The sequence below is a fragment of the Panulirus ornatus genome, chromosome 17 (assembly GCF_036320965.1).
Source record: "Panulirus ornatus isolate Po-2019 chromosome 17, ASM3632096v1, whole genome shotgun sequence".
In the NCBI taxonomy this organism is placed as follows: domain Eukaryota; kingdom Metazoa; phylum Arthropoda; class Malacostraca; order Decapoda; family Palinuridae; genus Panulirus; species Panulirus ornatus.
This window is the reverse complement of record NC_092240.1, coordinates 1,759,213-1,831,301: the sequence shown is the minus strand read 5'-3', so window position 1 is coordinate 1,831,301 and position 72,089 is coordinate 1,759,213. Positions and strand designations below refer to the sequence as shown.

The window sequence follows — 72,089 nt, the reverse complement described above, 5'->3', positions numbered from 1 at the left end:
GATACTATGACCCACGCACACACGCAGTTTTTGCATGACCAGTATATAGAATTGTTGCTTTGTCTCTGTTCTCATCAGTTCGTTTCCACGTAGTATGATAGATGTCCAGCTTGACTTACTGATAAACATATATACATAGTTAACCAATTGAAACTGCCTGTTTGTTTTGTAAGGGGAGAGAGTTTTCCATTCCTGGACCTCTTCTCTTGAACATTCTATATTATCTTGAAGCTTTGAAACTTCTGAACGCTGTCTGCAAAGGCTACATTCTTATTCAGTTCATTATATCAATGTCCTACCCTTATACTTCAAAATTACTTCTATATATCATTATCATCAGGACCAACCGTCTACTCTATGAAAAAAACACCTACTATTTTAGGCATCACATACGAAACACACACAACATTTGCTTTCCACAACAGTAACGACAAAATACTATAAAAACACTAGCTGGCAATTAGATTTGGACCAAAAAGACTTTCTTACCAACCTCTACCAAATACCCGCGACACTCACCTACGCTTCACCAACCTGTTTTATTTCTCAAAAACGATTAGAACGACGCTGTAACCCACACAAAACAGTACACTCAAAACGGCTACTGGCCGCCTAGCAACGCGAAAATCTCAACGCTTAATCATGAAACAAAGATCTTCCCAACACAGTCCTACCTTAACATATTCGGTGCTCAGCTCAACGCATCAACACCAGAGCCCTCCCACCCAAATACTCCCTCCCACTCAAACTCCACATAACTAACCACCAACATCCAAGTAGAAATAGGTGTTGCCTGGCTTCGCCAACACGAAGTTCCACCACGAGTAAAAAGTCACCTTTAGTGAGGCTATATCATTGGCTCTATGATCCTCTAGAAATAGGTCGTAACACCAGGGCTCTTCCTTAGAAAGACATTCTGGGGTGATATATATATGATTCTGAGTATTTCCATATTCATCACCTCTGACCTGACAAGTTTTGTTCACAGGACGTGTGGCAGCTCGGCATCCTTATATACGTTCTCCTGACGGGTCAGCTGCCGTGGCAGAAGGCGGACCTGACGGACCCCAACTACTCTGAGTACATCAACTGGCGGAAACGACGAACTCTGCGGACCCCGAAGCGCTTCACCAACTTTACGTCGCGGCTTCTGAGGATGTTCAAGCGTCTGCTCGAACCTAAACCAGAGAAGCGAGCGTCAGTGCGCGAGGTCTTCAAGTACATGGACGACAAGTGGCTCCTTAAGCTTCCGAGACGTGACGCAGGTGACGTTGACGGACAGAGCGTCTGCTACTCGACCTTCTCCATGCACTCTTGCCCGAGGGAGAAGGACCGAATGCTGCGGACGCTGAAGGCCCACGGTATAGAGACAACAGTGGACCGTATTGCCAAACGACAGCGCATACATGAATGGCTAGAGCGCTCACTGTCCTCCCGGAACCTTGGTGACGAGGAAGAGCGAGCCAGAGCAGAGCTACAAGATGCAGAGTGTAATGGTGTGAGGGAACTGCGAGTAGGCCGTATGAGACAGTCAGCTCATCCCTCACACACACAGATGCGGAAGCAGTACCAGGAACTTGCTGCTATGACTATCAAGGTTGTGCAAGCAAAAGCTGGCAGGCACACGTCAAATAGCCACCCTACTGGAGCTCAAGACAGTGGGCTGAGGAACAGCCATGAGTACTACCAGTCCTCCACACACAGCCAGGACCAAACCGTGACTCCTACACAAAGCGTTAAGGCGCAGGAGATCGTGTCACAACACTCTGGCCATAGCGGCAGCCCTCCTCTCGTCCATCGGAACTCTGCCCACAGATCAGGAGGTAGAGGTGGGTCAGACAGCCCACGCCTCAGTAGACATGCGAAGAGTCCTGTTCGGACCCCAGCCGTGACAAGTCCTGCGAGTCCAAAAAACAGAAGACGCATCAGAAGGCAAATGCACAGCCCGAGTCCGACGCGCGGCGGCAACCAGGACCACGGGTACTGGTCGAGCGGAGCAACAGAGTGCGGCTACGCACTGCAGAGGAGCAAAACTGATTCGTATTTCGTCACGGGATCATCTCACACCCCGACCTCCCGACAGATGAGTGAAGAGAGCGACTCTTCGAATACCAGTTTGACTAGCATACAGCCGGTCATCATACGTTAGCGATGCTTGCAGAGGAGGGTACAGCTCGTGCCCATCATTGGCACAACAGCCCACCACTGCTACACTACACCCACTTCTTCAACTTTCAACAAGATGGGCCGCTTTTTTCTCTGTCGCAGATGGTACCAAACACATTCCTTTTCCTCGGTTGCAGCCTGTAACACACTCCGTCAGCACCGCTTCTCTCACATCAGACACTGAATTAATTACGCATAAAGTTACAGACGGTATCTCCTCATTTAAGAAAGTAATAAAGTAGTTTCCACATGAAGACGAGCTAGTCACTGCTGCCCCACACGTTCACCAAGACGAGTGCTCTGCCACACATCACTGCTACATTCACTAAGAAATGATCACCTCCCCTTTGAACTTGAGACACATTCCTGTTTCACTGCCTTCACTACTGGATGGTAGTGGAAGCTGCAGTTCTAGGTTCTCTCCTGCACAACGTTGAAATTTTCACCTCCAGAATAAGAGTGTTGCTCGAGAGGCGCGTGACAGTCTCCTGAATCTCTCTTTTTGGGCAAAACCATTTCCTGTTTTGTGCAAAGGAACTTGCACACTACATTGGAATTAATATCTGAACTGCTGAAATATGATTGTTGATTTACAGACCAAATAGACTTCATATGTGATCCATTTACAACCCTCTTAGAGCCATTCCTTTATATTGTCTTTACAGTATATTTGACTATGGCGTATTTACCTTTAATGTTATGTATACTACGCTATCCATTGTAATCTACACTGTGCCATATATACTACACTGTGCCATATTGACAACACTATGCATGTAGGGATGCTCTGTGCAACACAACATTGCTTCTGCTTCAAGTCGCTCCAGTACAAATAAGAAGCTTCCGTCAACTGAACCTTACGTAGTGCTGTACCGTCAACTGAACCATACGTAGTGCTGTGCCGTCAACTGAACCATACGTAGTGCTGTACCGTCAACTGAACCATACGTAGTGCTGTGCCGTCAACTGAACCATACGTAGTGCTGTGCTGTCAACAGATTCAACATGCTCATCAAACTTTAAAGTAATTCTTTTATATACAAAGAAAATAACCTTTAATGTTTTATAGATTATATGTCAAAAGCTTTGTGAGTATAGATATTGGTAATGAGGAATATATATATATATATATATATATATATATATATATATATATATATATATATATATATATACATATATATTCGTCAATTACATAAATAGCAATAACCATTATACGCTTCATAATCAAATAATCTAGTCAAGCTGTGAAATGTTAAATGTTGGTAAATCGAAGGATAGGTGAGGAAACTGAATTATTTTGAATTATCAAAATAATCCAGTTACCAAAATTTCTATTTTAGATAATGTTTTCTAAAGACTGTAGTGTGTCATTTGCCGATGAGTTTGTGTCAGGACCTAGTACACACCATGAGATGTAGATGTTACACAGACATCCTTTTATTGTTACTGTTTAAGACGTAAGGAATAGTATTAATCTTTTTGTACTCCGTTGCATACTGTAATTTTTGTAGAACTTTGGAATTTAGATATTCCTAACTTGAGTCATGATGAAAGACATTACTCAAACTGCTATACCTTATCATAATTGATGTTAGAAAAGGAATCCAATGTTAATAGAGGGATTTCCAAGGCATTACCAGCATCTTTACACACTTCATCAGGCCCCATGACTGACCAGAAATATTCTTAACTTGCCTCAAAGACGCGACAACTGTTGGTCAAAACATCAGGACAGTTTCATCTGTCAGGAAAAACATGTAAACAAAAGGGAACTCCTCATTTGGACAAGAAGCTGTTGTTTGGTTAGCTGGACCCAGATGATGAACTGTGTAATTAAGTTGCTTCTTAATGACCTGTATTAGCAGAAAACTTTCTGCGAGGATGGTGCTTCCTGTATTAGTTCACACCTTATATAGAGTTTATATATGTATATATACGTATAGAGTGTGCGTAAATGCATATATACATGGCATGTAACAATATATATATATATATATATATATATATATATATATATATATATATATATATATATATATATATATATATATATGTGTGTGTGTGTGCGTGACCGTGATGTGTTCGCGACGAGGTGGCATGTAGAGTGAGGGTGTCGTGGCTACAAGTACGATGAGGTCGTGGAAGCCTTGAGTAAGATGGAGCGTGACAAAGCAGCAGGAGTGAAAAGGATTGCAGGTGAGGCTCTCAAGATATGGGTTGACAGCAGTGCTGTTCATTGATTAGTCAGGTTATTCCATAGTTGTATGTGCCAAGATGGTGCGTCACAAGACTAGCAGAAGCTATGCAGTGCCCTTATGTACTGGCAAGGGGAACAAAAATGAATGCTTGAACTTAGAGGTTTACGTCTGTGGAGTATGTTTGGTAAGGTATGTGGGAGAGTCGTAGTTCAGAGGAAGGTTGCATGGACAGAAATCTGACTGAGGAGGAGGGAGCTACATGGCTTTACGAGTGGTATATAACGTGTGGAGTAGAGGTCTGCTATAAACAATACGTATGAGAATTTACTTTGAGAACGAGATATTTGTAAGTCGAATTTATGAATTTAAAAACAATTTAGACATTTCTGACAGATGCCTTTTGGAAGGTGCTATGATCGTATGGTGTGGGAAGCGAGTGTGATGTCACCATGGCTGTGTCAAATGATCATAGACGAGGTGGTGATGGAGGTATGGGCCAAAGTCCTAGAGCGAGCTACAGGTGTGCAGTATGCTTGAGGAGGGGAGGATAGGAGCCAGGTGCTCTGTTGTCAGACTCCAGAATGTCCAGAAAGCTGATGTCAGAGTTTGAGTTAGTCGAGGAAAGTCAGCGAAATATTTCGAGCAAATGGAAATGATGAGCGAAGACTGACTGACCAAAGGATGTATGTCAGAAAGGGGGTGGGGACAAGAAAGAATTGAAAAGATGGAGTGAAGGAGGCTTTGGGGTATCGATGTGATATATGGGGGGAGACATAGTCAGTGGGTTGAACGCGGACAGATCATGGACTGGTCTTTGGAGCTTGGCCATGGATGGTGGACTACGTTTTTGGCGCATTATATACGACAGCTGCAGAACAGACCTGTGTAAGTGAGGCCATTGTTTGTTCCTCATGCCACCTCACTCAACTGAAAAAGGCGATTATATATATATATGTGTGTGTGTGTGTGTGTGTGTGTGTAACATTTCGCTGTGTCGTAGGAAAAAGATGTGAATTCTATTTCACGTTTGGATGGTTGAGAGTCAAGGCTGAGTGTTGATGTGTTTATTATCCCAGGTGTAAGTCTGTGTCTGCTCACACCTTGACATTATAAATACCACAACAATGTCTTCCTTTCCCTTGTCAAACTGATGATATGCTGACTGACCACAGGGCACGCGACATGGTCCTTCTCAGTTCTCCACTAATCATAACACATGTTACGTATTCCTTCTCAGACTCCATGACCTACCACGGCGCATGTTAAGTCCACCAATCATAGCGTCTTATGTATTCCTCCCCAGTACCCGACCAATCATAGTGCATGTTAATGAAGTCCTTTTTGGTGCTCCAGTTATAGTTGCTATTACAAGTTTATATAACTGAATTGCGGTCCCCGTCAGTGACGCACTTAATTACTCGTGTTTAAAGGGGTCAAAAATCTCATTTGTCGTCGTAATTAAACCTTTTATGGGGTTTTATTACCCCTCGAAGCCTCGCTTAACAATGAATTTCAGCCAATTGGAATTTTAAGAAATTATAAAAGTTGCGTCGTACGAGATGATTTTAGTCAAGTATTTCTTAATGGACAACAACAGGAGACAGGCTGTGGGTTATGGTTACGATCAATAAATCAAGATCAACAATTTGTGTATCTGGTAACCACACAACCATGTACACAACTGAAGGTACCAGACGAAGGACACCCTCTCTGCTATAGATCAGGCTTTCCCTGAACCATGGAAAAAATATTCTATATATATATATATATATATATATATATATATATATATATATATATATACAATGCTGATTGCCCTTAAAGATATGAATGCTATAGTATATTACTGATCAGACAGAGTTATGGGTCTTTTTATATATGTAAATTTATGTTTGTCTTTTGTATTCTTTTTGTGCATCATAAGAGGTATGTCCTCTAAGTTATAGTCAAGGTCATTCAGTTAGTGGTTAGCTGCGTTTGAATGTCATAAACGAATTGGTGAGGAAAGATTGGAAGAAGACTGTGTGTGTGTGTGTGTGTGTGTGTGTGTGTGTGGTGACTAAATTATCATACGTAAAGAAAAAGTCAAAGGAATTTCAGAGCACTTACAACCTGACGGTTGTGATGAAAGAGAAGCAAGGTTGTTGCTGGTTAAGATGGCAACAGTTTGACAGAGAGAGAGAGAGAGAGAGAGAGAGAGAGAGTGAGTTTTGTATTTTCTTCTAAATAAATGTATGAAAATATATCTTATTTTTCTAACCTCTGTATAGCTTACCCTTTTAATGTGTACAACAGATCGTGACTTTGGGTCAGAGACAAGGAACAAGTGTCCACCATCAACACTACCTGGTTTGTTCTTTCTTTTCCAAACATCGGATGATAATCCTTAAAGTGCAACAAGGTGGAGCAAGGTGTGCGCCCTTGTGATGACGTCAAACTTACAAAAATAGAGTAAATTTGAGGATAAAGTTGGTAACACAGGAAGACTTGGGCAGAAAAAGATAAAGTTAGGAACAGTAATTACCATGTGTGTGTGTTGCATAGTGAATGAACATACAATGAAGTCACAAACGATGTAGGAAGCACCGAAATTCCAGTCACAAGGATTACCGAGGCAACAATGTATGCTGGTGAGAACTAGTTCAGCAGAGGAATAAAAGATATGTGATGGTGGGACTACCACAGTTACCATGTAAACACGGCAGCACCTAACCACCACACCTTGTGGAAGCACCAAACCACTATAGCATTTACATAAGCACATAATGACTATACAGTATTTCACTGTTGAACTGATGAAGCATTAAAACATAACCACAACTACTGAGGAGAATGTTAAAACAAACAACCACAGTTACTCAATAAACTACAGCTGATGAACATATCCGCTGTATGACACATCTGATGAATAAACATAGCATCAACATGATACTTCTGATGAATAAACAAAGCAAACCAATGCATCTAATGAATAAACACAGCAGAAATACAGCGCAACAAATGAATAAACACAGCAACATGATACATCTGATATATAAACATAGCATCAACATGACATCCTCAAGAATAAACACAGGAAGAGCAGAACGCGTCTAGTAAATAACTTTGAAGCACTAAGACACAGCTGATGCGTCAAGAGAAGTAATACATCACACCAAATGAAAAAATGATTCAGTAGGTCTGCGCCAGAATCAATGAATGACCGAAATAGTTATACAATACAACTAATGAATAAACAAAGTAGCTATACAACACCACAGCCAATTGATAGTCAACATACAAACACAGCTCTCGCATAAACAGATCAATATTATTCAACACCTACTGAATGAATACTTAATAAATAAGCAGACTGCTGTCACACATTATGATAACAACAGGAACATCTATACCCTCCCTTGTAAGAGAACTTTTTCTCTTTGATAAAACACTGATCCAACTAGAAGTTCATTCAATCATCATAATAAAAGAGATTTCTGTTGAACGTCACCTGTTACCCATTGTGTTTCCTCAACAAAAGTCAGTGATGTTCATGGCTTTTTACACATGGAGGTCCCGCTATGTTGTTAGTGTGTATCATTGTGTGCTCTGTACTGCTTAACAACAGTCACATCTGGATGTCATTAGACACTGTAAGTAACAACTATGATCTACAAAGAAATTATTATGTTGTATTGACGATGAACATGTGTTACTCTCCTCCTACTATCCCACAAAAGGTAGAATTCCTGTTTCCTGTGCTGTTTTTATTGGTCTAATGATGGCGTTCATATTTCTCCAGAAGATTTATACCACAACACAGATGATATATGCAAACGACAACTTTTACTGTAGCACACGACGTCTGTCACTACCACACAACTAACACTATACCACATGAATGCTTACACTGTACCACACAACAGCCAACACTACAACGCAACAACGGATACTGAACCACACAACATCTGACATATTATACAGAAACTGACTTGAAAGTTAAAACTTTACCACACAACAGCTGACAGTATTTCACATGACAGACGCTGTACCACACGACAGCTGTGTACTACACGTAAGTTGACACTACACCACACGACAAGTGGCACTACCACACAACACCTGATACCATCACATGACAGGTGGCGCTGTGCCTCACGACAGCTGACATTGTACCACACAACTGCTGAGATTATAGAAATAGACCTGACCATCAAATACACCTTTCCAGACACACGTCGAGAGGACTTGCAAAGCATTTACATATGGCTTACAGGAAAATAGTTGGAAATAACCCGTATGAACCAGGGAACGCAACAACCTACAACAGCAAGTGTCGCAAATTTCTTGGTGGGAGAACCGTATGGATACGCACCTGATGAACTCAAAGACGTGAGTTCGAGTCCCACATGCATGTGCCTTGCAAAGCAGATCCTCATTTCACGCAACTGTTGATGGGTATGTGGTTCACATGGCAAGGGAATCAGAGGCGGTCACATGCAGCGCCAGCCACTTTAACTCTGTTGTTTAGTGTCTCCTTTGAAATGCAGTCTAAACCACGTCATCACCACCACCAGCGGTGAGTGAGGAAGTGTCAGGAAGCAATCCTCACGGTTAAGGCCTGCTTTATAACGATGAAATTGTGAGGCATTTTATCTGTGGCATAAAGATTATCTCAGTACATTGTTCTTTATCACATGATATTATTTAGTTTCAGATTTACGTATAAAAACTCGAATTCATCCATCAGAATTGATAGATTTCATTATTTCTTTAACGAATGAAAGATGATCATGCTCCTATGTCACTAAAATCTCTGTCCTCATCTTCATGAATACAAAACAAATACTTTCTCCGCAGCACAATTTTGATATCTCTTTATTACGGCTCAGGCTTGACTGTTCAACTCTGTAATGTTGCCTGGAGACAAGCGAGGGTGACAACGGATGACGACGCTTGCCACAAACTCTTAATGATATCAACGTAACCACCTCGCACATCCCTTACTCAGATGGTGGGGACAGAAACTAAGATATCCAACACTTCAAGTTAAACACAACCTGGCATAGAAGGATCAGGCACAGACATACTCCCACTAACTCAACTGAATAGAAAGTCAAGTACAGGTTTTCTTTATACTCTGCATGGCTGTGACAGACTAATTCTGGCATCTGTATTCTTTAGCACATGGGGACATAGGCTGGCTGTGTATGCTCAACAAAATTAATGCAACAGTGAATCTAACGCAGTCCAGTATGTTTTCCCGGGCTGTGAACATACGGTCAAACGAACGATTGAAAAAAAAGCAAACTTTCTGAACCTTAGGAAATGAACACCACAGAGTCTGATTAAAGAAAATCATGAATTACACAGACGGGCTCGTGTGTGTGAGGCAGGATGATACAAGTGAAGGTTCAAATAACAGCTTAAAGCATCAGGTAACTCGGAATATCATAACACGTTCCTACAATACAACCGTAACAATACCTACCCTATAACCACATCAACTCAATCAGACCATACAGCATACGAACACTAACTTCAAGAGAGACAAATAGCTTTCAGTGTTATTATGATCATCCGTACGTGTCATTAGGCATGCTTTATACTGACGACAAATGTGTAAAATGCTCACAATTCGTATAACATTACAGTGGTAAACTGGAACACTGGCATGACATACATTGGCTTTTACCGTTATAACAGCGCACCTCTGACCTTTACTGAGCTCCAACGGTTTTGAATAGAACCTGTGGGAGTTATCTTGAACTGGAGCGTCCAGTAATGTTGGTCTGAAAGCACAGTTCCTCGTTTTGGATAGACTGCTTCACTCAGAGGGTTTTCATTAACGTTTTGAAAGTTTCCATTTAACATAAAGCTGCGATGTATGGCAACACCGGATGAAAATAGCAGGATTCCTGCATGAGACCAGCGAGCACCCAGTGTACACACACACACACACACACACACACACACAACTTACACTTGAAGATAGAATAACATTACATTACCTCGTACTTTAGTTCCGATCTTCACTGTAGTACACACTTGATACTCATGGAAAGCGTCGTTGTCTGGCCCAGAGCCGCTAGCACACAACCCGTCAACACTACTGTGTGGCTGGCTCAGGCGGGGAGATGATAACGTTTTCATGTGTGATGAAAGTGATATGTATCAGATTAGTGAATCTAACCTGGCAATTATAATCATAATTAAGAGACAATAATTATTTCGTAACAGAAGTATAATGAGCCACAAGTGCTACGCTAACTGGATGGGTGCCTGGTGGAGGACACACGATCGGCTAACAGCTGTTGGTGGGAGGGACCCAGTAATTCACACACACATCTGTTAGCCTACGTGAACCACAGATCATAACGTGCTCGATAAAGTGGAAATACTTGGCTTATATGTAACCGTTATGTAACGTACCAACTGAAAATTGCCTCCAGGTTTCTGAAAAGAAAAGACGTTATGTATGATTGATCGGGTGGGAGGCATTTTGTTTTTTCATTGCTATAGATTGGGAAGTTCTTTTTTCATCAGTATAGCGTGAGCATTTTGTATAAAGCTGCCTAAGTACATCAAAGATATCATTAGACAAATACTTGACAGTCATTAGTATACTTTTGGAACTGACGGATAGACAGACAGACAGACGTGTACATAAGCGGTCAGGGAAGGAGGTACAGTGGAGGGTGGGTCAAGCACGTCACGTGTGGTAGGTCGACGGGAGTGTGCAATAAGCTAATCAGTGATCCACGACGGTGATGGGCCAGGTTCCCCAACTGATCCGCCTTCTCTTAGTTCAACCGTCACCATTTGAATATCGTGGTGAAAAATTCTCTTTTACATATTGGCTCCTTAATGATAATAATGATAATAATAGAAGTGCGTTCATCCGCGCCTAATGATCATTTTGTAATCAAGCACAAAGCCAACAAAATAACACATCAGAATCACCTTGATGTAAGGTGAGGGTGTAGGTGTAGTGCATTACTACACAATGGGTGTACAGTGTGTCACTGTTGACTTTCGGTAGTAACGAACTCCAGTAATTCAAATAAGTTCTCTAAGGCATGAATTTCCGTGAGTACAAGGTTAAGTTGCATCATCATATCATCACTCATTCTGTATAGTGGCTCTTGTTTTACATTATGACGATGAAGCAAAATCTATCCATTGCAAAGGTCATTCGAGCCGTCAAAAGTTATAATCTTTTAATCGAAAATCTTCAATATTTTCCCCAGGTGTTAAATATAATTCCCATACCACATACACTCACACTAGACACGTGACCTTTAATGGCTCGCTTATGATGGAAAGTCTGCATAATCTGGTCTTGCACTGAGCTCTTCATGAGTATGGACAACTTGCAACTCAGAGCTTAGATAGAAGATTTAGGTTATCATCTTGTCTATGACAACTTTCGTAGGGAGTGGAATATGACATATGAAAAAGAATATTCCATGAGAAAGAGATAAGAATTATTTCAAGTTAATACGAGTTTGTCTCAAATGCAAATTAAATTTGTCTTTCCTACATTTGAAAAGACAACTTTCAGTTTATCATACCTGCTAGTCCAATAACGTCAAGATGTTAGAGTTGGTCATTCTTTACCATTTTCTATGATATTACCGAGGTATCACAGAAAACGATATCATGCAAAACTGTACAAAGTATTCTTCACTGTTCGCTATACCATAGTTTCCACCAATTGTATTCATCTGCTTTGTACATTCCTCAAAGCTGAAAAGGAAAAAGATCGCGTACAGACAGTAGAAGAAATATGCAGAGAATGGTCAAATCAGGAAATGACACAAGCAACAGTATTAAGATGTGACACGCACAACAGTGTCAGGTAGCAACATGAACACAGGATCAGGAATAACACGACAGTCAGTGCTCGGTGCAAACAAAACGAATGAAGTGAACCACAAATTGCTTTACATTGTCTTAGGTACCTAGATACCATTCCAGAGCGTTCCGGCGTACATACAGAGGAACGACCCGGAGTGGTGTCCCGGTAGCAAAGAAAATATCTTTCGAAAGTGATTGTTGATAAATATGTTTCAGAAAATATATTATCAAGGGTCAAGAATGTTAAAGTAAATTTTTAGTATAATGTCATCATGGAATATAAGTTTTTCTTCAGATATGTGCATGAGTCAGTCTCATAACAGTCCCTGTGCTACACTATCTTCAAATTAATCACAACACACACACACACACACACACACACACACATATATATATATATATATATATATATATATATATATATATATATATATATATATATATATACATACTTAAAACGTGGACCCCAAAAGTGTACAACTCTCGCGTACCAAACACTCATGACTGTAGTGACTGATCACATGACCCTGACCACGTAATACTCAGCTTTATCATCAAGCAATCTTTCATTTATCTTCAATCTTCGTCAGCAGTCTTCACGTGCCAGGCATCAAAAGGGTAATAAAGATCTCTGGGTTACGACAGGATTTCTTCACAATTAGAAGAGACGTACAAATATATAGATATTCACATCACATGACAACTACAACTATATATGAGGAAAGTTGTGTAGATAATTATACATCTAATGATTTTGTACTTGATATCGCCCCAACCACCCAAGAGGACACTGTCAGCTGTGTCGTGGACCAAGTGACCACTGTCAGCCGGGATGAAGGTAAACTGTACACTCTGGTTATCATAGGTTTTAAGGAAAACGTATTGAGGGCATGGCACTGCCCAAGTTAGAATCTTTAAAAACTTGTGAAACGCTTATAAACTTTCAAAATCCCAACATCGCAAGAATATAAAGGAGAGAGAGAGAGAGAGAGAGAGAGAGAGAGAGAGAGAGAGAGAGAGAGAGAGAGAGAGAGAGAGAGAGAGAGAGAGAGATAGATAGATAGATAGATAGATAGATAGATAGATAGATAGAGAGAGAGAGAGAGAGAGAGAGAGAGAGAGAGAGAGAGAGAGAGAGAGAGAGAGAGAGAGAGAGAGAGAGAGAGAGGTGTTTGCTGGTCAGCCTCAGTCATGGTTGATCGCGGTAGCAAAGTACCAGATGACCACAATGAGGCCGCCCACGCCCAGTAGGAGGAGCGCCGTGGTGTTGATCTTGTGGGCGTTGTTGGTGATGTGCTGGGCGGCCGCCGCCCTCCTCCTGCTGCTCCAACACTCCTTGGCCTCCTGCGGGTGTACCCTGGACGAGCACACTCCTGTCGAGGGAACGGTCGGAGCAGCCAGCAGTCAGACTACACTTCGTACATTTCCCACAAGATTAGTTAACACAAGATCCCCCTCTACCTCGTCAAAGTCTCTGTCATCCCCCATACTCACTACTGTAGATTTCATTATGAAACGATCTGAGTAGACTTAAATTAACAACTGTGTCTCTAGCAGGAGGAGAAAGTACCACCTGGCCTTGTCTGACGTTCGCTTCATAACTCTAGATCAAACTTTCATTCGTGCTGGTCACGCCAGATCAATCACACTATATACAATGTTAATCCTCATAGCTGTAACAACATAAGAGAAATATATCCTCATGGTTATGATAACATATGAGAAATATATCCTCATGGTTATAATAACATATGAGAAATATATCCTCATGGTTAAGATAACATATGAGAAATATATCCTCATGGTTATAATAACATATGAGAAATATATCCTCATGGTTATGATAACATATGAGAAATATATCCTCATGGTTATAATAACATATGAGAAATATATCCTCATGACTATAAGATATATAAGATTATACATCACAACCGTCTCCTTTCACTCTCTCCATCACCATACCTGAGGAAGGTGCCTGTGCGGTGCCTTGCAAGCCCCAAGCGGTGACTATGATGACGAACACGACGCAGAAGGCGAAGACGAAGGTAAAAATGAACCAGACGTGAAGGAAGGTGGTGCTGGGTGTGTCTGGGACGTAGCCAGCGAGGGAGGAGCCCCAGAAGACCAGAACCACGCCCACTAGGCACGCCACGCCCACTCCCATCCGCACCTGGGAAGGACACACACACACGTAAGTCTTCACAGTTCCAAGAATCTGATTCCAGTCAACTATCTAAGATTTAGAATATGAATAAATGGCAGTAGATAAGTCTTCAAAAGAAGCCTTTGTTACTTCTGAATCATACATTCATGATAAAGGGAAAAAATCGTTGAACAGAGAAAGAGAAAATTAATACATGTATACAGAGGGAGACTAACCGTAGTTCTGTACACAGAGAGGAAGAGCAGGCAGTACTGCAGCAGCAGCAGCAGCAGTGTGGGCACGTGGATGACCGCCACCAGCCGGCCGGCACCGTGAGCCAACCTTAGGGACAGCACAGCCGCGGGCACACCGTCCACCGCACTCTGCTCCACCCTGGACCACTCCACCTGCGGCAGGTGGCGGCAAGTGGATTAAATGTGTGGTCGTTGGTCAGAGTTGGACTTTCCATCGCATGAATTATCTGTTGTGTCTGTCTGTGCGAGAGTAATGCTTATCTGTTGTCTCATTACTACTATTATTATTGACGTTTTCATACCATTACCTTATCATTAGGAAATATCATTTTTCTGAAGATGAATTAATGATAACTGAATCTTATGGTGTTCTTACAATCTCTGATAAAACTTGGAATAAAGAATGATATTTTCATCACAGTGACTTACGTCATGCATGATGAACTACGAAACACTTGTGTAGTTTTACATAAACAGTTTTACACAAGATTTATCACTGAGGTTTGTGCTGAATATCATCAATGAGTGACCTGGAATCACGTGTACCTGAAGGTTAGACACTTTTAATGAAACTCTTGCACGAATCAGCGATCATCAGGGACATCCGAGACCTGGTACAGTGTGGTCATATCATCCACACAAACCGAACATCAGGGACATCCGAGACCTGGTACAGTGTGATCATCATATCATCCACACAAACCGCCTCGTACACATTACAACTGGGAGTCTGGCTGTTGTTCCCAGTGTTTACCTTGTATCCGGAGATGGTCTGTCCGATGAACAGTTTGAGAGCCTCTCTCGTCGCCTCCGTCTTAACCAGCCTCATCTCGGTCCCAGCCAGGTTCTGTTGAGGGTAGGGCTGGTTAGCTGGGCAACACTGAGTGCGGGCTAATAGTAATTCTTCGAGCACAGCAGCTAAGGGTGACATCGTCGTGTTTAAGGGCATAAACTCCTATCCTTAGGTTTAGTTTCTCTATAATCTATTAGGAAGAGTAAGTACACATTGTATTGCTGTGGTAATAAAGATGATGTACCTGTGCTAGGTGAGAGCGAGAGTGTAAACTGCCTCTTTTTTGGGTTGTTGGAGTAGATTTAAGCCCACCTGAGTGTGAAACAATTTTGTGGAAGAAAAGAATAATTAAACTCAGTAAGTTTTTAAACGATTCTAATGTTGCTGTTCATGAAAAACTTTCGACTCATTAGCTCCTGTCAGCTTAGAATCCTAGTACAGTTCATCATGGTTCATGTCATATGATTCACACTTCTGTACGATCTTGCAATGTGACACAGGACAACATTACATAGTTTTTCTTACGTATCTATTGAGAAGGCAGTTCTGGCGGATGCCAATCATTCTTACTGACTACCTCTTTGCTGGATGATATTCACGTTTATAAACTACAGAACCCGTGAGTAGGGAGGCCAGCGAAGCTGAAAAAACCGAAATTATTACAGAGAAACTGGATATACGGGACCTAAGTGATTACATGATACCCACATATCACACAGAACTTCACTGAATCTGAGAGACCCAACTGAATACATAGAATTACACAGGACGTACAGAAGATGAGTTTATGGAGCCACAGTTTTGAGGAGACCCAGGATAGTGTACAAGATCCAAATCAGCCTCGGTACCCACCTTGAATGACAGGGTTACTCTACATCGTTGAGTGTCGAAGGGGAAGTAACGAAGGTCGAAGTCACATTTTGACTCGACTGTGTACAGTGCCCACAGTCCCAGCCCACTGTGGCCACCATTATACTCCACGTCTGGGTGAAAGAAGACAAATATAATCAAACTATTTTCAGTGGTTAGGTTTCTTGTCGATGAATATTTGTTTACACTTGAACAGTAGGCAGGTAAGGAGCACATTACGCTCAGTGACTCTCATCCTGATATTTCTTGAGCCATCTTAGCGACAGCGATATATCTTGACGCATCTTGTAGTTGTACTGGATCTTCCACAATCCACTTCTCGATACACTACTTAGTTTCCATCTACCGGCTTTCTATTCTTGTTGTCTTCTGAATGCAAAAGCAATCATGAAATCATACGTATTCATGAAGATCATACGAAACAGCCCTCTGGAGGCTGGCAGGAAAAGATGTGAACCAGAGCAGATCCCATGAAGAGCACATTAATGCCATGTGATCTCATGGGTTAAGACATCTGAACGCTATATGTCCAGGCTAATGGGAAAATGAAATCTTAACACGCCAACAAGTGTCCTCGTGGGTGTAGCCAGGACCTGGGCGAAGTGTCAAGGTTACGGGGAATTACAATCACGTGCATAATTCATATGATACAGTCATACACATGATCACGCGCATGATTGATATGATGATACAGTCATACACATGATCACGTGCATGATTGATATGATGATACAGTCATACACATGATCACGTGTATGATGATACAGATGATCTAAACTGAATGTTATTCACACTTCTGATTACTGTGTGTAAAGTGTCACTCCATTACAAGCAGGAGCCACTGTGGATACACTAAATTAAAGAGACGTAACAGAATGGTGACCACCAAACAGTGTTGCCGTCCTCTGTGCCCCACATACTGACGGAGAAACGTATTCAGAACTTGAGGACAAACTGTTAGGCAGTTATAACAGTTAGTAATGCTATGTGTAGCTCAGGATGCCTGGTACACTGCAGAGGAGAAATATTACACATCTCGGGAAGTTGTTTGTGGTTTGGTTGTTTCTTACGGCCTTAATCCTATAGACTGCCAGGGTCATTAGAGGTCAGAACTGTCATTTAGAAATCACCCAACGAAATAACCTGAAAAGCCAACATGATAATATACCATTCTCAGGTGTTCAAGATAACGCTACGACCATGCAAGCTCCCACTGCATGTATAACCTTGTAATGCGTGGGACGTCTGGTCCAGCTATTGTTTTTCATTCTTAGTTCGTTATAAAACTTTCATTTACGTATTCATACAACTGATGTTAATCGTAAATCTAACACGTTTCGGTTATTTGTTTACAATAGTTGTTATAGTGAGAGATATGTGTGGCGAATAATCTAAGATTCTAGTGATGAAATATGATTAAAAGTAAGCGAGTTCCAAGAGTCTTCAGTGGACGTGTTATTTGAAACCTCGCTGATCACCTGATAACAGCATAGTAAGTGATCAAAGGTGTATTCATATAACTCATCGTTATCAGAAGCAGCTTGACCTCGGCGTGTATACACGTCTTCACAAGCATCAAGCTCTAGAAAGATGGTCGAGACAACAGTGATCTGGGCCCAACTGTTCAACAGGAAGATGTTTTTGGACAAAATGATACAGAACGTAATCTACAGCATTCGTATAAATCTCTCTACGATTTTTGTCATTGAATATTCGTTTTTTGTCCACATGATTTAGTTATACAATCATTGAGGTAAAGAAATGCTACTCAGGTCTAATTTTTCACTTGAACATTGAGAGATTGTAAGCAAACGTAGCGTTACCCGATTCATGAAACAGCACTTGACGTTGTATTGCGATACATGTTAATAACTAATCTGGAATATTGATTTAATATGGTTATCATCTTTACTGAACGCGGTATACTGATTTATGATTTGAATGAACGCAAAGTTAGAAATTTGCTAAATTCCTTCTAAAGTATGTGCCAAAATGAACAAAAATACATAGTACCAGTTCCTAGATGAATATGCATATCACACAAACACATCGCATTAACACACGTATACACGGAAATAGATATACACAAGTACACATGCATACATACACCACACAGTGAACACCAGTTTTATCTCGCCTGTCACAACAACACTTGGGCTTGGGTCTCAGACGCATCACATACTGGGGAAGGTCTCACCTTGCGACAGGAGGCTGCCCCTCGGGGTGTCCTGCGGTCGAGTGACGGTGAGGGAGGCGTGGACGATGGTGAGATTGGTGGTCGCTGAGCCGGTCGTCGTCCCTCCAACCAACAGTGTCCACACGCCAGGGGCGTCACCCACTGTGTTCTCTCCGGGATGCAGATTGTAAAAGGTCACCCTCGGGTCCTTCCAGCTCAGCCTTAGGGAAATTTCAAGAACCATCCTCGAGGTGGACAGGTCCATTTCCTTCATCGTGATGGTGTGAAGGCTCATGGTGATGGTTATTGCTTCGTCTGGTAGGGGAGGTGGGGGAACATAGGCCTCCCCTGTTGTGGTCACTGACTTCACATGACAGTCTTTCTCATCAGTGCCGTCGGTACAGTCCTCTAACATATCACAGCGGGCCCTCCATGGCACACAGGTCATTCCGTCACTGCAGGCGAACTGGTCCAGGTCACACACAGACAAGAGCAGCTGTGTCTCCTGCAGGCAGTCCGTCTCTGCAGCGGAGAAACGCCACTTTGTTATTCCAAGAGGTAGGATATCGAAGCTACTTCGAAGGTCTTGCAGGGCTATGGAGTTTGTTTCGCCAAGGGCCTCTACGACCCATCTGTCCCTATCCCACACTATCATAACACCGCGGGCACTCTTGAGACTCGGGTGGCCATCATCGTCGTACGTGAATGTATAGTGACGGTCCTCAGGGAGTCGACATCCCCCGCGAAGGGTCAGTTGTGGCCGGGACACAACGTGGCACACAGTGCACAGCTTCTCCTCACAGGGAGTTTCCAGCCAGGTGTTGTTCTCTGCGACGCTCAGAGACAAGCACTGGTGTTTCTTTCTCACAGGGAAAGTCTTCCACACTGTGCTCCACAAACCAACTTTGGTAAACTTCCTGAAAGCATCGACCCAGACCCAGGAACCGTAGCTGTTCGTGCAAGGAGCTACGTAGTCGCTGAATCTCGTCTGTAGGTTTGAATCCTCCTCAGATGAGCTTGGTCGCACCAGTGACCCTCCCAGGTTGTGACACACTTCACTCCCCCTGTCCTGTGTGTGTCTCGACGGCAGCATGATCAACGCCTCCAGCTTCAGACAGAACTGGTTTGCTTGTGGCTCAGTGAAACCCAGGATATTTCCACGTCTCTCCCACTGATCCAGGTCGTCTGTGACGCTCAGGCCAAACAAAGGGAACGGTGGTACCCACGAGCAATCGGTCAGGAACGTAAGCATGGCGGCTGGCAACAGTGCGTCTCCCAAGACTGTCAGGTGTGTTAGGGAGCCTCGGAGAGAGTGAGTGAGACCCCCGTCATACTGGTGCTGCTCCCGACCCACCACAATCACGCCCTCACCTCGCACGCGGGCCGACTGGCCCAGCATGGTCACGCATCCTGTCGAGGATGTAAAGAACTACAGCAACTGCAGCAGACGGGATATGGATCAGGTTGTTATTGCTCCGTGCTGCATTCATGGACAAGGTCGGCACTCTATCATGACTACTCAGCCCTCAACACGCCAAAAAATAGGGCTTAACGACTAAGGTATAGGTATCTAATCATGACAAAAGGTCCCCTAGTCATTGACTATCCATATACATACATGATAATGTAGAGATAGGAAAAGAAAGCGTCTTCCTCATCTGACTCTATCCGACATTGTAGAGGAGGTCAGTGTGTACTGAAACTGTCTTGGAGAAGAATTTTGTTTCTGTTGATGTTGGAATGATTTAAACTGATAAGATGGTATAACGTCATCCATACATCTCGCATAACCTGGGATGGTAATTTTTTTGTGTAATTTCTCTAACTCATGAACACATGGCTGGATGTCCTGACATCTAAACACCTCATCACATGATGTTGTTCCGAGGGTCTCAGAGTAGGTGTTCCCTGACGTCAGTTTGTTGATGATATCAAATTTGTTAACGAGTCGGCAAATATGATGGCAATCCCCAATACGTATACTTTTCACAGACATGAACTTCATCTTACGGTAAATATGTATTACTGTATAACTTGGACAGTTGATAGCTCGTTGAAAGTCAATAGATTTCTGTTACCAAATATAATGATTTTCTTCTCAGTGGGGGAAACGTGGCCATGTTTGGCAGCCTCACCTTTAGCCTGCTGCTGGCGGTGCATGAGGGTATATTTCCGGGTGTCCAGGTCTACGGAGAGGCACAGGGACTCCCACTCCAGCAGCGTCGGCCGAGTTGTTAGCATCACCCTCAAAGACACACGGAAGTTGCAGCATTCCAGCACCAGTTCGGATGTATTCCAGTGGAGACCTGAGGAGGAGGGAAGGCAGAGCGTTCCATGAAGGTCTGGCCAGGGGAAGGAGTAATATTTGATCCAAGACCAGAAGAGGTTATGGAATACGAAAGAATAAGCGGGTAGAGGGAGTTGCTCCAATGGTTGATTGTGAGGAGGAATAGAAGCTAGTCAGGCATTCCAGAATGTTTCATTATTTCTTCCAAAATCAAAGGTTATGGAAACATATGTGGCTCAGAAACGACCGAGGGGAAGGGAAATCCTGCGGATGAAATTTGTGTAGCTCAGAACAAGAGTCTAGTAAAGTACTGTGGTCAAGTAAGGCTTGATATTCTGTGAAAGATCAACGGTTCAGGTGATGGTCGTGAAGAGCAACAGATACAGTCAAGTGTTCCACGTCAGAACGGCAACAAAGTATTTCAGACCCGAGACACAAGATTAACAACACAACGAGTTACCTCGAGGAAGAGCAACTCACTCAGGGAGAACTCAGAGTAGCAGCTTGGGTGGCTGTAGCTGAGGAGAGGGACGATGCCGCTGGCGGAGGTGGAGGTCACCTGGAAGCGAAGACAGACACTCACCCTCCTCAGGGGCGTCCCGAAGTCGGCCTCCCGTCGTAGGTAGCCCCAGGTCGACTCGTCATTCGGGTTGCCTCGGAAGGTCACAACAGCCGCTGCTTCTGAAGGAGTTCAAGAGTTCAGGTAGACTACACCATAGTGAAGACTCCCTTTACCAGGTCATTCTCCCGTCAGTATGAACTCGTATATCAGAGGAAATGTCAAGTTTCATGAGCAAACACAGGTTGTGTCCCTCCATGGTCACCACGGAGGGACACTTCTCGTCATTCTCGATGAAACCAACTTCACTTCACGCTCGACAAACACATCAACATTACACACATAACAAACCCAAATTCACTTCATCTTTAACCAAAGCACCTTCACCATACCCTCAGTACATGCATCCTTACTACGCCTTCTACACCAATAGTTCTTAATCTAACCCTAATGTATCAGTAAGTAGATATGTATTCCAGTAAGTATAGATGTTATCCATCTATAGTTATGAATATATATGACTATTAAACATTAGTTTTAGTTCTATAGTATACAGATATACAATTACAAAAGAGAAAGATAAATAAGGATAGGAAGTTGGCGTTGGAGTTCACGTGACACAAACAAAACTGATCCAAGCAACGTAGGGAGGGAGTGAGCTGCCTGTGATTGCCCTACATATGAAGGCGCGACTAAACACACACCATATTATAGTCAGGTATGAGCCATGCCACCTGTGTGTTGGGTCACACACACCATATTATATAGTTAGGTACGAGCCATGCCACCTGTGTGTTGGCTCTCACTAACGAGTGCCACACGCCCCTCCTGCGTGCTATGAACACATACGTTATCCTACTGTCATCGATGTGCTAACGTCATAAGATATATGGATCGTCACTTTTGGTATCGAGGGAAAGAAATGTGGAAGTGAAATGCCGTGATCAGCCTTCCTATCGCAAGGTCTGTATACTCATCTTTTCTATTGGAGTTTCATTCAGTTTACGCGTCAAGTGATGCGAAGGTAAGTAGCAAAATATTACGTCATCTATTCATTGCTTGCTATTGCCGCTGGCAAGCAGCTGGGAGTGTGATCTCTTAATACCGGTGGTGAGGTAGAAGCCTTTCCTGTTGACGTTGGAGAGAATGTGTTCCGTTGGTACTGTTGGGGTGTTTTTGGAGTGTTTTTTTTTCTGTTACTGTCGAGAAATATTTCAATACCTTGCCTATGACTCGTGTTGCTGGAGTATGGCCCAAAGGCTTCGCTCACACTGTCTTCTGGACGTAGATAAAGAATGAAGTGCACAAATGGTACGTGTGATAAAGCCTAATAATACTATGCCGAAAAAAAAATTCCGACGTTTCTTAGTGATTCGAAAGTTGTCTCGGCAAATCATGCAGACCAGACAGTTATGTTGGTCATTTAGGTGACTGTGTCTGTGCTTATTTCTTTCTTGGAGGGAAAGTGTTAGTAGATTCACCTGTTTCTTCCTCGTCTCACAAAAAGCGGATAATATTGTATTTTGATTCATCTGGTGTTGTTGTCTGTCAGCCCACATAATGAACCCTGAACACTCGCGGGTATAGAGGCGATGGTGGTGTCGGTCCTGTGGCGTTAGTTTTGGTCGAGATCACAAGATTATTTCGGTAATCAAAAGGTGGGAAAGTGGCTTCTACATGACTTGCCTGAGCTCAATTTTTCCTTTAACATTCTAAGATAACTCAAAAGCTATCGAAGAGACACAGGAGGCGTTAAGATCTGTTCATTTAAAAAGAATTTCTCTCTTCCATGATATGTTGAGTCTACGAAGAAAGTTGTAGACAAAGGAAATTCAATACAAACAATAATGACTTCAGTCCATACCTTCTATCATTTCTTTTACTTCATCATAACTTTCACTATTTACAAGTTATGTAAATGTGGGAAAATTTTCAAACATTCATCAACTGTCAAGGAGTGGGGACACAGGGCTTGAGGTGCCCCCATATCGTCTTGCCCCATACACCTACAGTGATCATTAAGCGTTTCGCTACGCACCAGACTCCTACCCAGAGGCAAGCACTCACACTGAAGCCAGCACTCTTACCCAGTGACCAAAACTCTCATCCAGATGTCAGGTTTCACCCAGAGGCCAGCACTCTTACCTAGAGGCAAGAGCCAGCAGAACTCAACACGAACAGAGCTCAGCATCAACAAACACCAGCGCCCGTAGAGTTTAGTACCAACAAAGAGAAGCCAGCAACAGCTCCGGACCAACAGACCCCCAGCACTAACAGATTCCCAGCATCAACAAAGCCTAGGAACAACAGAGACACTACCAAAGTTAGCCAGCAGCAACAGTGGCATGCTCCCACAGACAACACATAGGCTGCCGTCCACTCACTACCTGGATATCGCTTCTTACATCTCGTGAGGGTCTCGGTGTGTTTATTTTGTTTTCCCTGTCGTCATGGAGACAGTCGTGTAGCCTCAGACGGTCCTTACCTCAAGACACCTTACGTAATAAACCTTGAACGCCATTTTCTTTTAAATCTTTACAGCACGGCAGTAAAGAAATCAGGGCACCGGGTTGACACCAGAGCGTCGCTCGACCTCCTTTCCTCACTTCGACCGCAAATTCCAGAAAAATTTAGAACGTAGCGGCGGTAGTAAGGGCTCGCGTGTTTCATTACCTCGAGGACAAATTATAGCGTACTACCGATAGCGCATCAGCAGATCGGCGGTCCTAAATGAGACACATCCAAGGACATGTACCACGCTGTGAGTAAACAGTGTCTTAGGTTAGGCTACCATGAACCAGATCTCTCGCGACCCGACCTGAAAGGGACGATTCTCGGTCACACTGCTCGATCTCGTCTGCGACAACATTGTAGAATGTGGACATCCCACAGATCACTTGAGTCAGAATTTAATCTTTGGATTTGTTAGTTTTTATTTCCCGAACGTTTTATTACGCTTTTAGAAATGTCTTAATGGACTTTATCACTCTAGTAAATCTACACTATTACTCGTTTCTTGTTCTTTTGGTAAATTTTCCTTCTGGTCGGCCAAACTGTACTGAAATTCATACAGCTTAAACGAAATAGTTAGTGTGGCAGTGTGACCCAATTCATACGAAAAACTTTGATTGCAAATACGTGGTTGGTAAATCTTTTGTAGACAATGTTTTCTGTAGAAATGTGTTTAGTATTCTTACTTTGATTTATTGTTGATGTATATGGAACAAAATCACTAACTCATGCTCCCTGGGGGCACTAACCGCTGACATTTTCTGCAAAATCCAGATGGATAATTGATTCCCAGTGTTAAGAATGAGTCACATATTCAGCTTACAAACGTCATTTTTAAGGTGTTTGAAAACTGGGTTGGAAGAACTCAAAAAAGTACAAGAGTTTAAGAAAATGTTGATATGTTTCACTGCCATACTTAACAGTTTCGGTCCACAAATATCAGTACATACAAACGAGTATCAATGTGTAAATATATAAAGCTGTGAGGGCTCCCCGACCCCTCCAAGATGTCATTATATCACTGCAAGATAACATGATAACACACACGCCACCTCACCCCCGCTCTCTGAAATTCTCAGCCACTGACGAACTCAGGAATGGTGGCTTGAAGTCTCCGTGAACCCCCCCACCCCTTTACACACACACACACACACACACACACACACACACACACGCTACACTGAATTCCTCACGTATCATTAGAGCTTGAGAACTAAACCATATATATATATATATATATATATATATATATATATATATATATATATATATATACACGAATTTTCATTGCTATATAGTATGAAGATCTAGACAGCACACTGTAATCTGATAAAATTTCGTCTTGGCTTCACCTTCAGTCAGGTCCAGTTAGAATGAAAGAGAAATGATGAATTTTGCCGACACATCTCGTCTGTGAATTCAGACGTTTCCTCTCTCAATTTAACTCTAGTTTCTGAGAACAAGTGTAGTGTGACAACCATAATAGGGAGTGACCACTACTCGCTAACCCTGCCTTAGGGCAAATTTCGTCCTGTTTTGATACAAATTCTCTCTCTCTCTCTCTCTCTCTCTCTCTCTCTCTCTCTCTCTCTCTCTCTCTCTCTCTCTCTCTCTCTCTCTCTCTCCTTAGAAATAGATATCACAGCAGATATTATAATCTAGCAAGATATACTTTTCTTCTTCAGTACACATATGCATCAATTTCTAAGTATAATACAAACAAGAATCACAATGTAATTGAAAAGTTCGTTCATAAACCAATTACAGAAGTTTAGGCAATGAATCCTTAGGCATATCCTTACTGGGAGAACTGACTACAAGGACATCATCTACTAGAACTAGGACACAGCTCTCTTAGAACCTTCTTCCTGTCCTTCAATATTCTCACTGTCATACCAACGTTGGTTTAATATATATATTCTTCAAGGACAGCAAACATTTTTCGCTGACCTCATACACCTACCTACAGTGCATGTCAAGAAGCATTTTCTATATCAAAACAAAGCCGTTTCTGTAATTCAAGCTTCAGGAGATTGTGAGTCCTGGTATAAGTGAAAGTTGTGGTTGTTGTAGCAAGGGCTGTGGTTGTGGAATTGTAGTCAGGCTGTGATTGTAGTGCTACGGTCAAGCTGTGATTCTGAAGTTGTAGTAAGGCAAGGACTGTGGAGTTGTGGAGAGGCAGTGGTTGTACAGGCGAGGTGAGGTGAGGGTATGATTGTGGAGTTGTGGTGAAGCTTGGATTGTGGAGTATTAGCGAGGCTTAGGTTATGGAGTTGTAGCAAGCCTGGTTGTGATTCGGCTGCAGGTGTGGCCAGCGAGCTTGGTCATAGAAAACGATAGTCCTAGATAGAAGGATGGTTCTGTGTGACAGGTGACTGGTGACATATCTGGTATAGAGTGATAACTGTGAAATGATAGCTAACTGGCGACGGGCTGGTGATAGCGACTGTAACAAAGGTAATAGAGATAAGACAAATACTGGACATACGTTATTGTTTGTTACACCTGTTACAGGTAAGAGGTGACAACTGTGAAAGATGAGCCGCAATAACCGTGACAGGCTAATGTTTGCTGTGATAAGTGAGTGAGTGAGTGAGAGAGCAAATGTGACTGTTACCTGGTAATAAATGTGACAAATAAGAGAGCACAGGATAACTGTGAGAGATGATAACTGTGAAATATGAGGTAGCACTGGCTAACTGTGGTAAGTGGTCACTGTGATGTATGAGAGATCATAGGATAAGTGTGAGAGGTGATGACTGTGACATGGGAGAGCATAGGATAACTGTGAGAGGTGAGTGGCAACAAGTGTGAGAGGTGATGACTGTGACATGGGAGAGCATAGGATAACTGTGAGAGGTGAGTGGCAACAAGTGTGAGAGGTGATGACTGTGACATGGGAGAGCATAGGATAACTGTGAGAGGTGAGTGGCAACAAGTGTGAGAGGTGAGCAGTGAAGACTGTGAGAAGTGAATGGTAAAGTTGTGCTTGTGATCACCGGTCGAAACGGATGAAGGATCAGATACGATAAGTGACTAAACCATCACAACATGTAACAACAGCGGCACTACAGTTATGATTCTCTATCATCTATAACTGTTAATGTAACTGGATCAGTTCAAGGTTTGGTTCCTCCAGGCTACAACGACTGGAGTTACGATAACGTTACAGATATCACGAGTGTTATCCTCAGGTGGTATCGTGCCATAACATTAAGCAGCCACAGTGTTGGTTCTCCAGACGTGAGGAACTGGTGTCGCTAAATTACCACAAGAATGTGTTCCACATGTTGTTATCTACTGTCAAGTGAGAATTCTAGCTAGAATATATATAGAAATGTGAGCATGACGAGCTATAACCTTACACAATATCAATCGTGAGTTTGAAAAATAAAGTAGAATTTTAGGATATTTATGCTGCAATATGAAATTTACTTATCGTAAAATATGAAAAAAATATACTTAGGGAAATTCACGACGAGAGTGTAATTGACACGGAAATGGTTAAACGTAAAGTTAGCGAGGGTATGTGAGCAGTTGTATGATCCTTTAAACAGCTAGTAGTTAGTCATGGAGGAGGATAAGTTATGGAGGTTGTAGAATGTGAGACGTTTTACTTAAGGTACGTCCGTTTGTGTAGGGTTTTGGGAGTAAGATCAATAGCAGCGTTTGTGGTGCGAGACAACCAAGCTGGAACAGAAGTCTAGTACATTTGTGGATGGTGTTCGAGATCGTGCAAAGTCAGGAACGTTGATACTGAAGCTCGGGGGGGAAGCCAGCTACATCTGTGGTTGGCAGTAAAGCTAGTGAAAAGGTCGACAATATCTGGGACTGATAGTGAAGCTAAATGCAGAAGTCAAACCATTTCAGGTTGACGCTCAAGCTAGGGAAAGATCAGCCAGACGAGTTGTTAACATAAGCCACATCACAGACCAGGAACGTCTGCTGACACCAACATCATCGATGGTTGACGGTAAAGTTGCTAGAAATATCAACAACTTGATTCGCGGTTGACGCCGCTGGTGTAGCCACGTTCTGAAGCAGTTGTGGTCGATGTAGCAAGAGTGTGGGCTACACCACAGCTACACGGCAGGCTCGCTACAAGCATCACTACAGGAAGCTGACGCATAAGCTGCGGGACTAAAGGGAAATGCACGTTGCTGACTGCTTAATACTGAGGTCAGAATACCTGGATGAGGAGTGGTTGACGTGGTTGACGTAGTTGAGGATGGCGTGGTTGAGAGGGTTGATGCTGTGGAGGGAGTTGATTTAGTGAAGGGAGTTGATGTAGCAGAGGGCGTTGATCTAGTGGAGGGAGTTGATGTAGTGGAGGGAGTTGATGTAGTGGAGGGAGTTGATGTAGTGGAGGGAGTTGATGTAGTGGAGGGAGTTGATGTAGTGGAGGGAGTTGATGCAGTGGAGAGAGTTATGGTGGGGATCAGTGTTACGGAGGTAGAAGATGTGGTGGAAGGAGTTGTTGTGGTAGAAGTGGTTATTGTGGTAGAGGAAGATGATGTGCTGGGGGCAACTGAAACTGATGTGGTGGATGATATAGATCTGGAAGGAACTGATGTGCTGGATGGAACTGATGTGGTGGAAGGTGTTGATGTAGTGTAGGATGTAAATGAAGCTGGTGTTCTGGAGGCAGTTGATGTGGTGGAGGGAGGTGACGTGCTGGAAAGAGATGATGTAGTGGAGGGAGTTGATACGCCAGAGGGTGATGATGTGGTAAAGGGAGCTGGTGTAGTGGAGGGAGCTGTTGTGCTCGAAGTAATTGATGTAGTTGAGATAGTCGATATATTGGAGGAGGCTGATGTGTTAAGAGCTGATATGCCGAGGGAAATTGATGTTATGAGGGGCAGTGATGAGGCAGAAGTTGATGATGTGGAGGCTGACATCATGGAGGAAGATGATGTGGAGAAAAACGTTTCATGTGGAGGAAGATTGGATGTGGCAGAGGATGTTGGTGTGATGGAGGAAGTTGATGCGGCATATGACGTTGGTTTGGTAAAGGAAGTTGATGTGGGAGAAGTCGATGTTGTGGAGGAAGTTGGTGTGGTAGAGGAAGCTGATGCAATGAAGTTCGAAGAAGTCGTAGAAAAAGTTAATGCAGAGGGACGAGTTGACATATTGGAGGAAGTTGAGATGTTGGAGGAAGTTGACGAGGTGGGGGAGCTTGATGTGGTAGAGAAAAAGAACGCGTTAAAAATAGCTAATGTGCTTGAGGGGGTTGTGGTGGATGTAGTTGATGTGGTAGATATAGCTGATGATGTGGATGGAGTTGATGTGATAGATGGAAGTGGTGTGGCAAATGTAGTAGTTGTGGCTAAGGGAGTTGGTGTGGTGGATGGAGTTGGTGCGGTGGATGGAGTTGGTGCGGTGGATGGAGTTGGTGCGGTGGATGGAGTTGGTGCGGTGGATGGAGTTGGTGCGGTGGATGGAGTTGGTGCGGTGGATGGAGTTGGTGCGGTGGATGGAGTTGGTGTGGTGGATGGAGTTGGTGCGGTGGATGGAGTTGGTGCGGTGGATGGAGTTGGTGCGGTGGATGGAGTTGGTGCGGTGGATGGAGTTGGTGCGGTGGATGGAGTTGGTGTGGTGGATGGACTGGGTGTGGTGGAGGGTGTTGGTGTGGTGGATGATGCTAGTGAGGTGAATATTGTTGGATTGATGAATATGGGTGATGTGGTGGATGTTATTGTGGTGGATGGAGGTGATGTGGTGGATGGGGTTGGTGTGGTGGTTGTTGGTGTGGTGAGTGAAATTGATGTGGCGGGTGGAGTTGGTGTGGTGGTTGGAATTGGTGTGGTAGATGGAGTTGCTGAGGTGGATGGAGTTGGTGTGTTGGATGGAGATGGTGAGGTGGATGTAGTCTGTGTGGTAGGTGTAGTTGATCTGGTGGATGGAGTTGGTGTGGTGAATGAAGCTGATGTGGTGGATTGAATTGCTAAGGTGGATGTAGTTAGGGTGGTGGATGTTACTTGTGTAGTAGGTGTAGTTGATGTAGTGGATATAGTTGATGTGATGGATGTAGCTGGTGTGATAGGTGTATTTGATGTGGTGAATGTAGCTGCTGTAGTGGATGTAGTTTGCATGGTAGGCGTAGTTGATGTGGTAGGTGTAACTGATGTGGTGGATGTAGCTGGTGTGGTAGGCGTAGTTGATGTGGTGAATGTAGTTGGTGTGATAGGTTTAGTTTGTGTGGTAGGTGTAGTTTGTGTGGTAGGTGTAATTTGTGTGGTAGGTTTAGTTTGTGTGGTAGGTGTAGTTGATGTGGTGGATGGAGCTGCTGTGCTGGATGAAGCTGATATGGTGGACGTCAGTGTAGTAGCTGTGGTCTGTGTAGGTGTATTTGGTGTGGTGGATATAGTTGATGTGGAGGTAACTGGTGTGGTAAATGGAGTTGATATGGTGGATGGAATTGATGTAATTGTTGAGAATGATGTTCTTTGTGTGGCGGTTGGAGTTGATGAAGTTGAGGGGGTTGATATAGTCCATGTAGTTGGTGTGAAGGATAGAGGGAATGTGGTGGATGTAGTTGACTTAGTAGGCTGAGGTGGAGTAGCGGATGGAGTTGGCGTGGTGGATGGAGTCGATATGGTAATTGTTGTTGATATGGGGGATGGAGTTGTTGTGTTGGAAAGAGATGGTGTTATGGATATAGTGGGTGTGGTGGAGGGGGTGGGTGTGGTGGAGGGAGTGGGTGTGGTGGAGGGAGTGGGTGTGGTGGAGGGAGTGGGTGTGGTGGAGGGAGTGGGTGTGTTGGAGGGAGTGGGTGTGGAGGAGGGAGTGGGTGTGGTGGAGGGAGTGGGTGTGGTGGAGGGAGTGGGTGTGGTGGAGGGAGTGGGTGTGGAGGAGGGAGTGGGTGTGGAGGAGGGAGTGGGTGTGGAGGAGGGAGTGGGTGTGGAGGAGGGAGTGGGTGTGGAGGAGGGAGTGGGTGTGGAGGAGGGAGTGGGTGTGGAGGAGGGAGTTGGTGTGGAGGAGGGAGTTGGTGCGGAGGAGGGAGTTGGTGCGGAGGAGGGAGTTGGTGCGGAGGAGGGAGTTGGTGCGGAGGAGGGAGTTGGTGTGGAGGAGGGAGTTGGTGTGGAGGAGGGAGTTGGTGTGGAGGAGGGAGTTGGTGTGGAGGAGGGAGTTGGTGTGGAGGAGGGAGTTGGTGTGGAGAAAGGAGTTGGTGTGGAGGAGGGAGTTGGTGTGGAGGAGGGAGTTGGTGTGGAGGAGGGAGTTGGTGTGGAGGAGGGAGTTGGTGTGGAGGAGGGAGTTGGTGTGGAGGAGGGAGTTGGTGTGGAGGAGGGAGTTGGTGTGGAGGAGGGAGTTGGTGTGGAGGAGGGAGTTGGTGTGGAGGAGGGAGTTGGTGTGGAGAAAGGAGTTGGTGTGGAGAAAGGAGTTGGTGTGGAGAAAGGAGTTGGTGTGGAGAAAGGAGTTGGTGTGGAGGAGGGAGTTGGTGTGGAGAAAGGAGTTGGTGTGGACGAGGAATTTGGTGTGGTGGAGGAATATGACATGGTAGATGAAGTTAGTGTGGTGGACACAGTTGATGTGGAGGATGCTGACATGGTAAATGAAGTTGGTGCGGTAGATAGAGTTGATATGGAGGAGGTAGTCCTTGTGGTAGATGTAGTTGGTGAGGTGGAGGGAGTGAAAGTAGGTGAAGTTAGTGTGGAGGAGGGAGTGAAAGTAGGTGAATTTAGTGTGGTGGTTGGAGCTGATGTGGTGGATGGATTTGGTGTGGTGGAATTACTTGATATGGTGGAGAGAGTTGGTGTGATGAAAGTACTTCGTTTGATTGATGTAGTTGAAGTGGTAAATACATGTGATGTAGTGGAAGTTGATGAGGTGGATATAGTTGGAACGGTGGATGGAAGTGGTGTGATATACGTAGCTGGTGTGTTGGGTGGAGATGGCGTAGTGGATGGAATTGATGCAGTAGATGTAGCTGGTGTGGTGGATGTAATTGATGTGGTAGATGAAGTTGTTGTGGTGGATGAAGTTGGTGAGGTAGATGACGTTTGTGTGTTGGGTGGGTTTGGTGATGATGGGGTATGTAAAATAGATGGAGTTGATGTGATGGATGTAGTTGGTGCGGTGGATGAAGTTGGTGTGTTGGCTGTAGTGGATGAGGCGGATGCAATTGGTGAGGTGGATGAAGTTGGTTTGGTGGCCGTAGTGGGTGAGGTGGCTGTAGTTGGTGCGGTGGACGAAGTTGGTGTAGTGACCGCAATGGGTGAGGTGGATGTAGTTGGTGAGGTGGATGAAGTTGGTGCGGTGGTCCCAGCGGGTGAGATGGATGTTGTTGATGCGGTGGTTGAAGTTGGTGTGGTGGTCGCAGTGGGTGAGGTGGATGAAATTGGTGTGGTGGTTGTAGTGAGTGAGGTGGATGAAGTTGATGCGGTGGATGAAGCTGGTGTGGTGGATGTAGTTGGTAAGGTAGATGTAGTTGGTAAGGTGGAAGTTGGTGAAGCGGATGTAGTTGGAGCGGTGGATGGCGTTTGTATGATGGAGGAAGTTAGTGTGGTAAATGTAGCTGATACGGTGGATGAACTTTGTGAAGTGGACAGTGTTGGTCTGGTTGATGGTATTGATGTGGTAGGTGGAATTGATGTGGCGGATGGAGTTAGTGTGGTGGGGTTAGTTGTTATAGTGGGCCGATATAGTGTCGTGGATGGCGTTTGTGTGGTGGATGGTGAGGTAGATGGTGTTTGTGTAGTAGATGGTGAGGTGAATGACGTTTGTGTAGTGGATGGTGAGGTGGATGACGTTTGTGTAGTGGATGGTGAGGTGGATGACGTTTGTGTAGTGGATGGTGAGGTAGATGGCGTTTGTGTAGTGGATGGTGAGGTGGATAGCGTTTGTGTAGTGGATGGTGAGGTGGATAGCGTTTGTGTAGTGGATGGTGAGGTGGATGGCGTTTGTGTAATGGATGGTGAGGCAGGATGACGTTTGTGTAGTGGATGGTGAGGTGGATGGTGTTTGTGTGGTGGATGGTGAGGTGGATGGCGTTTGTGTGGTGTATGATGTTTGCATGGTGGTTGGCATGTGTGTGGTGGAGGGAGTTGGCGTAGTGGATAAAGTGGAAGATGATGAGGAGGGCGTTGAGGTGGAGAAAGTTGAGGTAGTGTAGAGAGTTGATGTGGTGGAGATGTTTGATGTGGTAAACACTAAATTGGTGGAAGGAGTTTGTTCATTGGAGGAAGTTGATGGGGTGGAGGGTGCTGATGAAGGGGTAGAAGTTGATGTCAGTGAAGAAGTTTTAGTGATAGGAATTGATGTGGCGGAAGAAGTGGATACGAGGGAGGATATTGATGTGGTGGAGGTAATTGTGTTGGTGGGTAGATTTGTTGTCGTTGAGGCGGTGGGAAGACCTGTGGGAGTTTGTGTGGCTGAGGGAGTTGATGTGGTGTGAGAAAAATCTGATGTGGTGGACATGTGTTTTATGGCAGAGGGAGTTGAAGTAGTGGAAGGAGTTGACCTGGTGGACGAAGTTGATGTGACAGTGGGAGTTGATGCATGTGAGGACGTTGATGTTATAGAGGGGACTGATGCAGATATAGTTGATGTGGTAGAAGGATTCGATACAGCAGAGAAATGTGATGTAGTGGATAAAGTTGATTTGGTGGAAGTCGATGTGGAGGAAGAAATTGTGGTGTCAGAGGGATTTGTGGTGGAAGAAAGTAATAAGGTAGAGGGAGATGTTGGGGTGGAAGAGAGTGATGTAGTTCTGACGGTCGATGACGAGAGGTTTGGTGTGGTGGTGGAAGTCGATGCAGTGGAGTGAGTTGAAGTAGGGGAAAGAATTAATGCGGTAGCGGTTGACGTAGGTAAGAGGTGATGTGAGGGCAGAAGTTGATTTAGTTGAAGGATTTGGTGTGGGGTAGGTTCTTGATGTGATGGAGGTGGTTGATTTGAGGGAGATGATTGATGTGTTGAGGAGAGTGGAGGTGATGAAAGCTGCTGCTGCAGTGGACACACTTGATGATGTGGATGAAGCTGGTGTGGTGGAAGAAGATGGTATGGTGGATGTGAATGGTGTGGTGGAAGAGGGTATGGTGGATGTGAATGGTGTGTTGGAAGAAGATGGTATGGTGGATGGAGTTGGTGTGATGGAAGGAGATGGTATGGTGGATGGGGTTGGTGTGGTGGAAGATGGTGCGGTGGATGGGGTTGTTGTGGTGGAAGGGGATGGCATGGTGGAAGGGGTTGGTGTGGTGGAAGATGGTATGGTGGATGGGGTTGGTGTGGTGGAAGATGGTGTGGTGGATGGGGTTGGTGTGGTGGAAGATGATATGGTGAATGGGGTTGGTGTGGTGGAAGATGGTGTGGTGGATGGGGTTGGTGTGGTGGAAGATGGTATGGTGAATGGGGTTGGTGTGGTGGAAGGGGGTGGTATGGTGGGTGAGGTTGGTGTGGTGGAAGGAGATGGTATGGTGGATGGGGTTGGTATGGTGGATGGGGTTGGTGTGGTGGATGATGGTATGGTGGATGGGGTTGGTGTGATGGAAGACGGTATGGTGGAAGATGGTATGGTGGATGGGATTGGTGTGGTGGAAGGGGATGGTATGGTGGATGGGGCTGGTGTGGTGGAAGGGGATGGTATGGTGGATGGGATTGGTGTGGTGGAAGGGGATGGTATGATGGATGGGGTTGGTGTGGTGGAAGATGGTATGGTGGATGGGATTGGTGTGGTGGAAGATGGTATGGTGGATGGCGTTGGTGTGGTGGAAGATGGTATGGTGGATGGCGTTGGTGTGGTGGAAGATGGTATGGTGGATGGGGTTGGTGTGGTGGAAGATGGCATGGTGGATGGGGTTGGTGTGGTGGAAGATGGTATGGTGGATGGGATTGGTGTGGTGGAAGATGGTATGGTGGATGGGGTTGGTGTGGTGGAAGATGGTATGGTGGATGGGGTTGGTGTGGTGGAAGATGGTATGGTGGGTGGGGTTGATGTGGTGGAAGATGGTGGTATGGTGGAAAGGGTTGGTGTGGTGGAAGATGGTGTGGTGGATGGGGTTGGTGTGGTGGAAGATGATATGGTGAATGGGGTTGGTGTGGTGGAAGATGGTGTGGTGGATGGGGTTGGTGTGGTGGAAGATGGTATGGTGAATGGGGTTGGTGTGGTGGAAGGGGGTGGTATGGTGGGTGAGGTTGGTGTGGTGGAAGGAGATGGTATGGTGGATGGGGTTGGTGTGGTGGAAGATAGTGTGGTGGATGGGGTTGGTGTGGTGGAAGGTGGTATGGTGGATGGGGTCGGTGTGATGGAAGATGGTATGGTGAATGGGGTTGGTGTGGAGGAAGGGGGTGGTATGGTGGGTGAGGTTGGTGTGGTGGAAGGGGATGGTATGGTGGGTGGAGTGGAAGGAGATGGTATGGTGGATGGGGTTGGTGTGGTGGAAGAAGATGGTGTGGTGGATGGGGTTGGTGTGGTGGAAGATGCTGAGGTGGATGGGGTTGGTGCGGTGGAAGAAGATGGTATGGTGGATGGGGTTGGTGTGGTGGAAGATGGTGTGGTGGATGGGGTTCGTGTGGTGGAAGAAGATGGTATGGTGGATAGGGTTGGTGTGGTGGAAGATGGTGTGGTGGATGGGGTTGGTGTGGTGGAAGAAGATGGTATGGTGGATGGGGTTGGTGTGGTGGAAGATGGTGTGGTGGATGGGGTTGGTGTGGTGGAAGAAGATAGTATGGTGGATAGTGTTGGTGTGGTGGAAGATGGTGTGGTGGATGGGGTTTGGTGGGTGTGGTGGGGTTGGTATGGGGTGGATAGGGTGTGGTGTGGTGGAGTGGTGTGGGGGAAGAAGTTGGTGTGTGGATGGGGTTGGTGTGGTGAAGAAGTGTATGGTGGATGTGGGTTGGTGTGGTGGAAGATGGTGAGTGGGGGTGGGTGTTGGTGGGTGGTGTGGTGAGTGGTGTGGTGGATGGGTTGGTGTGGTGGAAGTGGTGTGGTGGATGGGGTGTTGGTAGTGGTGGAGATGGTTGTGGTGGATGGGGTTGGTGTGGTGGAAGATGGTGTGGTGAATGGGTTGGTGTGGGGGTGTGATGGGGTTGGTTGTGGTGAAGATGTGTGTGAGTGGGGTTGGTGTGTGAAAGGGGGTGAATGGGGTTGGTGTGGTGGAAAATCTTCTTATGGCGAAGAAAGCTGGTGTGGTGGAGGGAGCAGATGTGGTGGGGGAAGATGCAGTGGTGGAGTGAGCTGGTGTGGTGGAGGGAGATGGTGTAGCGGAGGAAATTCGTGTGGTGAAGGGAGATGGTGTGGTGGAGGGAGCTGGTGTGGTGGGGGGAGATGCCGTGGTGGAGGGAGCTGGTGTGGTAAGGGGAGATGCTGTGGTGGAGTGAGGTGGTATGGCGGGCGTGGACAAACTTCTTACGGCCGAGATTGCTAGTGTGGTGGAGGGGGTTGGTGTGACAGAGGGAGACTGTGAGGTGGGTGGAATTGATGTGGTGGATAGACTTACCATGGTAGAGAGAGTTGGTGTAGTGGGGGAAATTCGTGTGATGAGGGAGATGGTGTAGTGGAGGAAATTCGTATTGTGGAGGGAGTCGTCATGGCGGATTGAATTGGTGTGGTAGAGAGAGTTGGTGTGGTGGAGGAATTAGGTGTGGTGGAGGGAATTGGTGTGGTAGAGAAAGTTGGTGTGGTTGAGGAATTTGGTGTGGCGAAGGGAGCTGGTGTGGTAGAGAGAGTTAGTATGGTGGAGGAATTTGGTTTGGTGAAGTGAATTGGTGTGGTAGCGAGAGTTAGTGTGGTGGAGGAATTTCTTGTGGTAGAAGATACAGCGGAAACAGCCGATATGGTGGACGGGGCTGATGAGGTGGAGGCAGTTGAGGTGGTGTTTGGAGTTGAGGTGGTGTTTGGAGTTGATGTGGACAAGAGTGCTGATGTGGTAGAGGCACTAATGGAAAGAGTTGACGTAGTTAATGGAGATGATGTGGCAGAGGAAGCTGAAGTTATGGGGGAAGTTGACGTGGTGGGGAGATCTGATGTGGAGGAGAGAGATGTTGTGACAGTTGATGATGCGACAAATGAAGTTGGTGGGGGAACTGATGTGGTTGACGCAGTTGATGCAGGAGCTGAGGAAGGCGATGAGAATGAGGGAACTGAATCAGTTGAGGGAAATGATGTCCCCAAGGGCACGGATGTTGCTGGGGGGGTTGATGTAGGTGACGAACCTGAAGATGATGTAGACGAGAAATTTGATGTAGTGGAGGAAGTTAACGCTCTGGAAAGAGTTGCTTTGGTTGAGGGCACTGGTGAGGCAGAGGGGAAGTATGTGATGGAAGGGGATACTGTGGTTGAAGAAGGTAATACAGATGTGGCAGCTGATGTGGCCGAGGGCGTGGACACCGCTGAGGAAGATGATGTGGAGGGGGTAGCTCCTGTAGCTGAGGAAAGTGTTGAGGTGGAGAGGTTGGGTGTGGTGAAAGAGGCTGATGCAATGGAGAGAGCTGATGCGGTGGAGGAAGATGATGTCACTGAGGAAACTGATGCACTTGGAGTTGCTGTTGCCGAGGGAGGTGACGCGGCTGAGAAGGATGGTGAGGTGGAAGGCGATGATGTGGAGAGATCTGGCTCTGAAGACAAAGACGACGTGCTGGAGGATGTGGTAGCAGTAGGGGGACTTGATGTAGTGGAGGCGACTACAACATATATGGTTGGTGATGTGATGACAGCTGAGGGCCCGTAGGCAGGAAGATTGTGAGTCAGTAATGGTGAGGTGTGGCCACCGTTAGCTGTCGATGATGATGATGATGATGTTATTGCAGATCTTATGATGGATGGAAGTGCTGTAGCAGGTGCTGTAGTTGGTGATGGTACAGAAGCAGCACCTGCTGTAGTTGAAGACGAAATGAAAGAAGTAAATACTGAAGTCCTTGTTGTTTGCAGGGAGCCTGCTGCTGTCGTGGATGTTATGGATGTTGTAGGAACTGTTGTTGGAGTTGTTTTAACGGAAGCAACTGTTGTTGATGAAGATGGAATGAGTGTAGTAGATGCTGTAGTGAGAGAGGCCGGGATGGTAGATGATCTACTGGAACCATTTGTAGAGTTGTTGACTGTTGGTGTAGTCTCACGTGTCGTATTTGTAGTTGTGACGATGGTAGAAATGGTGGTGGTGGAGACCACGTGCAGCGCCACCTGCAGCAGCAGGACGGAGGCGCAGCACACCACGCCAGGGCAAGAGGTCCTCATGCTGACCTGCCTCTCCCGCGGCGCTGGCAACACTACAGTCTGCGGTACACATTGCTGCTCCTGGGTGTCCTGCGCCGCTGGTACTACTGCCTGACACCCGTCATACAATCTCTAAAAGGGGAGGGAGCGGGGGGCTGGAAATCCTCCCCTCTCATTTTTTTTTAATTTTCCAAAAGAAGGAACGGAGAATTGGGCCAGGTGAGGGTAGTCCCTCAAAGGCCCAGTCATCTGTTCTTAACGCTACCTCGCTAATGCGGGAAATGGCGAATAGTTTGAAAAAAGAAAAAAAGTATATAATATATATATATATATATATATATATATATATATATATATATATATATGTGTGTGTGTGTGTGTGTGTGTGTGTGTGTGTCAACATTTAGAAACCAAGAGACTGAAAATAGTCGTTACACACGGACTTTACTACTACGAGACCTTCTACGTTCCTCGAGCACAACAGTACGACCCTTGAGCGCAATGGTACGACCCCGGGGACGACCTGACCCTTGTGTCGTGTCATATGCAGGGTCGAGCCATCGTGCTGACGGGTTGTATCGTCATGGTCAATAGATGTATCAGATCCAACGTTGGTTCAGAGGAGCTGTCATTAGACAACTGCATGATTGATTGTTCATGGTTGTTCATGGTCGGGTACGTGCAGGCACATAGCATAATGATTTTTGATATGAACATGAAATTTAACATTCGTCATCTGAGATAATCCAAACAATCATCATCATTAAAAATATCAAAAACAATTTTGTTTTTTGAAATAGACTTTATGGTCTTTGTCAATTAAAATTTTTAAGGTCCACATGCATGAAAATTTTGATTATTTTCCCGTCCTAGACCAAAGGTGTGTCCAGCCAGGGAAGGTGATATTCATCAATGGTAAAGTGAAATTAGTGGGCGTGATACAAGATCACTTACACTCCCCACACATTTGATCATTCTTCACATAACGATAGTTAATACCTAATTTTTGACTTGGTTAGCTACCATCATCAGTCATCACGTAACCTACTATGGTGATAACCAAAGAAATAAAGTGACATAAAAGCTAACATTAAGTCAGAACTAACAGCTCCGACGATCCTAACAACAACAACAACAACAACAGTATCTTTCCAGACATTATTGATATCTTACACCTCCCCAGTCGGCTTTCCCCGAGTTTGTATGTTGTGAATGAATGACAACTGTCCAGCTTTCCAGTCTTAACTGTCCACAATTGTCAATTCCTAATTATCAAATATTGTTTCTTCTCAAACATCATCCATTGTCTTTTCTCAGTAGCTATCTATTCTAAACCATCAACAACAATTAAATGCCACACATCAACATATAACACTCTCTTTCCTCTACCGTCAACACTTGCACAACGGTTGACCTTCGATCCAAGGGTCTATTCTCAGTCTGTCTGTAACGGCCAGTTGCCAGTCCGCCATTAATACCGCTCAAGATAGCGATCAAAGAATATTACAGTAACTCTGTGACCTGACTTACTAGTGAGGAGCTCTGTGATCAAGCTGGAGGAGGAGGACAAGATAAGGGCAATAATGGTGGGGAAGGAACAGATTAGGTCAAGAGGCCACAACACTGCAGGTCCTTCTATGAAAAAATCTTATACTGAAATAATTATAGCGTGATGAACAAAGCGAGGAAAAGAGGGATTAATGTAACATAACGACACTAGACAACTAATATGAGTGGACGTATACCACTCACCTGACACCGTTTTCCGCGAAAAACACAAAAGTTATACAAACTCGATGAGGGAGATCCTCCACATAACAAAGCCTATACTGTACTGGACGAGGCTCATTCAACTGTGTTTCAAGCTGCACAGAATGAAGCTCCAGAGGTGTTCAGATTATACGATACAAGTTCCTTTAATGGAGTTCGCATTACATGAAGCAATGCTCCTTCACATGTGTTCAAGTGACACAATGTGTAACTCCCTCGGTGGGGCTCAAATAGTACAGTACGAAGCAACTAAATTGGTTTAAAAGTTACCATCAAAAAAGGTTGTCACATAACATGGAACGAAGCAGTTTCGGTAATGCTTACAAACCACGTTTTGTTATTACGTTTCTGATCCATGAGAATTTGTAAGGAAACTTCACAGGGGGTCACTAGCCTTCGAAAATCAAAACGGGGTTCATCTTGTGTTACGTACCGCTAGACACTTTATATTTAGTGGAACGTCTTGCTATGTGTAGGCCTGGCAATAAGTGCAACCTTTAGATTTAGGAGACTTGGTATAGCGTTGTGTCAGCTTAACAAATGTCTCAGTTCTGAACACATTTGCCTAGCTTGGTCTTAGCTTAGCAAGAGACGCTTTATCTGACGCTCCAGATCTAGAGGCAATGGTCTAGCTTCGTATTAGATTAGGGAGAGGCTTCAGGGAGAGAGGCATTTGTATGACTGTGTCGTCGTCGTGAGAAACGCTCCAGATTAGATGTATTTGTCTAGCTTTGTACGAGCATAGCAAGAGATGCTCCAGGGTAGACGCATTTGTCGAGCTTTTGTGTTAGCCTAGCCAGAGCTGCTCTTTTCCTCATTTATTATATGATACGCAACACACATTACAGTACGTGCCACTTGACTGCCCCTGTCTGCTCGTTTGAGCTGTTGTTAGCACCATACTGGCTAGAATGATAATCAATGAATGTATTTGTTAATTTATATATATATATATATATATATATATATATATATATATATATATATATATATATATATATATATATATATACTTTGGTTCCTTTGGTTCCTTTTTCTTTTTTACAAAAAGACTTAGCTAAAAAAAAGGAGAGTGGGGTGAGGCAGCCGTTGTGGTTGTGTTTGTACGTTCTTGTCCTAATCAAAGATTTCAGGAGAATCAGAAAATAAAAAAGATGTATGTAAGGGGCGAGGAATGGTGTGTGGGTGGGTGAACAGGGGTTGGGTTGTGGTGGTGGGGGACGTGCTGGCTCTCCACACTCCTCAGGAGCCTCTACAGCAGTACGTGGTGCCTAGAACATTATTCATGAGTAAAACAGGTCGATAACACTAAGTACTCATTTGTAGGGAAGTAGATCATTCCTGATGATATTCATCTTGCTTTTGCCATCTTATTTCTTTATTATCTTTTAAAATGAGTTTGAAAGTTTTTGATCTATGACTAACATCTTGGGAGATGGAATACACATGCCTTATGAACATCACCATCATCAACACAAGAACTGTGTTGATTAAGCAGTTCATCTATTGAGAAAAAATCATATCAATTGTTTTGTTTCACGTGGGTGAATTATGATTTTTTGCCGCAATTACGACTAATCTATTGTGCACTATTTCACATCGAAGGACAATGCTCGATATTTTGGTCGTAGTTCAGGCAGAACACTTATCGTCGTCTGCTGCGCTCATTTCACATAGAGCAACGTTTGTCGTCATGCAAGTGTTACATCACAAAGGGAAACACTTATCGACATGCAGAATTTAGGTTCCAGAATTTCAAGTGACTGGTGCGTCAGTAGATACGTGTCCATCCTTTACCTGTGGAACATACAGACATGAATGAGATGTAATTCTCTTTCATGTCCACAAAGGATGAAGTAGATTGGCATTACTGCTGGTGAAAATGCCATCCAAATTAATAGAAACCAAATATCAGTAATAGAATTGCCCACAGCCACTAGAATGTGTTGTTATACAGAGTAGCTTTTATCCCTTCTGTGAGTTAAGTTACCCTTGACATAGGGAAATACGTTTTCTTCTATTTCCAGGATACTTGAAGAAAACTAAGATGTTTTTATGGGAAACTTTTGATATCTTTGATATACCTTCATGCAGAACAAATAATCATATAGAATGACCTGCACTTACATAAACATAGCACAGAGTTATTGGAAAAGTGTAGCAGATATAAAGAGAAATACAAAAAGGTATTAATACGTTTAACAACATTAACTGTTATCCTGTGTAGCTTTCGTAGTTGGCCATTAGGCAACGTAAGATCACTTTTTGTTCTGTATTTGTTATTCTATAATTTCTTACATCTCTCTGGATGGCCACTGTTGTGCATAACATCGAGGTAAAGAATTTATCTTTAACAACAGGGGTGAACAGTCCACTGTGAAACACTGTCTCATAAAGAAAATGAGAACAACCCTGTATAGAAATGCAACATGTACAAATATTTGCTGACTCACAGTAATGAGAAAAAACAAGAAATATGGGAACTGCTCTTTGGAAAGTGCAGTTTTAATGCTCATGCATGTATGCACCTCGATGAAAAATGTATGAATACAATGAATGTGGGTAATGGATGACCCAGAGGAGCCACCACACTACCCATGAAGAATATGGCAAATTATTCACCAGGAGTTGTGTTGCTTGATTTGTCATGGGCATGTTTCACCTAGAGGGTCACCTCACAACCATGTCATGCATGCAAGCGTACCTGACAACCCTTGTTATGGCCTGGCACATTCTAAAAGACTGGCTTTTCTTTTCTCCAAAATTCGTAAATACTTTTCCTTGTCTCTTCTTTCTCCCTTTTTATGAACCTCTTTGTATTCCAGTGCACTTTCTCCGTGACTGGAGCCTCCAGCGTAAAAAGAAAGACGCCAGATGTATGGGGTGGTAGGACTGCTGTATGAATAGAAAGGCATATCAGCAGTTAATAAAAGGCGCTTGTAGTAAGAGGAAGATAATCATGCAATTTAGTGGAATGGTTTATAGTTAAAAATTCATAGATAAAAAAGATCAAGAGGTTCGCAAGTGAAATATGTGAGAAATACTGTCCTTTGAGGGAGTGACGTGGATGTTTGGAAAGTGCTGGTTGTGTAGTTATGGAGAAACGTCTTTCTTTAGGAAGAGAAAGAAGGAAGGTATTGGGAACAGTTCAGAAAGTGAAATGTAAAGTCAATTATGTGGAGTAAATAGTAGAAAAGGTGATACAATTTCATGTTCTTCTTCAAGGAGAAGGTAGAAGTAATCAACATGTAAGTTTTATAAGACAGAAAAGTTTTTGAATATCTGCAAACGCGTTTGTCTACAGGAAATGAAAGGTTGAATGAACAAAACATTTGCTGAAAGAAAACAAAAAAGATTTAGATGATTAATTAGAAAAGGAAGATTTACCATATGAAACTTTGTTGGTTTACGAAATATGAATAAAAAAACGAAGAAAGAAGAAGCAGGTTATTTTAAGAGTGAAGCTATTAAGGGAAGACTCACGAATGAACGAATGAAGGACCTGTACAGAGTAAATCATTACTTGTAAGAATGAGATATTAAGAGGTTGACCTTCTGTGTATGTAGTAGTTTTCTTCCAGTCTATAAGCCCAGTTGGTTCAAGCAAAGTGCACTTTATGTGTTTTGGTCCAAGCACAACTGTCTCTCACCCACACGCTGCCTCGATCTCTCTTCCCTTCATCTCTTTCATACAATGTCTTCGTCATTCATCATGTCTTGTGCTGAGACTTTCATTTTCTAAAAGCCTAATGTGTTTCAAGCGTCATCATTGTTGTTATTCATCATGATGAATAAGGATCGGGGTCTTAAGCTGTGTTATGGCTATCATTTAATCATTTCTTGGGTAATTATGAGACAATATCATATTAGTTAATTTCTTTATCAGGTAAAATCTATCGCCAATAATTTTAAGAAGAATGGAACAGGAAAAATGATGACCGTCTGGTTAATTACGATATAATTTCACATCTGTGGCGAAATGAATTTGGGCCAACTATAATGAAAATTTAGTTTTCTTTTAAGATCTCATTATAGATATTATTCATCATGTTGAATAGGGGTTCGCAACCTAGAAAGAAGTACTCTAGCTATTGTGTAATTGATCCTTGAGGAAATCACGGTAATACATCTTTTAATTATTCGCTACAACTGTCGATCTATAACACCAATTCCCAGAAGACAATCAAGGTCCACAATCTTCATTAGATGTCAAGTTTTGATCTGTGGAGTCAGGGGGCGAGGAGGGAGTGTCGGTATGAGAAGGCCATATGTCAGGCACCCACTTGACGAGTCTTACATCAACAAACTCTTGGATCGTGTCAACGCAACACTTCTGGTGGAGCAAGACGCTCCAACAGGTGTCTGGTAGATGGTGCCGTGTGGTTGTGTGGCGACAGCACGACAGGTTGATGGGATCTCTATCCTAAGATGGATTTTGTGTTCTGGGTCATAAGTAATATAGAAAACATGGCGACCACGATCCTCTTTAATATTCAGAAGCCGCAATACAACAACACAGGCTCCGCCTCCTTATTTCCCCAGTGACTCTAACCTCCATGCATACCTGATCTCGTCAGGGACATACGAACCAGCCATCTAATTTTTTTTTTCTATTTTAGTTGCCCCTAGATCATCAGAAGGATGGGTGTCACTGCTCAGAAGATATTTCCTCTGTGGTAAGTTTCTCATATAATAGATTGGAATTTAATCATTATCATTTTGATTATAGTTCGTTGTTCCCTCGTATGGTTCTCTGATGATACGTCCCTTGTCGTTGCTCAGTATTGTACAGATGTTTTTAGACTGGGAAAGAAAAATTCGCTGTAGCCGAATCTCACCAGATGAAATGATGTTGACATGGTTGTTGATGTGTACTTTTGAAATCCACCTGAGGACAATATTACCAGTCTCAGTCGTGCTTGCCACCGACCACCTCCGTTAGATGGGACAATATATAGTGATCCTTTTTCTATGGAATACAAATTCCAGTGTTTGTAGTTGGACGAGTACTTAATGCAGGCACCACAGTGAACAAGCAGTAGCAACGTGGACTTGTAAACAAAAGTATCGTAAATTAGGAACTACTTGTAAACAGGTAGACATCAATTACCAAAATTTGGTTGATTGGTTTAACAACTGTAAACAACGAATAGACATCGTTCTTATAAGCCTGGGATAGTAGATACAAGTCGGAATATTGTCAGCTGGTAATGGGTAGGTACACATCATAGATGCGTAGCTAGGTTTCGTACACAAGCAAATAGATATTCTAGATTGCAGGGAGGAGTCGCAAGTACCCAGCCAAGCATAAGGAAGTGATACCTCATCAGGTGTTTGTTAGGAGGTAGTTGTGTACGACAAAGTGGATGGAATCTGTCATGGTTACGTAAAATCACCTGCTGAGTGCTTTAAGCAGGTTACTACAAATGAGTAAGGAAAGAGTTGTAATAAACTTGCAGATTTCGTCAGCGTAAATCGTATACACAATTGGCGTGGATTCCGGAGGTATCTTATGCTCTCCACGCCAGTAGGTTGTAGACATCACTCACTCTAGGAAGTACTACAAGTCTGACTTACAAGTGCTGAGGTGACGTAAGATCCGTCTTACACCTGCTATCTGTATCACTCCAAGTAAGTTCCTGGGCTAAACTTAAGGTCTCCGCCTTACACAACAATCTCTCTCATCATCACCTTTGGTTTTCAAACTGTTTTCCTCTTTTTCTTTTACTGTGAAAAGAAAAGTTTTTCACTTGAACAAAATTTTAAACTACTTTGATATTTCTTTCTCCCCAAAACTTTTTCTTTTTCTCGGCGTTACCTCGACGAGGACCTCCGCTCTGCCTCGACCCTTTGTCCTGGATTTAAAAACAAACAAAACAATATTGTAAATGTTAAGCACAGCTGGAACATGTCGTACATGACCGTTCTGCTGTCAGACATAGAAGCGTTAAAAAAGGTAGGAAGCTGAGAGAGAGAGAGAGAGAGAGAGAGAGAGAGAGAGAGAGAGAGAGAGAGAGAGAGAGAGAGAGAGAGAGAGAGAGAGAGAGAGAGAGAGAGAGAGAGAGAGAGAATTGCCAAGACAAACACAGAGAATAGTGAGAACGCAGAAGATTCATCACAAGCAACTGTATCGCCGGCCCGAGATAACCCAGTATTAGAAATAGGAACGACAGGTGAGGGGAAAGAGAAAAATGGGATAGAGAAAAAAGTGAATGAATAGTTCCAAGAAGAGGGGAACAGATTCACTGATGATCTACAGGACGGAAGGAAAAAGGGGTGGGGAAAAATATGAGATGAGACAATCGTATCGATTAATCAGTTGAGAGAATAGAAGGGACACGTAACGAAGGGTTATGGTAAGACGAGACTGGTCAACGTTAGAGAGCAGAGAAGGGTGAGAGGTGGGGGGTCTGAAGAGTGAGGAAAGGAGGTGATGAATGAGGGAAGGGAAGAGAGCGAGAAGAGGACGTGAAGTAAGAACTGAGTTGAGATGATATAGAATCATCATTACTCAACCTGAATATGGATGTATTCTATTCATAAGAGACAGGAGAAGGTTGACGTGTTGAGGGAACATGTAATGTGTAGGAATACTGAATGAAACGCTATTCTCAGAGCTGCTCCTGGCAAGTATTACCCGAGACCACAAGGTGGGCTGTCCACAGTGGTGTGGTATGCACTCCTGACGAAGGTGTGTAAGATGTGATCGTCCACCACGATCTGGAGAACCGAGTCGCAACTGACGTACAGAAGTGTGTGGTGCGGGAGGTGCGTACCATGTTGAGGTATGTTTATGATGCTTACTATCAACTGGAGCCTGTCATACTGACCCTGGGTCCTTCATACGAATGTGAAAAAAGAGAAAACCGATTCATATTTTTCATGTAAAGGATGATCTTCGAAACGAGAACTGAAACACTAAAATTTGTTTGATTTTGTGGAGTTTGTAAATTGCTGGAACCTTGTGGTTCTTTAACGGTTTTTAGCATGAAAAATATATCTCAAAATTTAAGAATACTTGAACAGAACTATATCTTTTGTCTTCATTTAGATACGTTTGCAGTGTACACATGAGAAACATATCACACGTCTTCCTCAGGATGGTTGACGAGAGAATACCACACGTCCTACCCAGATTCCTCCTGCAGGCAGTGTGGCTGGGTTGTGTTGACCCTGATCCTCCAAGGTGGTGCAGGCTCAGCCACTGTACTCCTCCATGACCTGTTATCGTGACGATAAGTAGAGGCGGGAGGTGAACACAACAACATACACATCAAACGTTCACTACTTATTACACGAGACAGCGCCAGACACCTGAGTTATTAATGGTGTCAGTGAATACATTAAGATGGCACACTACCAATTATGTAGCAGATCATTGTGGTCGCCCGCCTCCACGTATCATAACATTTTTAACGATACCCAGAAAACCTGCGTAACAGGAAATATCTACACGTATGACATAATTCACATAGAAATGTTTTACGCACATCACATGGCGTATATGGAAATATCTTATATTTTTTGCTGAAAATGTATGAAGCGACGCTTTCAAACTGACCATTATTTATCTTAACGCTGGAAAACCTTCGTAGTGTACCATGTACGTGATGCATCTATCGTGGATTGCTTAAAATATATATTGGTATCATATCACATTATATGCTATAGCTATAGCATATATGATATTATACATGATGGTATATTGTACACACGATGGTGTAAACTGTAGATGACGGTGATATAACGTACCATATTCATGACAACACCAGAGTCAGCATTTACCGCTGTGCTGGAGAGAATGTTTGGTAGAGTGTAATGATACGTTCGCTGGACGATGGTCCTGTGAGAGTAGGGGAGCTTCAGTCGCCGGAGGTGATCGTAGGGGAGGAGGGTAGCGGAGTCCTAGCAGGATGGAGGCGAGAGTATGGGAGGATACGTGGGTCCTACAAGGATGAAGGTGACGAAGGACGTCTACAAGGGAAGGATGCTCGACCGTCGCTGGCACAAACAGCCTCTCGGGTGAGGTCATCATGGAAGGTTGACCTGATGAATATGTGTTGGAGGATGAGGATGGTTTGTAGGGAGGGGAGTGACAAGGGTGGGGTGGGGTGATTCCTGTTGGGTGGGGAGCAGAAGGAGGCGTGGTGGGCAGCGTCACGCAACCCGAGCCTGTGTGTCAGACCACGCCCACCATTACGGTAATGAGGAGGGCGGGGCGGCACGACACGAGGGTAAGGGCCACTCTGCCACCTGGAACAATGAGACTCTCGACTTTATATCTTGTTCCAGACAGGGGGTGTGAGGGGCAGCGTGACGCTGCGATGATTGTTCACTACCTGGTAATGACAGCAACCACCACCTCCCCCAGGAGGGCGTCACCCTCCTGCTGAGCCAGACCCCCAGACTAATTAGTTGATCTTCAACAAGATTTTCCTGGGTCCTGGATAATTGCATTAACTGAGTTCTGTTTTATTTCTAATTTCTTTTCGTTCAAAGATGAATTTTACTGCTCGAGATCTGGCTACGGTATGAGGCGATGTGGAGGCTATAAATAATATGGTTTGAATCTGCCGCTCTACCTGAAGGCAAAGCATACACAGGTAGGAATATACAGACGATATCTTTATAACTCGGAGTAGTGAATTGTGTTAATTTGAACAATGTTTGAACAAGTTAATTGCCCTCGACTTACGCATTGAATAAAGAGAAAAATAAGAAACAGAACGTAAGTTCCCAGTAATAGATGTGTCGATCATGAGCGGAAGTTCATGAATTCACAACATTCAGAAAATTCTTACACCCAGAAAATGATCTTCATTTTTCCAGCATTGTCTCGGGTATATTTTAGGAAGTTCCCAGGAATATGACGTCTGCATTTGGAATAACAAACTGACATTCTGAAATGTCAACTACAGAAGTTAGGATAACCGAACTGGTTCTGGTTTAAAGCATCAAATTGGCACACATGTGTTGTAACACCAACACTCTGATGTTGTAACATTTAGCAGGAAAAATGTTTTATATCATCAAACACGAATGTCACGTGTTTTGTATCAAAAGGTTAACATACTAATATACAAAGGATAACAGCAAAATGATATCCAATTACCTCATATTGCGTTTGCCAAGGAATAGCTAACTCGGGAAACGGCGATCAAATATGATGAAAATGATATATGTATATAAGAGGAGAGATGAGGAAGGAAGAACCTCACATGATCAGTGACTGTGGAAACATCTTACTGAACATAACATCCAAAGATCCTGGCACATCACATTCATGAAAGACATTGTAAACATTTATAGAAACCATGAGGCTTCCTGTATAGAAAGAAAGTCAATAAACATAATTCTCTTACGACGATGTGAACAACATAACTACAAAGTTTATCTAACATCGATGTAAACATCTGAGAATGATGTGTATCTTATTACGACCCGTCACTTACATGCATGATGCTCACGTCTTCCAGGAAGCGTAACTTGATGCTGGAAATGATAATGAACTAGTGAAGACACATTTCATGGTCTCCAGGAGGAAGGGTAATTGTTCAGTCAATAATTCTTCCACCTGAGACAGACACCTGCTGCGTATAGTGGCTCACGAACCCACCAAGCACGTGGTTACATTCTGTTCTGAGCACGACGGAACGATCCTTGAGAACGACGAAACGACCCTTGCGTAAGATGGTATGACCTTTGACCTGACCCTTCCACATCAGGCTCAAGGGTAGGTTATCATTCTGAAGGGTCGTCCCATTGTGCTCGAGTGGTTTATATCTGTCACTATAATGATAAAAAAGTATCATGTCTTAATGATGTCTACTTAATTACTCACGGGTTAATTACCATTTGTGATGACAAGGATTATTTTAGAGCAGTTCTCATCCAGTTGTATATGTCTATTGTCTCTAGTTGTTGGGTCTCTCTCTCTCTCTCTCTCTCTCTCTCTCTCTCTCCATTGTCAATGTCCTGCCGTAATTTGTCTGTCTCTCTCCAATTTCCAATTAGTCTCCAGACAGCGGCACCGACCATATCAAGTGTCACACTCGCCCTCCGGGATAGTCTGTCCATTTTTTAGAAAAATAAGACTGTATGGCAACTTATTAAGAAGTAAGCACACAGACACACACACACACACACACACACACACACACACACACACACACACACACACACATACACACACACATACAAACACAGCCACGCTGTGAACTAACTCATTATATTCTTTAATTAGGATCGCAATGTTTTACTGATTACTGCCATGGATTTCCCATATAAGTCAAAGATTTACATCCACAGGAGCATTATGATAATACATACTATATATATATATATATATATATATATATATATATATATATATATATATATATATATATATATATATATATATATATATATATATATATATATATATACGAGTCTCCTGCACCTTTGTTCGGTATATAGACACACTTAATACACAGCCCTACAGAAAACAAACAAAAACAAGCAAACACACAAAACTCAGTAACAGGTATTTTCTGAGCCCAGAAACAGTGGCGGCCAAGATGGCAAGAAACACTGGCGGCCAAGATGGCAAGAAACACTGGCGGCCAAGATGGCAAGAAACACTCACACAATTGAAGTTAAACTAACGATTTAAACAAACAAATCCTGAGGAGGAAAGTCTGAAGATTCCCGTTTGCTTTGCCTTGTGTTGGGGGTCTGACATGTTGGGGGAGGAGGAGGAAGAAGAGGAGGAGGAGGCGGAGGAGGAGGTGAGCAGGAGGGGTGGTTTTGAAGGGAAAATGAGGCGAAAATAATTGAAGGAAGTGGTGTAGGTGGAGGAACAGGAGTAGATGAAGGAACATGGGACTGAATGGATAGTGGAAGAGGAGTAACAGGAAAAGGTGGCTGTGAAAGTGGAAATGGTAGAGGTGATGGAGGCTACAAAATTGATATTGAATAGAAGAGACCTCATGGGAGGTGGGTGTGTGGGTAGGGAAGGGGAGAAATGGTGGGTATGCGTGGGAGGGGGAGTAGCACGAGGTTAGGGGGGGGGGTGTTGAAGCAGGAGGGGAAGGAAGACGAGACACAAGATATTGCGACGTTCATCATAATCAAATGTATTTAAGTCTGTATCAAATCAGCGACGCATCAAAATATCGCATCGCACAAATACGTCACACTGCAACTGTGATGCGACTTGTACGACTATGACATCCTTCTGTTCGGATATCTTACGACACAAAATTTCGAGGGTCGGGGTCGCTGTGAGGAGGTCAAAGGTCAGCAACAGAAAATCGCCTCATTGCACAATTACCTTATATGTTGTGTTCATTGAATAAGTGAACTGCAGAAGGTCAATTTAATGGAACAAATATGATGCTCTGTACGGCAGTCTTCAGACGACGGTGTTAACATACCTGCACAGGCTTGACCAAACTCCAGTTCACGATGGCCATCAGATATCCAAGGTCATCTGGATAAAAGTGACACAGAAACACCCTGCGATACATAGCTAAAGCCTTCCTTGAGTTTGTGAGGTGAAGTTCAGCTTGCAGACTCACTGTCTAATACGGTGAAGGGCGTTAGAACAGGCGGACAGACAAAATGAGACATCCTACAATGTAGTCACTGTAGCCCATAGTTCAAAATGAGAGAATGACTCGAGGAAGTAGAGACGTAAGCATAACTTATGTCTTCAGGAAGAATATCAAAAGTCTATGGAAAAATCAATAGAAAGAACCAGAGAAGAAAATTGGATAGAATATCAGGAGTAATTTCAAAAAATGAATCAGAGGAATAGGTAAGAAAATGGTAAGGCATATAGGATGAGCTGTTGTATTATCTGTTTTTTTCCATATACAGTTATGTTTTGGAACAATTTACATTTCTCATAACAGCAACGACTTAACTCTTTTTAAGAAGTAGGTTTCTTTTTTTTTCATGTTCCCTGAGCTTCTTAGAATGTTCTTTACCTTCGGTTCCGTTAAACCTCACACTGGTCTTCATCATCTCTATTTCTTTCCTATCGTCTTTTTGGCCCATTTTCATATTTCGATGAAGCCGTGACCTCGAAAAGGATTTCTGTCCGTAACTGGAACCTTCGATGTTCAAAAAAGGATAAACAATAATCAGACGAAGGACAGGAAAGGTTAGAAGAATGATGGGGAAGGACAGAGGAATGACAGGTAGGCCAGAGAGATGATTTAGAGAAGCTCAGGAAAATGACTGAATACACTAGAAGAATTACGCTGAAGAATGACAGAGAAGAAGACCAGTGACAGTGTGAAAACTATGTAGATACATCACGACCATAGTGTAGGTGGAAGCTTCTGAAAGTAGGTGGGAGGCGCTAGCAACATTATGCGAAAGGCCAGTCGGGCAACATATGGAGGAAAGAGAGGTGGTTGGATACGCCAGAACAACGCCAGACAGATTAAAAGAGCAGAAGGGCAGCCGAAAAGAACGCTACGGTAGGCCAAAGGATAGATATACGTAGGGTAAGCCATAGAAAAGATAGGCTATGTTACAGCAAAGACGGGGTAGACCACAGCGAAGATAGGTTATGTCACAGTGTAAGCCACCGCAAAGACAGGGCACACCACAGCAAAGATAGGTAGGCTGCAACAGAGATGGAGTTTGCCACAGCAAAGATTGAGTATGCCACAGCAAAAAAAGATAAGGCCAAAGAAAAGATAGGTACAGAAAAGATAGGATCGGCCCCTGATACTAGAGTAGGCTACCAAAAAAAAAGTGTAAAACAGAAAAGTTAAGGTAACCATAAAAAAGATGGGATAGGCTTAAGAAAAGATAGGGTAGACCCAAAGAATGTTAGAATACAGTACACTCTGCAAAGCAGTGAACTAAAACCCTAAACTTTTCAACAAACCTTTAAGCTCCTCCTCAAAAGTTATCGGAGCAGCAGATACGAATTCCACACGAGCAGAAGTCTGTAGCGAAGCAAGGGTACGAACTTCACCGTTAACAATTGCGACTGCCGTTCTGCCCCATCGAACAGAGTCTCGAACACGCCGCTTCGCTGGAGAGAGACAAAAAGGCCTCTTGGTGTATTTCTTATGGACGATTCTGATCACACGACCTTAATCAACCACGGAAACCCAACTTCTTGATTGCTGTTTGAGTTACCCCTCATGCGACTCAAGTTTAAATCAAATTTTCTGAATGATCGCTTCGAGCGGTTCCTCTTGAGCATACAGCAGGAGGCTTCTCGTCTGGACGAGGAGAGGGAGGGAGAGAAAGGGAGAAGAGGAAAGAGGGAGGGAAATGGAGAGAGTGTGAGAGGGAGGGAGAAATATGGTCTATAGATATTCGTGGGATTTTTGTTTTCTATTTGGACATAGTATGTTACTGTTACATCAATGATGATAAGCAATGGAAATGTTTCGGAGGTGATTTTCTTCCTTAATGCCGGAGATGGCCGTGCATCCCTTCAGAGATGGAAAGAGGACATCTTTCATGCTACCATCAGTTATATCAGAGTGTTCATAGATGGCGCTGACTGCAACAAAGAATCTTATTGTTTACATTTCAACGTACTAATGAAGAGAGTTCATAAATGACAATTTGATGCTGAGGGACAGTAGTAATGGTGATCAGTTATAGATGGCGCTAACTTTATAACAGGTCATTTGGTAGTTGGGAGTTGAAATACTGATCACAAATCACAGACAGCGGTATCGTCATGTGGTGGTGCCTGGTGGTTCAGGTAGGGGTAATGACTGTACACCACAGATGACGCTAACTTTGAAAAAGGAAGTTTGTTGGTGGTGACAGCAGCAACGAACACACACAGGCTTATATAAAGTTGTCTAGTTATCATGACCCGTGAAAATGAGCAGTATGACCGACAGCGACCAATTATAACAATAGCTTATATACATGTAGCTTATATGTAAGGTCATAGTGTTTCTCAAGATCTTTTTAAAGGCATCTGCATCCCAAGGTTACACTATTTTCAGAAGCAGGGAAATGTATACTCTTCTGGAGTGAGAAATTCTTTGACGAGACTTTATTCCCAACATTGCAGTCTCGCCAAAATGACGCTTCACTCCCGGTGTAACTTCGTGCAAGGGGAGTCCGGTAACACCGTGACAACAGCAATAAGCTGTGAGAACACCAAAAACAGGAGCCAAGAAGCGTGCTAACACGTCACCAACGTCAGTAGATCGAGCGACAACAGTTCCTCCGTCAGCAGCGGCAGCAGGATGAGCGACAGCAGGAGAGCTGCCACTATGTGTACACCCTCACGACCTCTGCTACTCTCCCGTCCCATATCCTCCATCTCCTTGGATGACACAATCACGATCTTTCTCCTTAACTTTCCTAAAACTTTCATAAGTTTCCTTCCTTCCTTCCTTCCCCAGCACCCCTATGAGTTCTCTTTCTCCCTCCTCCTCCCTGTTCATGAGCTGTCTCCCTCCCTCCTGCGCTCCTGGATGATACCTTCACGGGCTAGCACTCTCTCTCCCTCTCCCTCAGCACCTTCATGAGCTCTCTCCCCTACCTCTCCCAGCTCCCTGGATGACATCAATGTATGCCCGTGTGATCACAAGCGCCGGAAATTGTCTGATGATAGGCGGACTCTTACGCCGATTAATCTCATTGAAGGATGGACCAGGTAACAAAGGCCGAGTCAGGGAGATTCACGCAGCCCTCGCACGGTCCCTACACCCAGGGGGGCAGGGAGGCGGCAGAGTGCGAGGGAGGCGGAGGAACAAAGGTGACTTAAGGAGAGAGAGAGAGAGAGAGAGAGAGAGAGAGAGAGAGAGAGAGAGAGAGAGAGAGAGAGAGAGAGAGAGAGAGAGAGAGAGAGAGAGAGAGAGAGAGCGGGGGTGGGGGGCGGCGGGAAGGAGCCAATATCAATGGAACTTCGAGAAGATAATGTGGATGGGCCACGTAGCTGGAGTGAGGGGAGGGAAGTGAGTGTAGAGGATCGTTATGGGAGGGACAGATGTGGATCCTGAATGAGAGGTGGCAAGTACGGAGGCGAGAAGGTCAGGAGAGGTAGAGGAGGTGTGCACGAAGAGAGTAAACGTTGTATGTGAGAAGGAACTGGAGAACTGTGTGTGTGTGTGTGTGTGTGTGTGTGTGTGTGTGTGTGTGTTTGCGGAACAAGGGAGGAGTGAAGATAGGAGGCGGAGGAAGGATCAGGAGGATACCCTGGTGGCAAGAGGACTGGATGATGAGCTCCTGTGATGCTGAGGGAAGGATGGACGACGCCTCGTATGATGAGAGGAATGAACGTCTGGGTGGTTGATGGAGGGAAGGATGACTAGTGACGGAGGACACATGTGACTTGCATCATTCATATATATATATATATATATATATATATATATATATATATATATATATATATATATATATATATATATACATATATATATATATATATATATATATATGTATATATATATATATATATATATATATATATATATATATATATATATATATATATATATATATATATATATATATATATTGAAATCGCTCTAACGTGGTTTCACGGTCTGCTGGAGGCCAGTCAGGCGCCCTCGCTGCGAGACCAATGTTTGAACATCCTCAGCGAGGAAGGGAGCGGGAGTTCTCCCTTTTCAGGGAGGAGCTGAGAGGTGACTGCTGAGGTGTGAAGAAATATGAGAGATAATGAGCGATAATGGCTGGGATGAATGCTGACAAATGGAACAGGGTAGTTAGTTGTGAGTGGATAAGAGACAGAATATCTCATTAGAAACATCAGCTGAAAGATGAGAGATGAAGGATATAAGGAGTTTTTAAAGGTAGGGAAATTATGGACGAGAAAGGAAATGTGAGAAATGACATGAGATGTTGAGAGGTGACAAGTGAGATATTAAGGTTTATAAAGCTGTGAGGTGAGGGTTGAGGAGGGTGAAACATGAGGTGTGTGAGGTGAAGGTTGGGAGGGTGAAACATGAGGTGTGTGAGGTGAGGGTTGAGGAGGGTGAAACATGAGGTGTGTGAGGTGAGGGTTGGGAGGGTGTGAGGTGAGGGTTGAGGAGGGTGAAACATGAGGTGTGTGAGGTGAAGGTTGGGAGGGTGAAACATGAGGTGTGTGAGGTGAGGGTTGAGGAGGGTGAAACATGAGGTGTGTGAGGTGAGGGTTGAGGAGGGTGAAACATGAGGTGTGTGAGGTGAGGGTTGAGGAGGGTGAAACATGAGGTGTGTGAGGTGAGGGTTGAGGAGGGTGAAACATGAGGTGTGTGAGGTGAGGGTTGAGGAGGGTGAAACATGAGGTGTGTGAGGTGAGGGTTGGGAGGGTGAAACATGAGGTGTGTGAGGTGAGGGTTGGGAGGGTGAAACATGAGGTGTGTGAGGTGAGGGTTGAGGAGGGTGAAACATGAGGTGTGTGAGGTGAGGGTTGGGAGGGTGAAACATGAGGTGTGTGAGGTGAGGGTTGGGAGGGTGAAACATGAGGTGTGTGAGGTGAGGGTTGGGAGGGTGAAACATGAGACACGAAAAATGGGGAAGATGAGGGACGACAGTGAGGAAAAAAATGATGAATGAAGAGGTGATAAATGATTCGGCAGAGAGACAAGCAACCAGTGAGGGAGAGATGGTTAGGTATCGGTACATGTTGTGTGCATACATCAATATCTCTTGTGCCCGAGACATGAGATGTGGGAAGGCGTAAAGAGCCTTAGAAAACGTTAAGACATCTCAACATCCATCCAGAAAGTGAAGAACGAGGATCTCTGTATCAACCCGAACGTTTCAGCGCTTTTGATTCGTTCACTCAGTTCAGTAAAGCTTGTGTCTATACTAACTCTATTGACTTGCATAACCTCAGTGCATCTGCTGTGTTCAGTTGACCAACTATGGCAGTGTTTCACACACTGCACACACAGCTCACCCATCGCCCTGGTCGTTAACTCCGTCTTTTGTATGGCGTGCCCCACCCTTGCTGCCTCCAGCCACGCCTGTCCTCCTAACATGGATGTGTAGAACTGTACATGATCAGTTTGCTAGGCCACACACACACACACACACACACACACACACACACACACACACACACACACACTCCTCATACATTTTCCTTCATTTTCCTCTGTTATTTGCCATAGAAAACTGTTATTTCCCCTCTACAATAGCCTCATCTGTTCCTAATTAACCTAACCTAACGTTACGTGTTAGTGTACCATTATCAACGTTTGTGACATCATCCTTATTCAGTTTCCTGAAATGACTCTTCCGTATCCTATCAACTTTATACTTTGTTAACATTACAACTTTCCCGTGTAACACACCATTTGTCTTCACACAGTCCTGGTCGTTGGTTGATACCTCCTCCCTGGTTGATTGTATGATGTTATCGTATACATTGTTGGAGGAGGGAATGTATAGGATGTTTGTGTACATGTGGAAGCACAGATACTATCTTACCTCAGGTAACATCCATGATTTTGACGTACGATGACACTAAAGAATATTTTCCTCTCTCTTCTCCAAAAATGGTACATCACTGCAATCGTCAGGCAACATGATACTGTATTTTTTGAAATGTAAACGTGATATATGACACTGTTCTTTTCTGTATGACAAAGTGGGTGAAGCGCATTCCTGTTGTTAGTAGCAAGGAAAAGCTATAAATGACAACGAGTGAAATATCTCCATATCCCTCCTTCTCTGCTAAGTTTGGTGTTCTTGATGGCGAGTCATTACAAGGATAATAGCCATCCCCTGGGAGCAGCGAGCTATCAGCGGCTCCTGCGACACAGGATACACCAACGCACATCTGACAACACAAAGATCATCATCACACGGCCTTTGACACAAAGGGTATTATCGTACCTCTGACAATACCCAGGAAGCAATCTTGCCCCCCCCCCCCTCCCGGCGCGCCAGGGGCGATTATCATACATCCGGCAGTACTGCTACAGACATCGTACCTTTACAGAATTTGTCAAACTACCAAAAATACGTTGTTATACCTTCGATAACATAGAGAAATCATGATTTAGTAGTGTCGGAGACTGTGATTGTAATAAGACAGATGGTGTTATTATGTAGAAGGTTACGGATACATTCTCGTGATCCAGGCATCACAGGGGAGGTTATTTTGTCTCTGACAAAGTAAAAGAGACATCAATTGGTTGTAGGACAGCGACATCAATGGTTGCAGGAGAAGAAGGTTTTATTGTACCTTTGGCAGGGATGAGGAAACCATCATACATCTGGGAGGAGCGGACTCCCGCTTTTCTAAGCTAGATCACTACACCTCACATTACCTTACAAGAGACGCTGAGAGGAGGTCATCGTACCTCGGGCTAGCCTCCTGTGTTGATCTGCCAGGCTGTGATGGGCGGCGGTGAGGCTTCGATCGTGAGGAAGCTTAGTTACAGAGGCCGATGGAGTGGCGGTGCTGGGAGAACTTAATAATGGCTTAGGCGACAAAACAGGATGTGAGCTTTGGAGAAGGATGACAACAACAACATAACACTGACAACAACACTGGCGATGACGTACAGTGTTGTCACTGTGTCACGAACACAAACAATGGAGGAACCATGGTCGAGTTGTTGATGATGACATGGAGGATACACAACCTGACACATCTATGAATTGATATATCTACTAACAGAATGACGTGTAAAGAACTTATGCAATGTAGAGTCTATTTTAAAAGTGTCTTGTAGGATCTTATTACATCAACAGTTTTAGGTAAAATGCTCAGTGTATGAAGCTCGTCAGAAGAGTTTAGGAAACCACAGTGAATTATACCAATAATGTAGAGCTCCAGTGCAAAATGAAATCAGATATAGTTCGCTGAACTTGTGGATCTGAAGGTGCGAAAATCCCACAGATCTCGGTCGATGTTTACATGCAATAAAGGAATGTCTCGAACACTACGAAACTGGAGTCATCAACACTGTTACACCGAACATGCAAGACTTCATCACAATGTCACATCTTGCACAAAGAAATGCAGCGTATTAAGCAGACCCTTATCAATAACAGATATAAGAAATCCGACTTGAAAAATAAATAAAAAATTTATATAAAGCGAGCTCATAGCGGCAGAAGCTACAAGAAACACATCATCTTGAATATATCACTGTAACCAGATGTTAACAGTGTACTAGACAGATGAACGTGTATTACGAGACATCGTCTCCAGAGAATCATCTACACAACACAACATACTCAAGTCAAAATAGTCACCTACTACAGAAACACACACACACAGACACACAATAAAGCAGCCTCATCATAAGGAACCAGCTATATAAAAAACAAAATCCCACGTAGGTTATGAATTCAAATGTAAACAAGGAGACTGTGAGCTCCTTACTAACATGACCTGCATGGGGAGCACAACCTGAACACTATCCAGAAGACTCACCCAACACCTACACGAAGGCTCCATCAAACTGCATGTCACCAAGAAGCACAACACTGCCCTCACACCAGAAACAAGCATTAAATCTACAAGGATCCTATACCGTGAAGAACACGACACCTGTACATCACCGAAGTCCAATTATCAAAAAACAACTACCAAAATTCAACAACCTGAGAACACGGGCCAGCCAGACTACTCCAGCTACACGCCCCAGGGTCGCGTTACAACCAATAAGAGCGCAGCGCTACATACACGTCCGCTTGAGTGAAACAGAGTTCAAGGGGAGAAGTTAAGAATGGACTGGGAATGAACTACGGGTGAAGTCTTGGGTTAGTGTGAGGGCGAATCTTTCTCTGTGTACCTTGAGATCCGGAAAGCGTTTGGTAACGTGTGGCACAAGACATTTGGATCTCTCCCTCTCTTTATTCTTTGTTCTTCTCATCTGTTCCACTATGGTGGTCGCTGATGGAGCGGTCTTTCTCTTACCCTATCAACAGTGGTGTACCTCAGGGTTTTGTTTTATCACGTACTCTATTTCTTCTCTCTATGCATGATCTTTCTTCAGCCTCTGACTCCGTTCACTTTTACGCTGAAGACAGCACTTCACCTAATCAACACACCTTCCCTTCCTTCTTCATTCTGATACTTCCTATCTATTTCGTAGTTAACACATTTCCTCTCCTCTTTCGGACCTGTGTAAAACTACGAAGCAGGGAAACAGCAGTCTGCTTAAAATCAACAGCAGCAAATCGTAGTTTCTACCAATACCTCTTTCTATACCGTTCTAGTTTCCTACAAATCAGTTTTAGCAGACCAACAATTTAACGTTGATCATAACCATACACTCCACTATGCCTTGGAAACCTCAAGTTATGAGCATCACAAAAACATTTTCTTAAGCGTAATGTTGTGAAGTTGCTACAGAGATGTGAACAATTATTGCCTCATTTTCCTAGCATGCAGTGCTGATTACATGTTTAGGATGACTCTTTTTAGGCGACTCTCTATTGGCAAGAGAGGATTCAAAAGCCTTCCACTTTATAAACTTTTCTGTTATCACTTTTCTTCAATTATTCTTTTTCATTCAAAGTGGTGTTGCTTCTCTCTCTCTGTTCTTTAGGTAACATTTTGACCACTGCTCTCATGATCCCTCTGCATGTGTCCCAGCCCTTGTGATCTGGTTCCTCAACACACGTCTAGTCGCTACTCCCATGGCTTCGACCCGTGACCATAGCTCCCCTTCCTCGTAAGGGAATCTGGAATACTCTCCTTTCTCTTTTATTTCCGTCTTCCTGTAACTTTTCCACACGTAACAGCGAGAACTACAAACACTTGTCGAGATAAAGTTACCTATTACCTTACCTTTCATCCGAGGTGGCCATGATCAGGCTAGGCTCTGGCCCGTGCCCACGTTTGCCTGAGAGAAGGAACGTCCAGTTTCGACAATATCAGTTAAGTCGTCTAAATGCCATCATAATCGAGACCAAGGATCCACAGTGTGTATGTTCAACTCCATCAACAGCTGTGTTGATCATACGTCTCAAGGTCGAACCTAACTGTTATCGAGGCACAATTCACGTCGACCTCTCTCGGTTCCCATCTGTACTTCCTGCTTCTGTATCTTGTTTAATAATCATCTTTTATGATCATTAACTTACGTTTTATATCAAGGTTTGCATTCATTGTCTCTTTATCTGTATTTTTTGCTTCTATGTCTGTCTCAACCTTCATTTTCTGCTCATCTCCAACATCTGTTTTTCTATTACACTTTTAGTCCATCTCGTTTTTTTTTCTTTCTTGCTTCTCTCACCTGCCGCCTCCCCTCGCGTCCCTCCCTCCCTCCCTCCCCGGGTCGTCAGGGGTAATGGAGCGCCGCTGATGGAGCCACACTGACCCGGTGTTCATCTGCAAGTGTGATGGTCAGAGCCAAGGTGCTGGGAGAGAGAGAGAGAGAGAGAGAGAGAGAGAGAGAGAGAGAGAGAGAGAGAGAGAGAGAGAGAGAGAGAGAGAGAGATTATATCCGTCATATCTGTATAAGTTACTTTAAGTTCCTCTTTTCTTTATCTTCAGAAGGCGTTTTCAAGTCCGATCTCAACGCGTCAGCAACTAGCACAAATCATTAAACTTATCAAAATAAACACACAACGATCTCTTCCCTTAATCAAGACTTGGGTAGCTTGAAGTGAAACATAGATAACATCATGTGAGTCTTGCATTATATCATTTGCAACATGAGTAACATAATGTGAAACGTGGCTTGCCTCATTGGAAAAGTGGATAACCTCATGTGAAAAGTGGACAACATCACGCAGAATGTAGAGTAATGCGAAACGTGGATGACCTTATGTTAAACGTGGATAGCTAATGTGAAACATCGTTAGCATCAAGGGTGAAACCAGTATTTCCTTTATATGTTTCGATAATCTTTAAAGACAGGTGATGTCGTTGTTTCAGCCCTCCTGTGTCATCGTTTCAGACTTCCTGTACCATTAGCGTTTCTCGAGAAACCTTCCAATTATAAAATGTTTGAAATAAAAGAAAAGCAAAAACAATCCTGAGAAATCAGATCCATTTTGTCATCAAAATGTTGATGATTCTTGTTCATCATATTGTACTGCTTTCTGGACGTAGGCCCACACCTGTACACGACCAGATATACTGAGTACATTTCATAGCATTTAAAAGAGAGAACTTAGACAGATGAACAATTATACAAAGAAACTAGATGGTCATGTCGGGGAAATGTATCGTTCAGACATGAATTGATAAACAAATAACATAGAATTATCACAAGGGAATTCTTGATGATAAATCTTACACTTTGGCAAACTCTTGTGTTTACTGTATGTCGTGGCCAGACACCAGCGACTAGCTGCCTTACCGCTTGGCGGGAAGACGACGCACGGCTGTCATGACCTGGTGGTTGTTATGATGGGTAAGAGCATGGTATAAGGTCGCCTTTGTCCTTAAGGGTCCCACTGCCATGCTCAAGGCGTGCAGTGTTAACACTTAATGAATCAACAAATATTCTACAGGATTCAAATGTTTAATGTTGGTATGTAACGACTTGCTCGTAATCTTACGACATGTGGCATGTTGGCAATGTTGCTACCACGTGGTATGTTGGCAGTGTTGCTACCACGTGGTATGTTGGCAGTGTTGCTACCACGTGGTATGTTGGCAGTGTTGCTACCACGTGGTATGTTGGCAGTGTTGCTACTAAGTGGCATGTTGGCAGTGTTGCTACCACGTGGTATGTTGGCAGTGTTGCTACTAAGTGGCATGTTGGCGGTGTTGCTAATACCTGGTATTAAGTATGTTGTACTCTGCTCGTAGTGTGTACATACGTATGCCACGAATACACACACCACGCGGACGTACCCAGGTGTACGCATACACTGTGCCAGGAGCAAACACGCGCGCGCGCACACACACACACACACACACACACAGAACCATAAACCATCCCCACTACCTGTGCCCCACTACCTCGGGTACCATTAGGGGCGTCAGGTCAGGGGTGCCGCCACTCGCTAACGCCCTTACCACTTCCTCTCCACGTTAAAATGCCATTTCCCTCGACCCTCCCCCTTCTCCTGCTTCCCAGGAGGCATTCGTAAGCGAGACAAGACGTCTTCCTTATGCACTGACTCAATTTAAGTCGAAGGTGATGGCGGTCTGCTTGTGAGTGTCAGGTTCTCTCTCTCTCTCTCTCTCTCTCTCTCTCTCTCTCTCTCTCTCTCTCTCTCTCTCTCTCTCTCTCTCTCTCTCTCCTGAAGAAGCTATGTGACATGACTCACCTCAGTGTGTGTGGATCACGGTGGTACAAGTGGTGCTGTTGTGAGCCTGGCTACCCAGTCGTCTTGTGAACATTTGGCAAGATCAGTTTGGGTGGCAAGTGAGGAGTATGTCGTGTGTCTAAGGTGTTCATGACCAAGGTACGGTACTGTTGCCCATGACCATAACTCACGAAATATTCATACCTTGGTTTGTCTTCAGCCATAACACACGAACTGTATGAAACGCTATGTTGTCTGAGGCTCAATACAGAGTGCTATATGTGACGCCTTCAGCCATGTCTCAAGGTCACACTTCAGTAAAGTAAGGAAGATATGACTTGACGACTCGCTTGGCCAACTTGACCGCCCTCTAAGGCCAAGACGACGACACTAATGTTCACTTTCAGGTTGGGAATATCTTCCTTATGGTAATACTCCTGGGTCCAGGGAATGGGGATGTGTGTGTGTGTGTGTGTGTGTGTGTGTGTGTGTGTGTGTGTGTGTGTGTGTGTGTGTTCAACCCAAGGGATGACGCTTTACAACTAACTCTCCTGCTCCCCTCGTTTTAAAAAAAAAGTGAAAGAAAAACTAGACGAATGTATTGACAAAGTTGAAGTGTTCTCCTGTGTTACATGTTAGGTACTCGGGTGGGGGTCTAACTTGACAACAGTTGAATACATCTCTCTGCTCACTTGAAGATAAACATTTGACCACACAAAATACAAGGCCATAGTGAAAGTTAATATCTTCACTAATGACTGATATACTAAGATAACACCGAAGGGTATCGTAATGACACGTCAGAGTCAACGTATAGTTTTGATTTTTGCTCTTAGGTGAGTCGTGCATAAGGGACCAAATTGGAGGTGGAAGGATATATATATATATATATATATATATATATATATATATATATATATATATATATATATATATATATATATATATATATATATATATATATATATATATATATATATATATATATATATATATATATCAGTATCTTTACCAGGTCTGAAAGTTGAAATTTTTCCTGTTCAGAATATTTTTGATGATCAGAGTGAACACGTCTCTACCCAGTTGGCTTATATGATATGTTGTCTCCTTCCCTCGCCTCAGTGTGTCCACCTCTGCACCTCCAGGTGTGGCTAGAACGCAAGAAGGATCGTCCATTTCTCAAGGCACCCTGACGTCTGCTCAGACTGAGACAAACCTGGTTGAAGCCCCTCAGACCTATTGCTCCTCTCATGTATGTACAAGATGGTAAGTGAGGAACCACTCAAGCTCTTCTGAACACTTTAACTCTTCCAGGCTCCAATTATCCTCCAGCTGTCTATCAAATTCCAGTTATCCTATACATTCCAGCTCTCCTGAACACTAATTCTACTCCAGACTTCAACTCTCTTCCAGATTTTGAGTATACTATATGGCTGAATTAACGAGGCATTGGGTAATCTTGGCCTCTAAACTCAGAAGATGTGTACTTGAGGAGTGTGGAAGGGATGAAAGTCTAGTAAAGTTGAAGGACTGGACTCGCTAGGATGCAGTAAACAATGATATAAAAGCAAAAGAAGTAAAATGACCAAAGTCACGAGAGGAAGAAAGAAGAGAAATCACAAGAAAACACAAATATCTAGTAGGTAGTGTGTGTGTGTATGTCTGCTGGTCTGTAAGGGAGAGAGAGAGAGAGAGAGAGAGAGAGAGAGAGAGAGAGAGAGAGAGAGAGAGAGAGAGAGAGAGAGAGAGAGAGAGAGAGAGAGAGAGAGAGAGGAGTAATGTTGGCCTGATCTACCACTTACACGAAACTTCTGATGTTCGTGAATAATAAACTAAAATTTCGACACTAAGAACAGATACTTGGTTGATCATAAAGGAGAAACTGTTTAGTTTTCAATGATCACACTAAACTGCCGCAGTCCAAAGCAATGCTTACAAAATATCAGAAAAACAACAAATGATTATCACCCTAATCAACAACCAAATACTAAGTCATACAGAAATCTGAGTTGAACTATAACACGTGTTCAGTGTGGCGTTGCTCAGCGACCCAGACGTCACCAGACAACACTGACACAGAGAGCAAGTGACGCGGCTGCCAGTAATGTGGGCAAGTCTGGCCCGAGGACGAGGCTGTCACGAGTGGCTACCGCCTCACAAGATGGACCAACAGCAAGAAGTTAGCTGACTCCATTTCACTCTAAACAACTTCCTCTTCTTTAAAGCAGTGACGTGGTGTGTACGCTGGGAAGGGGGGAGAGGAGGAGGGCTGCTGAAAGGGAATGGGAGGGGGAGCTAAAGGGACTAAAAAATGGGAGAGATGTAGTAGAAGCCAGGAAGGAAAAGGGGTGGAGGACAAAATACACATTCCCAAGGGGTAAGTATGGGCAGGTTTGTCCAGGATTATGACCGCCAGGATGGTCAGACTCAGGATGACTCTCATGTCGATCCTCCAGAGAGGTGTGGTCACCCTGCTGACCCTCTTGGTCTTGTCGTCACTACACTTACTGGGTGGCGGCCAGCCTGGGAGGGAGGAGGGAGGCAGGCGAGGGTTCAGAACTCGGTCTGCATCACAGTGTCCAGCTAAAGCAGCAAACTGAACATTAACATATTGCCACATTGTTGACCACATCTCTGACTTCTCTCTCGACAGGACAGTTCTACATCAGCTTGTGTGCTCGTTGATTATTCTTAATGATGAATTGTTTTCTGAGTAATAGAGAGAGAAAGACAGATGGATACATAGATAGAGATAGGTATATATATATATATATATATATATATATATATATATATATATATATATATATATATATATATATATATATATATATATATATATATGTATGTATATATATATTTATATATATATATATATATATATATATATATATATATATATATATATATATATATATATATATATATATATATATATATATATATATATATATATATATATATATATATATATATATATATATATATATATATATATATATATATATATATATATGTTGTTCGCTGATGATACAGCGCTGGTGGCTGATTCATGTGAGAAACTGCAGAAGCTGGTGACTGAGTTTCGTAAAGTGTGTGAAAGAAGAAAGTTAAGAGTAAATGTGAATAAGAGCAAGGTTATTAGGTACAGTAGGGTTGAGGGTCAAGTCAATTGGGAGGTGAGTTTGAATGGAGAAAAACTGGAGGAAGTGAAGTGTTTTACATATCTGGGAGTGGATCTGGCAGCGGATGGAACCATGGAAGCCGAAGTGGATCATAGGGTGGGGGAGGGGGCGAAAATCCTGGGAGCACTGAAGAATGTGTGGAAGTCGAGAACATTATCTCGGAAAGCAAAAATGGGTATGTTTGAAGGAATAGTGGTTCCAACAGTGTTGTATGGTTGCGAGGCGTGGGCTATGGATAGAGTTGTGCGCAGGAGGGTGGATGTGCTGGAAATGAGATGTTTGAGGACAATGTGTGGTGTGAGGTGGTTTGATCGAGTAAGTAATGTAAGGGTAAGAGAGATGTGTGGAAATAAAAAGAGCGTGGTTGAGAGAGCAGAAGAGGGTGTTTTCAAATGGTTTGGGCACATGGAGAGAATGAGTGAGGAAAGATTGACCAAGAGGATATATGTGTCGGAGGTGGAGGGAACGAGGAGAAGTGGGAGACCAAATTGGAGGTGGAAAGATGGAGTGAAAAAGATTTTGTGTGATCGGGGCCTGAACATGCAGGAGGGTGAAAGGCGGGCAAGGAATAGAGTGAATTGGATCGATGTGGTATACCGGGGTTGACGTGCTGTCAGTGGATTGAATCGGGGCATGTGAAGCGTCTGGGGTAAACCATGGAAAGCTGTGTAGGTATGTATATTTGCGTGTGTGGACGTATGCATATACATGTGTATGGGGGTGGGTTGGGCCATTTCTTTCGTCTGTTTCCTTGCGCTACCTCGCAAACGCGGGAGACAGCGACAAAGCAAAAAGAAAAAAAAAAGTATATATATATATATATATATATATATATATATATATATATATATATATATATATATATATATGTAGAGAGAGAGAGAGAGAGAGAGAGAGAGAGAGAGAGAGAGAGAGAGAGAGAGAGAGAGAGAGAGAGAGAGGGGGGGGGGGAGAGAGTGTAGTGCGTTTAATGAGTGGATCGCTTGCTTTGTGAACTGAGATAAGTGAGTGACATCAAGTCATAAGCTGTTCTTTGTTATATATGCTTTGGAAGAGATAAACCTCTACTGCGAATGGTTTATGTTGGCTGGTGCTCGATAAGTGACAGGAATAGTGTAGCAAAGTGAGGCTAGTGTGTGGTGAGGCTAGTGTGTGGTGAGGCTAGTGTGTGGTGAGGCTAGTATGTGGTGAGGCTAGTGTGTGGTGAGGCTAGTGTGTGGTGAGGCTAGTGTGTGGTGAGGCTAGTGTGTGGTGAGGCTAGTATGTGGTGAGGCTAGTGTGTGGTGAGGCTAGTATGTGGTGAGGCTAGTGTGTGGTGAGGCTAGTATGTGGTGAGGCTAGTATGTGGTGAGGCTAGTGTGTAGTATGGCTAGTGTGTGGTGAGGCTAGTGTGTAGTATGGCTAGTGTGTGGTGAGGCTAGTGTGTAGTATGGCTAGTGTGTGGTGAGGCTAGTGTGTGGAGAGGCTAGTGTGTGGTGAGGCTAGTGTGTAGTATGGCTAGTGTGTGGTGAGGCTAGTGTGTAGTATGGCTAGTGTGTGGTGAGGCTAGTGTGTGGTGAGGCTAGTGTGTAGTATGGCTAGTGTGTGGTGAGGCTAGTGTGTAGTATGGCTAGTGTGTGGTGAGGCTAGTGTGTAGTATGGCTAGTGTGTGGTGAGGCTAGTGTGTAGTATGGCTAGTATGTGGTGAGGCTAGTGTGTAGTATGGCTAGTGTGTGGTGAGGCTAGTGTGTAGTATGGCTAGTGTGTAGTATGGCTAGTGTGTGGTGAGGCTAGTGTGTAGTATGGCTAGTGTGTAGTATGGCTAGTGTGTGGAGAGGCTAGTGTGTGGTGAGGCTAGTGTGTAGTATGGCTAGTGTGTGGTGAGGCTAGTGTGTGGTGAGGCTAGTGTGTAGTATGGCTAGTGTGTGGTGAGGCTAGTGTGTGGTGAGGCTAGTGTGTAGTATGGCTAGTGTGTAGTATGGCTAGTGTGTGGAGAGGCTAGTGTGTGGTGAGGCTAGTGTGTAGTATGGCTAGTGTGTGGTGAGGCTAGTGTGTGGTGAGGCTAGTGTGTAGTATGGCTAGTGTGTGGTGAGGCTAGTGTGTAGTATGGCTAGTGTGTGGTGAGGCTAGTGTGTAGTATGGCTAGTGTGTGGTGAGGCTAGTGTGTGGAGAGGCTAGTGTGTAGTATGGCTAGTGTGTGGTGAGGCTAGTGTGTGGTGAGGCTAGTGTGTGGTGAAGCTAGTGTGTGGTGAGGCTAGTGTGTGGTGAGGCTAGTGTGTGGTGAAGCTAGTGTGTGGTGAGGCTAGTGTGTGGTGATGCTAGTGTGTAGTATGGCTAGTGTGTGGTGAGGCTAGTGTGTGGAGAGGCTAGTGTGTGGTGAGGCTAGTGTGTGGTGAGGCTAGTGTGTAGTATGGCTAGTGTGTGGTGAGGCTAGTGTGTGGTGAGGCTAGTGTGTGGTGAGGCTAGTGTGTGGTGAGGCTAGTGTGTGGAGAGGCTAGTGTGTGGTGAGGCTAGTGTGTGGTGAGGCTAGTGTGTAGTATGGCTAGTGTGTGGTTAGGTTAGAGTGTTGTGAGGCTAGTGTGTGATGAGGCTGGTTTTAGATATGGTTATGAAAATCATCTGGTTAGCTAACAGGTGCTGGTTTGGCCCACCATTGTATTCTTGTGTTCCTAATTTATGTCATTTCGTTATCAGTTATTCTGTAACATGTAAGTATGTTTATCAACGTATACATTATCCACATATTCTTTCATGTCTTATCTGCCGGAGTTCTGGATCACGTGAGGTTGGTTGTGTGGGAGGATGGTCGCTCACAGTTCACACTTTTGAAGCTCAGGTTGTCCCCCCCCCCCCTCCCCCAGCTCTGGGTCAGTTTAACTCCACCCTACAGTATGATGGAAGGTCTGTGTAGCTCAGGAATCTCTATCTCTATCTATCTAAAGAGCAGCCTAGATAGATAGATAGATAGATAGATAGATAGATAGATGGATAGACAGATAGATAGATAGATAGATAGATAGATAGATAGATAGATAGATAGAGAGTGGGCCTACTAGGAACGGTTGATTATTCATCATGAGATGTGTTGAAGGAAGGGAACTGTTGGAAGTGATCTTCGTGTAGTTCCCATGACCTATCGCGTGTTTGCTCTTAAGTACTTGTGTATGTGAGTGTTCGTGAACGTGCATATGTGTACGTGTGAATGTGTGTGTAGTGTATACACGTGAGTGTGTTGGTAAGTGAGTGTATATATTTGGGTGTGGGTGTGCATACATATGTAACTATACTTGCAATTCTTTTTAACGTTGCAGGCTCCAGCAAGGATAACAGTCCACATCAAGGCCGGAACTTAATTGAAATGTAGAGAGGTTAATGAAAGAGAAAATAAAGAATCAAGGAAAAGTATTTACGAAGTGATGAAAAAAAAGACCTGTCTGTTAAAGATTGCCAAGTCTTAGTAATTGGGGGGAGAGACATGAGAGGGTAGAGAGTTCTAAACCTTCGAGGTGTGTGGAAAGAAACAGTTATCAAAACGGCCCACCCTTAGTTGCCAACAGCCACACAGTAATCATGTGACGCAGCGGCTTGCTGTGGTTTAGCTGGTTGTGAGAGCACACAAGTAGCCAGCTCTGGAGAGCAAAAACCAAAGCAATACCGATAGAAAAGAGAAAGTGATTTAGGAATCGTGGGTACCAAAGCAACAGGACGATAGATGGAGGAGTTAGAACTGTCATCCTTCCTAGGGATGGGCTGTGCCAATGTATGCTTTTAAGATGAAGGAAAAAAATCATCGTTTTTAAATAGAAACGTAACAGACGAGCAAACACAGGTTCGGAGGCACACTCTTTCAGTAGACGGGGATGGATGCCATCAGGTCAATCACACTTGTTTGTGTCTACAGATAGAAACACGTTTCAGACAGTTCAGAAAGAGATTTTCGGAAGGGGCACAGGATCAGTATGAGGAGCATCAGGGGTGAAGGGGATGCTAGAGTCATCCAAGTAAGAGTTAGAAGAGACACGAGAACCAACGAGAGTTGATTTTTCTCCGGTAGAGACAGTAACTGTATGGTCAGAATATGTAATACTTGTCCACATCATCTTACATACAAAATCTTTTGAGCAGGCACACCCTGCCCGTCGCTCCCTCTTGATCTTAAAGCTTCGCCCACCGCTAAAAGCAGAAGTTGCTCCCTCCCCCCCTCTCCCTTCCCCCATCCTTTCCCCCACGGCCTGTTTGGTGGACGCGGTAAAACTAGGCTTTTAGCGACCTCAACCCAGGCAAACTGCATTTATGCCCTGATGGCGGGAGCGGAGGCCCCCTCACTGTCAATTTGCCGGCGAGCGATCCTTCCCGCCGCCCTCCTTCCCCTCCACCCCTTCCCGGGCTGTCAACGTCGGAGGAGGAGGAGGAGGAGGAGGAGAGAGAAGGAGGAAAGTGAGCAGGGGAGAGACTTTCCCTTCACTGTCTATTCCTTCCCCTCTTGTCAAGATCCGGTATGACTCCGAGGCAGAAAATAATGGGGGCGATCTCTTACCCTCCCTTTCCCTTTATACCAGGGTGGGTGGGGGAAAGGTTAGTGGGGATTAGATTAAAGAGGAGGAAGGATGAAGAACAAGTGACTTGATCCCCCACCACCTACCCCAGTTAGTAATAACTGGAGCAGAAGGAAAACTGGCGAGGGTGTGAGGAAAGGATTAGGATTTACTCTGGATGTTACGGGAGACACTCGAGGTTATCTGTCTGATCCCCCATCTGGCTGGGTCTGTCGGTCTGCTGTTTGCGTGTCTTATTTTTTGTCTTTCCGCTTTTGTCTGTTTGGATGACAGTGAATCCTCCCGTCGTTCTCCGCCAGTTTCAGCATACGTATTTGTTTATTGCTGCATGTAACAGCATCTCTGTATTTCTGTATTTCTGTCTCCATCTGTTTAACTCTTACACTAGTCCGTACACGCACATTTACATATCCAGTATTTCCTCATTCTTTCTGGTGACGACCTAGATGGAAATAGGTGGCTGTTCAGCCTCTGTGGTTCACGCCACTGTTTCCAAGTGAGGGAGGAGGACGAAATGACGTCTTGTTTACTGCCATCAGAACACAGAAGTTGGATAATTCAGGATCATCTGGGAGGCTGTGTGTTGTGTCTGACACCCCGGGACACAGAGGTCAGGTTGGGTTGGGTCATCTGAGAGACAGCGAAGGTCATCAGAGGTTCAGCAGTTGTGTGGATCTTGTGTGGAGTCGTGTCATGCTAGACTTACCACCCAGACTGACGTGTGTCTCCTTGAGATAAGGATTTTCTCCATCTGGATCTCGTCTCGCGCCTCTCGTAAATGTTCCTTTGAGTAAATGAAAATAAAAAACGGGCTCGAGAAAATTATAAAAAAGATTGTAAAATAAGAGACTTATTTCATCCTTTACGGGTTGTTAAAGACGAAACTTTTGATCCTGTCCTGGGTGCTTCAGTCGATGGCAAGTGTCACTAGTAATGATGTGAGAATACGAGGACTGAGAAGGCGGGGAAGAGGGGAATGCTCAGACATATTTCGTTATCAAAAAGAAGCGAAAATAGTCTGTGTACCGATGGCAACTGAAGGAAAAAGATGAAGAGGGAAGACAGTGTAGGCAGGGCGGATGGAAGGAATGGGGCCACTTCCTTGTCAATTTGTCACCGGTCGATCGTTGTTGGGACCCGACAGGCATCGAAGGAACAGAGAGAGAGAGAGAGAGAGAGAGAGAGAGAGAGAGAGAGAGAGAGAGAGAGAGAGAGAGAGAGAGAGAGAGAGAGAGAGAGAGAGAGAGAGTGCCTATGACGATATTTGGGCTCAAGGACATCTTATGCCCATATAATCTCCCCACTTGCTTTCCTGATCCAAACCGGTTGTAGGCATCTCCCTTCACCACCACAAGACGCCAGGACCTCCGGTCATGGTGGCTGGAGAATGTTGGCAACAGCGCAAGACAACCTTCCGTTCTTCCACACTGAACGATGTTGTCAGCGGTCATCTTCAACTAGCTGACCCTCCATACCTGGAAAATT

General features: G+C 44.0%; 3 protein-coding genes across 9 annotated transcripts in view; 1 reads left to right on the top strand and 2 right to left on the bottom strand.

Moving 5' to 3' along the window:
* LOC139754499 (serine/threonine-protein kinase SBK1-like) overlaps window positions 1-6,610 on the top strand; it is a 110,038-nt gene extending 103,428 nt beyond the window's left edge. For all 5 annotated transcript variants that reach the window (XM_071671777.1, XM_071671780.1, XM_071671779.1 and 2 more), the window contains one exon: window positions 989-6,610. In XM_071671777.1, the coding sequence (XP_071527878.1) occupies window positions 989-2,149 (1,161 nt within the window). In that variant the 3' untranslated portion in view covers window positions 2,150-6,610. The remainder of the gene's footprint in view (window positions 1-988) is intronic.
* Window positions 6,611-12,842: 6,232 nt separating this feature from the next.
* Window positions 12,843-39,831, bottom strand: LOC139754498 (uncharacterized). Of its 3 annotated transcripts, none has more exons than XM_071671774.1 (9): window positions 39,704-39,831; window positions 21,213-21,413; window positions 20,581-20,751; window positions 18,467-19,855; window positions 16,252-16,382; window positions 15,361-15,453; window positions 14,589-14,759; window positions 14,172-14,379; window positions 12,843-13,579 (listed from the first exon to the last, which is right to left on the bottom strand). In XM_071671774.1, exons 3-9 carry the CDS (start codon window positions 20,684-20,686, stop codon window positions 13,392-13,394), a joined length of 2,286 nt encoding a protein of 761 aa, XP_071527875.1. In that variant the 5' UTR covers window positions 20,687-20,751; window positions 21,213-21,413; window positions 39,704-39,831; the 3' UTR covers window positions 12,843-13,391. The 3 variants fall into 3 exon arrangements, with proteins under 3 accessions (XP_071527875.1, XP_071527876.1, XP_071527874.1); XM_071671775.1 differs by having other exon boundaries at window positions 21,213-21,410; window positions 39,704-39,773; XM_071671773.1 differs by lacking the exon at window positions 39,704-39,831 and adding an exon at window positions 37,855-37,985.
* On the bottom strand, window positions 32,301-37,840 carry LOC139754490 (uncharacterized; the record flags this gene model as incomplete). The annotated part of the gene is made up of 4 exons (XM_071671755.1): window positions 32,301-33,862; window positions 33,978-34,362; window positions 34,864-35,503; window positions 36,560-37,840. Coding segments are annotated over 4 exons (3,747 nt in total), but the record flags the coding sequence as incomplete, so codon positions are not given.
* Window positions 39,832-72,089: the final 32,258 nt, after the last annotated feature.

Bases quoted from the DNA above. Each gene is read 5' to 3' on its own strand.
- LOC139754498 (XM_071671773.1), bottom strand. From the start codon at position 37,972: ATGAGGACCTCTTGCCCTGGCGTGGTGTGCTGCGCCTCCGTCCTGCTG. The intron at 20,752-21,212 runs GTGAGTTGCTCT...CCTCCTCCTCAG, and splicing joins CTACTCTGAGTTCTCCCTGA to GTCTCCACTGGAATACATCC. The intron at 15,454-16,251 runs GTGGGTACCGAG...TACCCTCAACAG, and splicing joins GAGTAACCCTGTCATTCAAG to AACCTGGCTGGGACCGAGAT.